This window comes from Dermochelys coriacea, chromosome 23, assembly GCF_009764565.3.
Source record: "Dermochelys coriacea isolate rDerCor1 chromosome 23, rDerCor1.pri.v4, whole genome shotgun sequence".
In the NCBI taxonomy this organism is placed as follows: Eukaryota; Metazoa; Chordata; order Testudines; family Dermochelyidae; genus Dermochelys; species Dermochelys coriacea.
Genome location: NC_050090.1, coordinates 8,712,075 through 8,784,163, shown reverse-complemented (window position 1 = coordinate 8,784,163; position 72,089 = coordinate 8,712,075). Strand labels below are relative to the sequence as shown.

At 43.2% G+C, this 72,089-nt stretch overlaps 1 protein-coding gene across 1 annotated transcript; it reads right to left on the bottom strand.

The window, feature by feature from the left end:
* Window positions 1-60,309: 60,309 nt before the first annotated feature.
* LOC122457269 (butyrophilin subfamily 1 member A1-like) lies at window positions 60,310-67,570 on the bottom strand. Its single transcript, XM_043501302.1, has 4 exons — window positions 67,492-67,570; window positions 65,093-65,113; window positions 63,929-63,955; window positions 60,310-60,993 (listed from the first exon to the last, which is right to left on the bottom strand). Exons 1-4 carry the CDS (start codon window positions 67,553-67,555, stop codon window positions 60,467-60,469), a joined length of 639 nt encoding a protein of 212 aa, XP_043357237.1. The 5' UTR covers window positions 67,556-67,570; the 3' UTR covers window positions 60,310-60,466.
* Window positions 67,571-72,089: the final 4,519 nt, after the last annotated feature.

The window sequence follows — 72,089 nt, the reverse complement described above, 5'->3', positions numbered from 1 at the left end:
TTCAGACCCTGGATCTGTGTTGGAGCAGTCTGGTGTGTCTGGCTCGGTAAGACAGGGTGCTGGAGTCCTAAGCTGGCAGAAAAAGCAGGGGAAGCAGTAGTCTTGGTACATCAGGTGGCAGCTCCCCAGCAGGTTTCTGTCATCCAACTGTCACAATCAGGAAGGCCAAACTTCAATTGGAATTGCAGCTAGCAATGGACAAGAAAGGTAACAGAAAGGGTTTCTTCAGGTATGTTAGCAACAAGAAGATGGTAAGGGAAAGTGTGGGACCCTTACTGAATGGGGGAGGCCAGCTAATGACAGATGATGTGGCTAAAGCTGAAGTACTCAATGCTATTTTTGCCTCGGTCTTCACAGACAAGGTCTGCTCTCAGACTGCTGTACTGGGCAGCATAATATGGGGTGGAGGTGAGCAGCCCTAAGTGTTGAAAGGACAGGTTAAGACAATTTAGAAAAGCTGGACATGCACAAGTCCATGGGGCTGGAAGCAATGCATCCGAGGGTCCTGAGTGAGTTGGCTGATGAGATTAGAATAGAATCACAGAATATCAGGGTTGGAAGGGACCTCATCTAGTCCAACCCACTGCTCAAACTAGGACCAATCCCCAACTAAATCATCCCAGACAGGGCTTTGTCAAGCCTGACCTTAAAAGCCTCTTAGTAAGGAGATTCCACCACCTCCCTAGGTAACCCATTCCAGTGCTTCACCGCCCTCCTAGTGAAAAAGTTTTTTGTAATATCCAACCTAAATCTCCCCCACTGCAACTCGATACCAATACTCCTTGTTTTGTCATCTGCTAGTACTGAGAACAGTCTAGATCCATCCCCTTTGGAACCCCCTTTCAGGTAGTTGAAAGCAGCTATCAAATCCCCCTCATTCTTCTCTTCTGCAGACTAAATAATCCCAGTTCCCTCAGCCTCTCCTTATAAATCATGTGCTCCAGCCTTCTAATCATAGTTGTTGCCCTCCTCTGCTCTCTTTCCAATTTTTCCACATCCTTCTTGTAGTGTGGGGCCCAAAGCTGGACAAAGTACTCCAGATGAGGCCTCATCAATGCTGAATAGAGGGGAATGATCATGTCCCTCAATCTGCTGCCAGTGCTCCTATTTATAGAGCCCAAAATGTCGTTAGCCTTCTTGGCAACAAGGGCACACTGTTGATTCATATCCAGCTTCTCATCCACCATAACCCCTAGGTCCTTCTCTGCAGAAACTGCTGCCTTGCCACTTGGTCCCTAGTCTGTAGCAGTGCATGGGATTCTTCCTTCCTAAGTGCAGGACTCTGCACTTGTCCTTGTTCAACCTCATCAAATTTCTTTTGGCCCAATCCTCTAATTTGTCTAGGGCCCTCTGTATCCTATCCCTACCCTCCAGCATATGTACCATGTCTCCCAGTTTATTATCATCTGCAAACTTCCTGAGGGTGCAATCCACGCTATCCTCCAGATCATTAATGAAGATGTTAAACGAAACCGGCCCCAGGACCGACCCTTGGGGCACTCTGCTTGATACCAGCTGCCAACTAGACATTGAGCCATTGATCACTCCTGTTGAGCCCGATGATCTAGCCATCTTTCTATCCACCTTATAGTCCATTCATGCAGCCCGTACTTCTTTAACTTGCTGGTAAGAATACTGTGGGAGACTGTATCAAAAGCTTTGCTAAAGTCAAGGAATAATACATCCACAGCTTTCCCCTCTTCCACAGAGCCAGTTATCTCATCATAGAAGGCTATTAGGTTAGTCAGGCATGACTTGCCCTTGGTGAATCCATGCTGACCATTCCTGATCACTTTCTTCTCCTCAAAGTGCTTCAAAATTGATTCCTTGAGGACCTGCTCCATGATATTTCCAGGGACTGAGGTGAGGCTGACTGGCCTATAGTTTCCCGGATCCTCCTTCTTCCCTTTTTTAAAGATGGACACTATATTAGCCTTTTTCCAGTTATCTGGGACCTTGACCGATCGCCATGAGTTTTCACAGATAATGGCCAATGGCTCTGCAATCATAACTGCCAACTCCTTTAGCACCCCCAGATGCAGTGCACCTGGCCCCATGGACTTGTGCTCGTCCAGCTTTTCTAAATAGTCCTGAACCACTATTTTCTCCACAGAGGGCTGGTCACGTCCTCCCCATACTGTACTGCCCAGTGCCATAGTCTGGGAGCTGACCTTGTTCGTGAAGACAGAAGCAAAAAAAGCATGGAGTTAGCTTTTTCCACATCATAGATTCACTAGGTTGCCTCCCCCATTCAGTAAGGGGCCACACTTTTCTTGACCTTCTCCTTGTTGCTAACATACCTACAGAAACCCTTCTTGTTACTCTAACATCCCTTGCTAGCTGCAACTCCCAGTGTGATTTGGCCTTCCTGATTTCACTCCTGCATGCCGGAGCAATATTTTTATACTCTTCCCTGGGCATTTGCCCAATCTTCCACTTCTTGTAAGCTTCTTTTTTCTGTTTAATATCAGCAAACATTTCATTGCTAAGCCAAGCTGGTCACCTGCCATATTTACTATTCCTTTTACACATCGGGATGGTTTGTTCCTGCAGCTTCAGTAAGGATTCTTTAAAATACAGCCAGCTCTCCTGGTCTCTTTTCCCCCTCATCTTATTCTCCCAGGGTATCCTGCCCATCAGTTCCCTGAGGGAGTCAAAGTCTGCTTTTCTGAAGTCCAGGGTCCGTATTCTGTTGCTCTTCTTTCTTCCTTTTGTCAGGATCCTGAACTCGACCATTTCATGGTCACTGCCTTCCATGTTCCCATCCACTTTTGCCTCCCCTACTAATTCTTCCCTGTTTGTGAGCAACAGGTTGATAAGAGCTTTGCCCTTAGTTGGTTCCTCCAGTACTTGCACCAAGAAATTGTCCCCTATACTTTCCAAAAAGTTCCTGGATTGTCTGTGCACTGCTGTATTGCTCTCCCAGCAGATGTTGGGGTGATTGAAGTCTCCCATGAGAACCAGGGCCTTGGATCTAGTAACTTCAGTTAGTTGCTGGAAGAAAGCCTTGTCCACCTCATCCCCCTGGTCTGGTGGTCTATAGGAGATTCCCACCATGACATCACCTTTGTTGCTCACACTTGTAAACTTAATCCAGAGACTCTCAGGTTTTTCTGCAGTTTCATACTGGAGCTCTAAGCAGTCATACTGCTCTCTCACATACAGTGCAACTCCCCCACCTTTCCTGCTCTCCTGAGAGACATTGGCCACTATCTTTGAAAACTCGTGACAATAGGGGATGGTCCCAGATGACTGGAAAAAGGAAAATATAGTGCCCATTTTTAAAAAAGGGAAGAAGGAGAATCCAGGGAACTACAGTCCAGTCAGCCGCACCAGGAAAGTCATAGAGCAGGCCCTCAAGGAATCCATTTTGAAGCTCTTGGAGGAGAGGAAGGTAATCAGGAACAGTTAACATGGATTCAGCAAGGACAAGTCACGCCCGACCAAACTGATTGCCTTGTATGATGAGATAACTGGCTTTGTCGATATGGGGAAAGTGGTGGACGTGATATACCTTGAATTTAGCAAAGCTTTTGATACAGTCTCCCACAGTATTCTTACCAGCAAGTTAAAGAAGTATGACTTGGATGAATGGACTATAAGGTGGATAGAAAGCTGGCTAGATCGTTGGGTTCAACAGGTAGTGATCAATGGCTCGATGTCTAGTGGCAGCTGGTACCAAGCAGAGTGCCCCAGAGTCAGTCCTGGGGCCGTTTTTTTCCAAACCTTCATTAATGATCTGGATGATGGGTTGGCTTGCACTTCAGGAAGTTCGCAGATGACACTAAACTGGGGGGAAATGTAGATTTGCCGGCAAGTAGGGGTAGGGTCCAGAGTGACCTACACAATCAAAAGAAATTTGATGAGGTTCAACAAGGAGAAGTGAAGAGTCCTGCACTTAGGATGAGAGAATCCCATGCACTGCTACAGGCTGAGAACCGACTGGCTAAGCAGCAGTTCTGCAGAAAAGGTCCTAGGGATTAGAGTGGATGAGAAGCTGGATATGAATCAAAAGTGTGCCCTTGTTGCCAAGAAGGCTAACGACATATTGGGCTGCATTAGCAGGAGTATTGTCAGCAGATTGAGGGAAGTGATTAATCCTCTCTATTCGGCAATGGTGAAGACACATCTGGAGAATTGCGTCCAGTTTTGGGAGCCCCACTACAGAAAGGATATGGAGAAATTGGATAGAGTCCAGCAGAGTGCATCGAAAATGATCAGGAGGCTGGGGCACATGACTTATGAGGAGAGGCTGAGGAAACTGGGATTATTTAGTCTCTAGAAGAGAAGACTGAGGGGGGATTTGATCGCAACCTTCAACTACCTGAAGGGGGTTTTCAAAGAGGATGGAGCTAGACTGCTCTCAGTGGTAGCAGATGACAGAACAAGGAACAATTGTCTCAAGTTGCAGTGCGGGAGGTCTAGGTTGGATATTAGGAAAAACATTTTCACTAAGAGGGTGGTGAAGCACTGGAATGGGTTACCTAGGGAGGTAGAGGAATCTTCATTCTTAGAAATTTTTAAGGCCCGGGTTGACAACATCCTGACTGGGATGATTTAGTTGGTGTCGGTTCTGCTTTGAGCAGGGGTTGGACTAGACGGCCTCCTGAGGTCTCTTCAACCCTGATATTCTATGATTTTATGATATGCAAGGCCTCCATGCAACCCTCTATCCTACCCATGGTTCAAAGATACTTGGGTGATGGGTTTAGAATCGAAAACTGAGTAGAACACAAAAGGAAGTTTCTCTCTATCTATCACCATGACCAACCAATACTGCTCTGTTGTAATGGAACCATGAAAGTATTGACAGACAGAGGAAGCCTAATGAGCTCAGGAGAGAGCATTTCCATGGGAGCCAGACCTAGGGTATAGAACTCATACTGACAGGAGACAAGAATGTGCACAGACCTCACTAAATATAAAGCTCCTTTCTTTGCCATAGATTTTCTTCCAGAAATTCTTCATGCACATTTAGACACACAACAAACCCTCACACACACACACACACACACACACACACACACACACACACACACACACACATACAGAAAAAATGAGTATCTCTAAAATCGAGTCATACTACAGGCTGGGAAAGAAGGAAGAGAATTGTTGTTTCTATGTTTAAATATTTGGGACATGATCATGTATTACAATGGTGGAAGCCATATAGGTAACTTGGTAGATAGGGAAGGAGAGGTCCAGGAGAAAGACAGTAAGTGTCAATTCATTTATAAACAGTTGTTTGCAAAGGGACATTTTGCCCCTCTGCTACACAGGGCAATAAGAAGATGGATTGCTTGTGCTCTTCCTTCTCCCCACACCCGGTCCTCAACCCAATGGGATTACACCTAGTTCCAATGCAGAGAGTTTCTGAAATTACTGCAAAGCAGAGAGCAGACTTTGCCCATAAAGGGCTAAGCTCTGTTTTGTGTGGTCAGACCTGGACTTTATAACTGTGCCAGTTCTTATCAGCTACAAATATTTTGCCTGACATGGTTTATTATTTAACCTTAAGAACAGCCTGTTTTATTGCCTGTATACCTCAAAGGTTTGTGTGGACTTTAGATGGGCAGTTACAGAAAATAGAACACGGAAGCCATATACCATATCTGCAATAAATGTTGATCTAAATCTACACATACCTGTTTTCCTGTAATAGGAATTGCCTGTGCAGTATATTTTGCTAAGTACCCATGGAATCATTATACATATATCTACCTACCTATATCAATATCTATCTATAGATATATAAAAATAAACACTAACATAACCTTCATATGTGGCACCGGTAAGACTACTACTGGACACAGTTCTGGTGTCCACACTTCGTAAAGGATGTTGAAAAATTGGTAGGGATTCAAGAGGAGAGTGACAAGAATGATTCAAGGTCTGGAAAACTTACTTTACAGTGAGAGAATAAAGCAGTGCTGTCTATGTAGGTTATCAAAGTGTCCTAGTTTCTTCCCCTCAGCATTACTCCTCTTCAAAGGCTGAGTAAGATTTATTGGATCCCTGGGCACAAAGAACATTTGGGCCCCCCACACTCCTGCCATGGGCCCCCTCCCATTGCTCCTCACCTTCCCCCCATGGCCCTACCTCCTGGCCTGGCCTCAAGCCAGGCCAGGGTAAGAGCTGCCCAGAGTGTCTGGGCTGCTGTGGGGAGCCCTGGAACCTCCACCTGTCCTAGATGGCACGACCTGGGGGGCAGGGACATGGGCCAAGGGCTGCTCTCTGGCACCCCGGTTCCTTGCCCAAGGCAGACTCCCCACCACTGTCCAGGATCCCTGGGCAGCTCTTAGTACAGTATAGGGTGACCATACACCCCGTTTTGGTGAGGACTGTCCCCTTTTTAAGCCCTGCCCCAGACGTCCTGACTTTTTTTTTTGTGGCAAAACTGGGCATTTGTCCATCATAGTTGGCAAGAGCAAATGGGACAAATGCCCAGTTTTGTGAAAAAGGGGCTGGGGGAGGGGGCAGCTCCACATGGGGAGAGTGGAGAAGGGGCTCGGGGTCCCTAGAAGCGAAGGTGTGTTTACAAATAAAAGAGAGGGGAAAACTTGGCTGTCTAAAAGGCCCATTCAAATAGTGAAGGAATGAATCTGAGTGAGGGTGAGAGGGGAGCAGATAAAAGCCTAGATAGCTTATGTATAATGTACTGGTGTCACGGTTCCTTCCCCACACTGAACTCTAGGGTACAGATGTGGGGACCTGCATGAAAGACCCCCTAAGCTTATTCTTACCAGCTTATGTTAAAAACTTCCCTAAGGTAAAAACTTTGACTTGTCCTTGAACCCTACCCTGATTGTAGGAATTCACTTAATCTCTGTATGTTTCACTACACCCATGTGTAAAATGGGGAGGAGGGAGAAGGGCTCAGGGGACCAGCTCCACAAGGCAGGTGGAGGGGGGGAGAGAGAGGCGGGGGGCAGATCTATGTGGGAGTGAGGAGAGAGGAGAGAGGAGTTTGTGGGGGGGCAGCTTCGCACAGGAGATGGAGGGGAGAGGAGAGAGTGGCTTGGGGGGCTGCTCCGTGTGGGAGATGGAGGGGGGAGAAAGGGGCAGGGGGGCAGCTCCACGCAGGGTGGGGGAATATGTTCACCCTACCACAACTCCAGGGTCTGGTTTGGCCAGGGGGACAAGCCTCAGGGGAAGAGGAGGAGCAACGTGGCAGGGCAATATCTGGGGCAGGGGGGAAAAGGAGGAACAGGGGGTGGGGCCAGAATGCTGGCCTGCGAGGTCCCCCAAATTGACTGGGGGCCCTGGGCGTGGGCCCTGTTGGCCTGTGTGGTAATCTGCTACTGCTCCTCTTGTCCTCTTCTTCTCTCCTGCCATGTCCCCCTCACCACTCTTCCCTTCAATGTCCCCTCCCTCTGCCCTTTAGCTGATCCTCTGCCTAACTAACCCTCCCCCCCAAAAAACAATGTAGCAATAACTACCATTTGCTACTATCTCTTTGTTCCCCTTTGCTTGTGTGCTTTACCCCTCCCGCCTCCTTGTCTGTCATCTCTATTTAGAAAGTAACTTCTTCAGGGCGGGGACCATCTTTCTGCTCTGTGTTTGTACATGACCTGGCACAATGGGGTCATGAGCCATGACTGGGGCGTCTAGCACTGCCATGGTACATCTAATAAGTAATGCAGGGCACCTAGCACAATGTGGTACTTGGTCATGACTGGGGCTCCTAGGCCCTACCATAACATACACACACAAAGAAAGAAAGAAAGAAAGAAAGAAAGAAAGAAAGAAAGAAAGAAAGAAAGAAAGAAAGAAAGAACTTGTTCCTGGTCTACAAATACCTAGAGAGATAGAGAGACTCAAGATATCTAACACTGGGTGGCTCTTGAATCTGTCTGTCAGAGGCACAAAAAGCAACCAGCTGCTGGAAGTTCAAACCAGAAATATTCAAGCTGGAACTAAGATACAGCTTTTGAATAATGAGGGTAATTAATCATTGGAACAGCTGCTCATACCTTCTGGGGTATGGGGAGTTGAACCAATCACTCAGATTCCCTCCCTTGGATTCTTTAAATCAAATCCGAATGTCTCTTTCTAAAAGATCTACTCCAGCTCAACCATGGTAGGGTCAGTGCTGGAATCAGCTGGCAGAGTTCTCTGGCCTGTTTACAAAAGTGCTCAGACTGGATTAACACAGCTGTCTCTTCAGGCTTGGAATCTATGAATCTAACATGTCTTAATAATTTATTAATTTGATTATTATTTAATAAATTAGGGATACCACAATCCCCACTTTTTATCTGCTACATTTATTAGATTTTCAGTGTTTTATTTATTATTATTTCTTTGTACTGTGTGCAACCTAGCAACAGCCTGACAGGGCTAGGCAGTGTACACATGTATTTAATAAACTAAAATGCCTGCCCAAACAGGTTTATACTCTACATATGAAGCAAGAGAACAAAACAAACACTTGGGTGTGGGTGGGGGCAGGGGCATGTGGAACATTAGGAAACAATTGTATGATTGTGATTTCAGCTCCCTGGATGTTGAACCACCCCTGAGGTTTTTTTGAAGGAGAAATTTGAAAGGATGAAAATACTGTTGTTTGCATGTTTCATATAATTTATATCAATACAAATCATTCACTCTTTCTTCAAGAGGTCAAATAAAAGTTGAGGTCTTGAGCCCTTATGCAGCCTTTTTTGAGTGAAGGGAAATGTACAGCATCCCTCTAGTCTTGCTTCTTCTCTATATGGGCTACTTACTAACAGAGAACATTTATTTTAGGTTTTCAAAACAACTTTGGATTGTTTGCCCTGATCAGGACAGAGGTCTTATTTTTCTTTGGTTTCTATACAGTGTCAAACACACCGATAGCACTGCTATCGTAAAAATTGTTATTTTAATTTAAACCATTCTATAAATGAGATGGCACTGTACAGATATTTCTGTGTTTTTTAATATCTGCAATTAATAGCAGAACTGGGTGAATAATTGATTTTTCAATTTGGTGTCAGAAACACACTCCCCTAAAAAAAAATACAGTTAAACAAAATGTTTCATTTTGGTTTTTGGGTGTACCTTCAGCCCCCAACTAAAACCCCTCCAACGCATCATCAAGGATCTACAACCTATCCTGAAGGACGAGCCATCGCTCTCTCAGATCTTGGGAGACAGACCAGCCCTTGCTTACAGACAGCCCCCCAATCTGAAGCAAATACTCACCAGCAACCACACACCACACAACAGAACCACTAACCCAGGAACCTATCCTTGCAACAAAGCCCGTTGCCAACTCTGTCCACATATCTATTCAGGGGATACCATCATAGGGCCTAATCACATCAGCCACACTATCAGAGGCTCGTTCACCTGCGCATCTACCAATGTGATATATGCCATCATGTGCCAGCAATGCCCCTCTGCCATGTACATTGGCCAAACTGGACAGTCTCTACGTAAAAGAATGAATGGACACAAATCAGACGTCAAGAATTATAACATTCAAAAACCAGTTGGAGAACACTTCAATCTCTCTGGTCACTCGATCACAGACCTAAGAGTGGCTATACTTCAACAAAAAAGCTTCAAAAACAGACTCCAACGAGAGACTGCTGAATTGGAATTAATTTGCAAACTGGATACAATTAACTTAGGCTTGAATAGAGACTGGGAATGGATGAGTCATTACACAAAGTAAAACTATTTCCCCATGGTATTTCTCCCTCCCACCCCACCCCCCACTGTTCCTCTGATATTCTTGTTAACTGCTGGAATTAGCCTACCTGCTTGTCACCATGAAAGGTTTTCCTCCTTCCCCCCGCTGCTGTTGGTGATGGCTTATCTTAAGTGATCACTCTCCTTACAGTGTGTATGATAAACCCATTGTTTCATGTTCTCTGTGTGTGTGTATATAAATCTCTCCTCTGTTTTTTCCACCAAATGCATCCGATGAAGTGAGCTGTAGCTCACGAAAGCTTATGCTCTAATAAATTTGTTAGTCTCTAAGGTGCCACAAGTACTCCTTTTCTTTTTGCGAATACAGACTAACACGGCTGCTACTCTGTTACCTTTTTGTGTTTTGTTTTAACTAAATTAGCTAATCTTTAGATGAAAGAGCATTTTGAAATGAAAGGTTAAAATGTTTCCAACTTTTTCAGAAATTTTTATACCATTTTTTTCAGCAAAAGCTATTCACCAAGTTGAACCTAAGTGAGCCAACTGTTTCAGTTGACCTGAAAAAATTAAATCACCTAGTTCTTGTTGACAGGCTGATGTTCCCAACAGACCTTTAATTGGACAAATAGAAAATAAAGAAGTAAATTAAGCAAATTGACAGAAAATCCAAAATGAACGTACATCTTAAGAATCCACCTATTTATAATAAGATATGAAGAAAAAGGTAGCAAGTGACCTTTGCGACCTAAGTTGGAGGATGTGTTTTAACCACGTCTAGCCCTCAGTGGGTGTGATGGAAAGAATACTTGAGATACTCCTGAAAAAATAGTTGATGTTGTTATTTATGTATCAGGACAAGGGAAAAAGCTAAACACTCTCAAGGAGACACAGGAAAATAGCAATTGCCATGTTGGATCTGACAAGGTGCAAGAGCCTTGTAATAGCCATTACTGAATAATCTGCACATACAGGATATTTTATCTGACATATTTTATGTTCCTTTATGACATTGTCTTTGCTTGAGCTTGATTTCTATTTTCTGAAGGAATCAGTTTAGATCAATTATCATTGTGAAAACCTGGCTGTTTCAACTTTCTATTTTACCCTTTGTCTACCTACTTCCTTTGTTGTATGTACGTGTTACTCTGGGCAGTATGAGAATTGTCTCTCCTCTTTTGTACTCTAAAGCTTGTCACATTTGAAATTTGTCCATTTTGAGGGTTGTTGAAGTTACCTCTTATTAAAGTTTTATTAGACTTAATTGCCTCTTTGATCATACCCATTTATTCATAAATACCATTCTTTTGCTGATTGATGTGCTGATAGAATAACGCTATAAGATAGGTTTCAGAGTAGCAGCCATGTTAGTCTGTCTTCTCAAAAAGAAGAAGAGTACTTGTGGCACCTTAGAGACTAACAAATTTATCTGAGCATAAGCTTTCGTGAGCTACAGCTCACTTCATCGGATGCTGTAAGATAGGAACTTCAACAACAAAACTTACAATTTGTAGCAATGGAACAAAGCCTTATTTAGAAAAAAAGTATGAAAATTGATTCACATTTTCACTTTGAAGATAATCACAGTCCCTGTGAGTGCCTTCTGGAATATCCCGTTGAGTAAGAGCATTGATCGGAAGTCACTCTCTTCTCTCTTTCTCTGAAACAGAAACCAGTCTCCCTTCTGGAAAATCAAAGTGCAAGTTTCACTCACTGCAGCTGGTATGCAAAAAAGTGCAAAGGTTCACAAAGCAAGATTCTCCCTGTTATGTTCACAACACACATACACAGAGTTAGAAAGACACTCTACTCTTGCTAGATGGTTACAACATAACACTACTCTATTTCTTTGAATCCAGACATTTAACACTCAACAAGCAAACACAGAAATAGATCCAGCAGACTGCTACCTAAGTCAGAGAGGCACAACTCAACCCATCTTGATCCAGACTGTCCCAATAGCAGACTGATTGCCGAAGATCCATATTGCACACTTCCACTCAGAGCCCACTCTTGCAAGCAGGACCAGGAAACCCATTAGAATTTAAAGTGACAATTTTTAATTTTAATACCATCCCACGTAAACAGCGTGGTTATTATGTGACCTTGCTCTTTAAGTGTGAAGGTACATTTGATCTAAATCAAATAAAATGGTAACAATTCGGAAAAAATGGGGTTTTCTTAAAATCAACATTTTCCATGAGGAAATTTCAGTTTGCTGAAATGTTTGTACTTTCATTGAAAGAGTCTTCATGAAGAGTTCTCTCAAAACATCTGCTCAGTGTGCAGCAGCAGTCAAAAAATGTTAACAGAATGTTAGGCACCCTCAGGAAAGAGATAGATAGTAAGGGTATGTCTACACTACGAAATTAGGTTGATATTATAGAAGTTGACTTTTAGAAATCGATTTTATACAGTGGATTGCGTATGTCCACACTAAACGCATTAAGTCGGCAAAGTGCATCCTCACTACCATGGCTAGCATCGACTTACAGAGGTCACAGTTCCCGCAGTCTCTGCCACCCACTGGAATTCTGGGTTAAGCTCCCAATGCCTGATGGGGCAAAAACATTGTCACGGGTGGTTTTAGGTGCATGTCGCCGGTTGCCCCTCCCTCTGTGAAAGCAATGGCAGACAATTGTTTTGAGCCTTTTTTCTGTGCAGACCCCATACTGCTTTCAGCAGACGGTGCAGTAGGACTGGTAACCATCGTCATCCACCGCTTCCGCTGCAACTCTGCTCTGCTGCTATTGTCTCAATAGAGAATTTCTCCATGTTGTCTGTCATGGGCTCTTGGGAACATGTGTTCTTCCTCAGGAAATGTGCACGGTGCTAACCGTTGTCATCCACCACTTCCACTGCAACTCTGCTCTCCTGATCTCATGAATCCACCTTGCAGGTCCTCTCTTTGTTCTCTATAAATATCTATTCTCATGCCATCCGTCGTCAGCCACCACTTCCACTGCAACTCTGCTCTCCTGCTTTCCTGCAGACGCCATACCACGGCAAGCAAGGAGCCTGCGGCAGTTATGAGCATTGTAAACACCTCACACATTATCCTGCAGTATGTGCAAAACCAGAACCTGCAAAAGCAGGTGAGGAGGCGACAGCAACATGGTGACGAGAGTGATGAGGACATGTACACAGACTTCTCTCAAAGTATGGGACTGGGCAATTTGGACATCCTGGTGGCAATGGGGCAGGCTCATTTCGTGGAAAGCCAATTCTGGGACCGGGAAACAAGCACAGCCTGGTGGGACCATATAGTGTTGCCGGTCTGGGGTGATTTCCAGTGGCTGCAAAACTTTTGCATGCGTAAGGGCACTTTCATGGAACTTTGTGACTTGTTTTCCCCTGTCCTGAAGCGCAAGAATACCAAGATGAGAGCAGCCCTCAAAGTTCACAAGCAAGTGGCAATAGCCCTCTGGAAGCTTGCAATGCCAGACAGCTACTGGTTAGTCCGGAATGAATTTGGAGTGGGCAAATCTACAGTGGGGGCTGCTGTGATCCAAGTAGCCAACGCAATCACAGAGCTGCTGCTATCAAGGGTAGTGACTCTGGGAAATGTGCAGGTCATAGTGGATGGCTTTGTTGCAATGGGATTCCCTAACTGTGGTGGGATGATAGATGGAACACATATCCCTGTCTTGGGACTGGACCAGGACAGGAAGTATCATAATGCCGAAATATCAATCCACAGTACACCCACACGTTGGATACCACTTGCTTTTCTGGTCACCTCATCTCAAAACAGATACATTAGAATTGGAAATGGTGCAGTGATAATTTACCCCTTCACAAGAAGCAGGGGCCACTCAGAGAAATTAATAGGCAGAAGGTTTAAAACAAATATAAGAAAGTTCTTATATTAATAAGAACCTGTGGATCTTATTTCCAGGGGATGTTGTGAAGGCAAAAAATATAACATGGATCAAAAAAAGAATTAGATAAGTTCCTGTGTAGGTCCACCAATGGCTATTAGCCAGTACAGTCCGGGATGCAACCCCTAGACTCTGACTGCAAGAAGCTGGGACCTGACAACAGGGGAGGAATCACTCAATAATTGTCCAGTTCTGTTGATACCCTCTGAAGCACCTGGGATTGGCTATCATTGGTAGACAGGATACTGGGCTAGATGGACCATTGGTCTGACCCTGTATGGCTGTTCTTATGTTCTCATGCCAATGTCCCAGAGCTCTCTGTGTGAAAATTGTTTACAATTTACAGATCATATAGTTATCATATAATAAAACTGATACAGGAAACACTTTGTTTATATCTCCCCTTCTGAACAGCCCCTTTCTGTTGCCCTATGTCCATGTCTACATTACAAACTTTGGTTAATGCAAGTTATGTCAGCACATAACCACCACCGTCAATTTATCTTCTGTGCACTGCTTATACTCACCAGGAGGGCTTGTGTCAATGCAGAGTGCAGTGCACCATGTGTAGGCCACACGTCACTGTCTGATGTAATGCCTTTTGGGAACTTTTCATATGTGTTGTGGGGGTAGAAATGACTCATGCAGGGACCTCTGGGAGCTTGGGATCAAATTCCCAGCATGCAACTTCTTCATCACCTAAATCCATCCACATCCCATAATTTTCACACATTGTTTTAAAAAATCCCACAAACTTGTGTGGCACTTTTCTGTGTCTGCCATCTCTGACAGAAGTATGGATCCAACAGAAGTCTGCACCATTCCCATGAACATTGCAAATACAGGACACACAATTATCCTGCATTTGCAGACCTACAGGAAGTACTTCAACAATTATTTCTTCATGGACAAGTCCTTCATGGACAAGTTGCTGAAGAACATGGCAAAAAACAATACAAGGGCCATTAATCATCTCCTGTTTTGGAGGACTGTGATTCTAGGCAACATGCAGGAAATGGATTGGATGGATTTGTAGCAACAGGGTTCCTGAATTGTTGTGAGGTGATATAGGGCACACATACCCCTATTTTGGCATAAATCCACCTGGCCCCAGAGTATACCAAGAGAAAGGGCTACTTTTCTATGGATATGCAGTCATTGTTAAATCACTGGGGACACTTCACTGATATCAGTGTGGGCTGGTTAGGGAAGGTGCATGAACATAAGAACATAAAAATGGCCATACCAGGTTAGACCAAAGGTCCATCCAGCCCAGCATCCCATCTGCTGACAGTGGCCAATGACAGGTGCCCTAGAGGGAGTGAACCTAACAGGTAATGATCAAGTGATCTCTCTCCTGCCATCCATCTCTACCCTCTGATAAACAGATGCTAGGGACACCATTCCTTACCCATCCTGACTAATAGCCATTAATAGACTTAACCTCCATGAATTTATCTAGTTCCTTTTTAAACCCTGTTATAGTCCTAGCCTTCACAACCTCCTCAGGCAAGGAGTCCCACAGGTTGACTGTGCACTGAGTGAAGAAGAACTTCCTTTTATTTGTTTTAAACCTTCTGCCCATTAATTTCATTTGGTGGCTTCTAGTTCTTATATTATGGGAACAAGTAAATAACTTTTCCTTATTCATTTTCTCCATGATATCCTCTATCATATCCTGCCTTAGTCTCCTTTTTTCCAGCTGAAAAGTCCTAGCCTCTTTAATCTCTCCTTATATGGGACCTGTTCCAAACCCCTAATCGTTTTAGCTACCCTTCTCTGAACCTTTTCTAATGCCAGTATATCTTTTTTGAGATGAGGAGACCACATCTGTACGCAGTATTCAAGATGTGGGAGTATCATGGATTTAGATATTCTCCATCTTATTCTCTCTCCCTTTTTTAATGATTCCTAACATCCTGTTTGTTTTTTTGACTGCCATTGCACACTGTGTGGACGTCTTCAGAGAACTATCCACAATGACTCCAAGATCTCTTTCCTGATTAGTTGTAGCTAAATTAGCTCCCATCATATTGTATGTATAGTTGGGGTTATTTTTTCCAATGTGAATTACTTTACATTTATCCATATTAAATTTCATTTGCCATTTTGTTGCCCAATCACTTAGTTTTATGAGATCTTTTTGAAGTTCTTCACAGTCTGCTTTCTTAACTAGCTTGAGCAGTTTAGTATCATCTGCAAACTTTGCCACCTCACTGTTTACCCCTTTCTCCAGATCATTTATGAATAAGTTGAATAGGATTGGTCCTAGGACTGACCCTTGGGGAACACTACTAGTTACCCCTCTCCATTCTGAAAATTTACCATTTATTCCTACCCTTTGTTCCCTGTCTTTTAACAAGTTCTCAATCCATGACAGGATCTTCCCTCTTATCCCATGACAATTTAATTTACATAAGAGCCTTTGGTGAGGCACCTTGTCAAAGGCTTTCTGGAAATCTAAATATACTATGTCCACTAGATCCCCCTTGTCCACATGTTTGCTGACCCCTTCAAAGAACTCTAATAGATTAGTAAGACATGATTTCCCTTTACAGAAACCATGTTGACTTTTGCCCAACAATTTATGTTCTTCTATGTGTCTGACAATTTTATTCTTTACTATTGTTTCAACTAATTTGTTCGGTACTGACGTTAGACTTACCGATCTGTAATTGTAATTGATACTCACATCTTTGAAAACCCAGGAATTTTCAGAAAGCTACAAGCAGACACAATCTTTTCCAACTTGTGGATTACCACTGGCAATGTTGACATGCCAGTTGTGATCCCTGGGGATCCAGCCTACTCCTGGCTCCCCTGGGTCATAAACCTGTACTCTGGCTACCTTGACATCCCCAAAGAAAGATTCAGCTACCAGTTCAGCAGGTGCAGAATGACAGGCAAATGAGTTTTTGATAGGTTGAAGAGATGCTGTCATGGTTTACTCACAAGATTGTCTCTCAGTGAGAAAAATATCCCAATGGTTATAGCTGCCTGCTGTGTCCTGCATAATAGCTGTGAAGCAAAGGGGGAAAGTTGCCATCAGGGAGGAGGGTGGAGGCGATCTACTGAGTTTGAGCAGCCAGACACAAACGCTATTAGAAAAGCTCAGCATGGAGCAATACAGCTCAGAGACACTTTGAAAAAGCACTTTGATAGTGAGCCACAGTGATTCATGGTATTGTACTGTGCTGTGCTGTACCTAGCTCTGCTGTTTTGGGATGTGTTAGGAATTGTGTAGTGCTTAGTGTATGAATAGAACACTGTCACTGCACCTATTATTTTTGCGGCACTTGCTGTACCTTTATGATTATTACACTGTGTCACTGATCCTATGAATTGTGTCACATTGTACATTAAGAAGCAAATGGGTGCTTTCAGAACTGCTAGGCAAGCTTCAGCCTATGTTGTGAACCAATAAAGATGAATTATGTTCCAAATAACAGCATTTATTCAGTAACAAAATAAGTGAAAAGAAAAAAAATCTTCAATATAAAAGCAAATACATTAAAAACTTAATAAAATAATAGAATGGAACTTTTCAAGGGCAAAGAACATTCATGTCCATTTTACCTACACATACAAAAACTGTGGCATTCACAGGTACGTGAAGCTATGCTTGTCCTTAATGTCTAGGGTGACCATATTTCCCAAAGGGAAAATGGGACACTGTGTGCGGCTAGCCCCAGCCCTCCCACTCCCTCCCACAGCAGGCTGAACTGAGCCCCCCTCCGTGCCCTGCCCTGGGGCTGGCATTGCCGCTCACCCCCTGCACATTCCTCCGCATCCCACTTTTTTGATAAAATTGGGCATTTGTCCCATTTTCTCTTGCTAATTGATCAAACTGGCAAGAGAAAATGGGATGAATGCCCACTTTTCCCCAAAAAGTCAAGATGGCCAGGACAGGGCTTAAAAAAGGGACTGTCCCAGCCAAAACGGGATATATGGTCACCCTATTAATGTCCCATGGGGTGGAGTGATAGGGGTAGCTCTGCAGCTCCTGATACCCCATGGAACATTGAGGGGGTATGGGGAGGTGCTACAGTGGAGTTCTCCATGGACTGCAAAGGGAGGCGAGCCCAGGATCATTAAATCTGTAGGTCCACAAGAGTCTGCAGCCTCTGTGTTTCACTGCTGGAGAAGCCCCGGTGCATCTTCCTCTCCCTTTTCTGCTTTGACACCTGGTTCTTTCTCCTTTCTGCTCTTTCTGTCAGCAGTGTTTACCCTCCAGACCACGTGCTTATTGTCTGATGCAGCACTGGCTTGCAGGATTTCATTGAACATTGTGACGTTGCACTCTATATGATTTTATAAACATATGCTAATGAATGTGAATATAATGTAACTGGAATATGCTTCATGCAAAAGTTCTCTTGTAAGGTATCATTACAAAGCTTATAATCTATTGAGTGTGGTCATCCTATTTGTATGAATGTATCATTCTTGTACCTGAAACTAGAAATATGAAATATAACTCTGAGGTCCTATTGTAGTTATGCAAAGTGTGGGCCATTAATGGTGGTTTGGAATCTTAATGGCTCCCATTAACCAGGACAATTGACTGTAGATGGCTCTGTTTTATATGGGAGTCTTCCTCTATATGCATATGCTGGCAAGTGGGTAATGAAGTCTTACAGTGACATGTGATCATGTCACCTGAACTGGAATCCATCTTTAACCAGGTGTTTTTCCATTGAGAAGGAGGGTGGGAACACAGAGGGATAAAGGATTTCCACCTTATGCAAAAGATATATAAGTGGGTGGAACAGAACAAAAGAAGTGGCCATCATGAGAAATCCCCTAGCTACCACCTGAGCTGGAACAAGGGCTGGACCAGGGAAAGGATTGTGCCCAGACTAGGAAGTCATCCAGTCTGTGAAAGAAACTTATTGAAACATCTCTGAGGTTAAGATTTTATCTGTATTCAGTTTTATTTCTGTACTAGACTTAGACTTGCGTGTTTTATTTTATTTTGCTTGGTAATTCACTTTGTTCTGTCTGTTACTACCTGGAACCACTTAAATCCTACTTTCTGTATTTAATAAAATCATTTTTTACTTATTAATTAACTCAGAGTATGTACTAATACCGAAGGGAGGTGGCGGGCAAACAGCTGTGCATATCTCTCTATCAGTGTTATAGAGGGCGAACAATTTGTGAATTTATTTGGGGTTTGGACCCCATTGTGAGTTGGGCATCTGAGTGTTAAAGATAGGAACACTTCTTAAGTTGCTTTCAGTTAAGTCTTCAGCTTTGGGGCATGTGGTTCAGACCCTGGGTCTGTATTGGAGCAGACTGGCGTGTCTGGCTCAGCAAGACAGGGTGTTGGAGTCCCAAGCTGGCAGGGAAAGCAGGGGCAGAAATAGTCTTGGTACATCAGTTGGCAACCCCAAGGGGGTTTATGTGATCCAACCCATCACAGTACATGTCCTCCTCATAGACTCATAGACTTTAAGGCCAGAAGTGGCGATCATGATCACCTAGTCTGACCTCCTGCACACTGTAGGCCACAAAACCTCACCTGCCCACTTCTGTAATAGAGCCCTAATCTCTGGCTGAATAACTGAAGTCCTCAAATCATGGTTTAAGGACTTCAAGTTACAGAAAATTCTCAAATTACGCTACCATAAACCTGAAAGTGAGCCATGCCCCATGCTGCAGAGGAAGGTGAAAAACACCCAGGGTCTCTGCCAATCTGACCAGGGAGAAATTCTGTCCCAATCCCAAATATGGTGATCAGTTAGACTCTGAGATGTGGGCACCACCACCAGCCAGACACCTGGGAAACAATTCTCTGTAGTAAGTCAGAGCCCTCCCCATCTAGTGTCCCATCACCAGCTATTGGAGATATTCGCAGGTTGGCTACATACCATTATACGCAGTCTCATGGTACCATCCCCCTCTTAAAATTACCAAGTTCAGTCTTGAAGCCAGTTAGGTTTTTTGACCTCACTTCTCCCCTTGGGAGGCTGCTCCAGAACTTCACTCCTCGGGAGGCTGCTCCAGAACTTCACTCCTCTAATGGTGAGAAACCTTTGCCTAATTTCAAACCTAAACTTGTTGATGGTCAGTTTCTGTCCATTTGTTCTTGTGTCCACATTGGCGCTTAATTTAACTAACGCCACCCTGGTGTTTGTCCCTCTGATATATTTATAGAGAGCAATAATATGTCCCCTTGGTCCTCTTCTTTTGCCTCATCTGGCTCAGGTGTTCCACAGCTATGGAGAGGGAATCTCCCAAGGCCTCAATGGCAGCAGCTGCAGATAAATCACACACAACTATCATTGTCAGTATATTCACAATGGAAAGCAAAACTTAAGATTTAGAAATTGCTTTCCTTGCTCCTCTTAAGTTTTACACAATTCATGCTTAGTGACAATTCAGCTTCAGAGTGCTTGTGCATGGCACCACTCACTACTCAGGTGACAATGAGTACGACCCGCTAGGGGTGAAGGAAATGAGGGAATTGCTTGGTTGCATGAAACTATGTGGCACTGACACTGAATACTGGCACCATTTTCCACAGGCAGTGGTGATTTTAGCTGGTTTCTCACTCCTGAGGATAACAAAGGCAGAGAAAGCACAGCTGCTTCTGGCATCCCAATGCCCCCGGGCCCGTATGCTGCTGTGATGTGTGCTGCTGTGGTGCCTGCTGACGCTATCTCTGAGTCATGTGGCAATGTGTCCCACTGTGGAGAAGACATAAGTCTGTCGCCCCTAGAAATTTTCGGGAAGGGATTGCAGTGAACATCCATGAACGTTTCATTCTGATCTCTCGGGAGGTTTCAAAGGACATCCCTGTGTACATAAAAAACTGATCCACATGCCCCCACCCCCGGCCTAAATCTAGAGGGGAATGAAAAGCTGATAACAACACTATGTCTCTTTGTTGTACCAGGACCTCTTCTAGTACCAGTACATTAATGAAATGTCGATAGCTGTGTCCTGCTAAGTTGGGGTGCCATCCCTGTAATGGGAAATAAACTTACACACTTACCCAAGCTCCTTCTCCTGCGTCAGGATTACTCATGTGTGTGTAAACATTTTAATTTGTCTATCACTGATATAACTACCCCGTTATGCCAACATAGTAACTCCAGCTCCTCAAGCAGTGTTGAGCATGGTAGATATACTGAGGTTGGTGCAGCATAAGTGAAGATAATACATTACCTGTGTCATCCCTAACAGTCCTCCACCAGGTGTCCCACAATGCCCAACACCGTACACTCTGGTCACAATTGTTAACTCCATTGCACAGGGGTCATGCAGACTGAAGGACCCACTCCCCTTTAAAGCCCTGAAAACTTTTGAAATGTCTTTTCCTGGTTGCTCAGCCCGGTAAGCACATCTAGTAGCTCTCCATTGTTGGGAGCAACTGCCCAACTGCCCATGCCAGCTACAAGCTCCAGAGATGCTCTGCCATGGAATAGATATTGGATCTCCTAATCCTGTGGGAAGAAGAGGCTGTATAAGCACAACTATGGACCATGTCAACAAGTATAAGCAGATTGCACAAGGGATGGAGGAGAAGGGCTACAACACGGATTAGCAGCAGTGCTGAGTGAAAGCAAAGGAACTGTCATAGTCATAGGGCTTGTCTACACTACAGCCGGAATCAACGCTGCAGCAATCCATCGACCACCAATTGCTCAGACGTCAACTCCATTAGCTTCCCCATTTTATATAAGGGCTGAATGTAGCTGATTAACTCTGTGAACCCTGTCCTAAACAGCAATGACTAAAAGTTAGCTCCCTTTTACTGCTTTCTAATTAGCATTTGCTTGGGAATTACAATTTTCCCAGATATTTATTTTCAATATTTTTTTCTTTTTTATTCTCACCTTTGTGGAAATAGATCTTCAACCATTCTGTAAATAAAAGCACAAAGGAAACGTTATTGAATGTTCTGCAGCATTAAATGGTTCATTTTGGATTCTGCAAGTCTGTAAGTGAGGCAGAATCTTTGTTATACTCAGACAGAGCTTCCAAGCATGTTATTCACAAAGGTATTTAGCCGCTTAACTCATGGGACCCAATGGGTATGTCTGCATTGCAATTAGACACATATGCCTTGTCTGTGTTCACTGACTCAGGCTTGGGCTAAGAGGCTGTTTAATTGTGGTGTTGACATTTGGGCTCAGGCTGAAGCTCAAGCTCTGAGACCCTCCCACCTCACAGGATCCTAGAGCCCAGGCTCCAGCCTGAGCCCGAACATTTAAACCATAATTAAACAGTTCCTTAGCCCGAGTCAGCTGGCACACATTAGCCATGGGTTTTTAATTGCAGTGTAGACATACCCTATGTGGCCAGAATGTCATGTAACAGTGAGGGAGCTCCATACTATCTCCAGGCTGCCCCTGCCAGACTTCAGCAAGTCTCCATGCCTCCCAACAGTCTCTGGATCCAGAGATAAATCCTAGAGGCTCTGCCCTTCAAAGAGACCTCAAATCTCTATGAACAATCTGCTCCACAAGCAGACCTTAGCCAGACAACCTCCAGTCCCCTGTCCTCTGGAAAAATCCCAGCCATGAGCTCCTTAGCAGCTAGCACTCAGACAGACCTCTGTGCCTCTCCCAGATAACACCGCCTTACCGATCTTAGCACTCTCAGACATCCAGCACCCACCCAACCTCAACAGCACCCAGCATGCCAACCCCAGAAACTCCCCACCAATCCCAGGCACCCTGACTGCATCCAGTTACACCCTAGGAAGTAGCCAGATACCCTTTAACATCTACCAATGTAAGCAACATACGATTGATGGACTCCATGAAGTGGTCTAGTTCTTTTCTGAACCACATTGTAGCTTTGGCCTTCACAACATCCCCTGAGAATGAGTTTCACAGGTTGATGGTGCATTGTATGAAGAAGTACTTCTTTTTGTTTGTTTTAAACCTGATGTCTATTAATTTCATGGGGTGACCCCTGGTTCTTGTGTTATGTGAAGGAGCAAATAACATGTCCTTATTAATTTTCTCCACACCAATCAATTGTATAGACCTCTATCATATTCATCCTTAGTTATCTCTTTTCCAAGCTGAAAAGTCCAATCTTTTTAATCTCGCCTCATATGGAAGCTGTTCAATATCCCTAATCATTTTTATTGCCCTTCTCTGTACTTTTTCCAATTCTAATATATCTTTTCAAGGTGTGGGTGTACCATGGATTTATATAGTGGCATTATGATATTTTTTGTCTTAGTATTTATCTCTTTCCTTATGGTTCCTAACATTCTGTTAGCATTTTTTGACTGCCACTAGATATTGAGTGGGTGTTTTCAGAGAACTATCCACAATGACTCCAAGATCTTTCTTGAGTGGTAACATCCAATTTAGACCCCATCATTTTGTATGTACAGCAGAGATTATGTTTTCCAATATGCATTACTTTGCATTTATTAACATTGAATTACATCTGCCATTTTATTGCCCAGTCACCCAGTTTTGTGAGATCCCTCTGTGACTCTTCACACTCTGCTTTAGACTTAACTGTTAAAATAAACCGCATATATAGCATCTCTCTTCAGTCCACAATTTTTAGTGTCTTGCAGAGTTATGAATTCAGGCTCATCTTTTGAAAGTGTTGTGCATGTTTCCTTTGAGGATGAGGACTGATAGGTCAACTGTAGAGCTATCACTTTGTGAAAAGTGTTCACCCACAGGTGATAGGGAGTTTTTCTCTTTTATAATTTTCCTGTTTGAGTTCATCTGAGACTGTAGTGCTTGTCTGGTTTCACCCACCTAGTTGTTATTGGGGCATTTAGTGCACTGGATGAGGTATACCACATGTTATGATAGGCATGTGTAGGACACATGGATCTTGAAAGGTATGCTGTGGAGGGTGTGTCAATCATTTTAGGAGTGCAAATATGTCTGAAAGTTTTGCATCTGTTGTTCTGGCTTGGTCTGGTGCCACTTTGAGTTGGTGTGTCCTGGTCTTTGGGGAGCTTGCTTCTGATTATGAGCCTGGAGAGTTTCAGGGATTGTGTGAAGGCCAGAAGTGGGGATTCACGAAAGATTTCTTTCAAAAACTACTCAGTTTGAATAAGGGTATCAGAATCTACCCAGGATAAGTTATTATTCACTGTGAATGAGTGTGGCAAATTGGATTCCTAGATGTTAGGAATTATAATGGCTCTTTCATAAAGCTTAGGATCAGGGTAAGAAACACTCCTCCTCCAATGGCAGCAGGACTTTCTTTTGCAGTGGATGAAGGAAGTTATATCAATATATTAAAATATGGTACTAATCCCAGAGCATTATTATGCTTCCTGTTAAACATTATGCCTGATTCTGCCACCCCAATTTACAATGGGCTAAATTCATCTCTGTGCCTATGTGCTCACATAAAACATTAATTGAACAATTTTGAAAAGCAAAGAAATGATTGGAGAGGATGACCTGTTCATAGACCATTTGTGAACTAAATAAAGGGGTCTGTAGGAAGCCAGGGTGGCCTCCCTCTGAACTAGAGGGTAAAGAGCCAGCCTGAGTGGGCGGAGCCAATCCAAGTTTACTCCACCCCCTGGAAGGAGAGGGGTCAAACAGGAAGTACAAAGGGCGGGGCCCTTAACCAAGTCAGGGCAGCACCCAGGAGGGAGACAGACCCAGACTGCTGGCTGGTCCCTGTAGACCCTGCTGCTGAACCAGAGGAAACCTGACCCAGAGGAAGGATTCAAGCTACCGGGACTCCCGGCTGCAGAGTAGCCCGAGGAGCTGGGCAGCAACCCGAGCCCGACTCTGAGGGTGAGCTGGAGCTACTGGCGGCTGAATACCCTGATGAGTTGGAGGAACCAGAGGGACCCACTTGAGAGACCGGGTAGGAGGTGGCCCAGGGGTGGAACTGGACAGTGTGGTGAGTTAGTGTTTGGTCAGCATGTTGCGGGTCGATCCCCGCTGACCCAGTGGCGGGACCCTCTCCTCCTGCCACTGTCAGGGCCATGGGCTGGAACCCAGTGGAGTTGGGTGGGCCTGCGTTCCCCTACCCTGGCCAAGCTGCCTTGGGGTAGCAGAACCCCGATCAAGAGCTAAGGACCCTTGCCGGCGCTCCCCTGCCTGAGGGGCGCGTCACAGACCCTTGCCGGCGCTCCCCTGCCTGAGGGGCGCGTCACAGACCCTTGCCGGCGCTCCCCTGCCTGAGGGGCACGTCACAGACTCTTGCTGGGACTCCTGTGTCGTGCCAACTGTGACAGCACACCTCCCTCTGCTAATTTCCTGTTGACGGAGAGGTGTGACCACGGCCTTTTGGCGAGGCAGTAGCTCCCCACCAACCCCCAGTGGCTTGGTAGACCAACTGAGATCTTGCTACAGGGTAAAATTAATGAATATGTTCACTATGAATGGTTTTCACAGTTCTCCTCCTAACCCCCAGTTTCAGCTTTGCTACTAGAGCTCCTGTGCTGCATTCATAAAAATGTATAAAAATATTCAGAATAGAAATCTAGCCTCATGTAATACCAATCTTACTCAGAGTTTATCAGAAATATTCCCTGCTAATTCATCCTCTTCCTGTGAAATAATTTAGATAACAGGCATTTCACTTGACATTTTGTCTACAATTCAATAGACAATAAACGTATTATGGAGGGCATAGGGCAATCCAGTAAGATATCACTTTAAGCAGAACCAGCTCTAGGCACCAGTAAACCAAGCATGTGCTTGGGGCAGCACATGTCCAGTGGCGGCATTCCGGACATCCTTTTTTTTTTTTTTTTTTTTTGGCTCCGGCAGTTGCATTCTTGCAGCTTGGGGCGGCAAAAAACCTAGAGCTGGCCTGACTTTAAGAGTGTTATTCTGCTTGACTGAGAGCAGTATTTTCCCCAGGAAAAAATATGTTAAATTGGAGTTAAGAATAAGGTATAGCTAAGCAGAACTCAAGTATTACTATATAAACTGAGGTCAAACAGGAAGTAGGAAGATGTCAGGGTTCTTTCCCCACTCTGAACTCTGGGGTACAGATGTGGGGACCCGCATGAAAGACCCCCTAAGCTTATTCTTACCAGCTTAGGTTAAAACTTCCCCAAGGCACAGATTCCTTTCTTGCCTTGGGATTGCTGCCACCACCAAGTGATTTAACAAACAATCAGGGAAAGGACCACTTGGAGTCCTATTCCCCCAAGCCTATACCCCCTTTCCTGGGGAAGGCTTGAGCATATATCCTCACCAATTGGTTACAAAAAAGACTACAGACCCAAACCCCTGTGTCTTAGAACAATGGAAAAATCAGTCAGGTACTTAAAAAGAAGGATTTTATTTAAAGAGAAAAAGGTAAAAGAATCACCTCTGTAAACTTAGGCTGGTAGTTAACTTTACAGAGTAGAAGAAAATTCAAAGAGCACAGAGGAACCCCCTCTAGCCTTAATTTCAAAGTTCCAATAAAACAGGGATAAACCTCCTCTAGCAAAGGGAAAATTCACAAGTTGAGAAAACAAAGATAAACTAATACGCCTTGCCTGGATGTTACTTGCAAGTTTGAAATATGAGAGACTTGTTGAGGAAGATTTGGAGAACATGGATTGATTGTCCGGTCCCTCTTAGTCCCAAGAGCGAAGAGCCACAGAAACAAAGAACCCCAAACAAAACCTCTCCCCCCCGCACCAGATTTGAAAGTATCTTTTGTCCCCAGTGGTTCCTTTGGTCAGGTGCCAACCAGGTTACTTGAGCTTCTTAACCCCTTACAGGTAAGGAGGAATTTAGGCTACCCCTATGGTTATGACAGAAGGAAAAAAGGAAAATGGAATATGCTTGCTTGGAAACTAACCTCAATAAACATTGCACTGACTGTACTTCATATTCTGGTCTTCTGCTTTCCGTCTGCATGACAAGAACCAGGGAAGTGGTAGTGTGAAGGGAAAGCCCTCTAACACCCATGTTCATCTCATACCTTACACTTCTCTTTAAACAACTCTCCTCTGGCTTCTCACAATATAAATCTGTTTTATTCTCTTCCATATTAAAAACAAAACAAAATAAAGAAACATCTTTATCCTCACTTGCCTTTCCAACTACTGCCTCCCATTTCCCTTCTCCCTTTCATCTTCAAGATCATTGAACATGTTGCTTACAGTCTCTGTCTGGACTTCTCCAGTTCCATCCTAAGCTGTCTCCTATCTCATTTCTACCTCCTGCATCAAAATGTGTCTCACTAAAGTGCTTAAGGACCTCCTGGTGAAAGCTCAGAACTAGTGATCCAGCCTCATCCTCCTTGACCTGTCAGCTTCCTTTAACACAGTCAACCATGGTCTTCTTCTCAAAATCCTGTCCTTTCTTGGCTTTCGTGACTCCATTGTTTTCTAGTTTTCCTCCGACCTCTCTAATGATTTCTTCTTTGGAATTATCCACCTCCAACTTTCAGCGGGGGGGCAAGGGGAAGTTTCCTGGGCTCTTTTCTAGGTTCACTTCTCTTATTCCTCTGTTCTTAGTTTCTGAGTAATCTAATACACAAACACAAATTATACTATGACCCTTATTCTGATAACTCATAGATCTACCTCTACTCAAGAACTGTCTCCTGCCAAAATTGAAATAGTACCTCTCTCTGATTTTTCATTTTGTATGTCCAGCTGTCAGATTGAACTCAACATGGCCAAAGCAGAGCTCTTCATCTCCCCTCCTCCGCCCCAATCCTTTTTCACTCCATCCTTTCTCCATCACTGTGGACAAAAGAACCATCCCTCATATAATTCTGGCCCATAATCTGGGCATCATCTTCCACCTGTCCCTCTCCATGGATTCCTATATCCAGGCTGCATACAATTTTTTCTGATTCTTTCTTCAGAACTGTAGCAGGGTGGTCACCCACTCCCAGCCCAAAAGGGTTAAAAGCCAGCCCTTGGAGAGGGCCAGGGGTGGGAGCCTTAGGCTGGCTGACTGGGGGGCAGCCTCAGTTGTGGCCATGCCCCAAACAGACTCAGCTGGCCCTATAAAGGGGCTGCTGGGCTGAAGCTCAAGAGACTCTCTTTAGCTTCTGAGAGGTAGGGACCTGGCTGCAGGGACCTAAGCAGATTACCTAGATTGGAGCAGGGCTGGGGAAGGGCCTGAGGAGATGGGGAGCTCCAGCCAGGAAAGCCCCAGGCTGTGGCCTAGTATTAGGTCCAACAGGTACTGGGGTTGCAGGGGACAGCCCAAGGTTAGACAGAGGCAGCAGGTCCAAACCCAGCCTTGCCTGTGATGAGTGGCTTTATACTGCAGTCTGCCCCAGGACATGGGGGCTAGCTGGTGACTGGCAGTAGTCTACGACTGAGGCGGGGTAGGGATAGGGGGTGGGGGTTCCCCAGGGAGGGGAGGCCCTGCAAGTGATGGGTTACTGCCAGGGGGCAGCACCCGGCGTACAAGGGGCACCGGGTCGGGGAGGGACACGGGGAGCCCGGCATGAGCAGGACATCTGCCTGCAGAGGGCGCTCCGATGGCTGGTAAGCTAATTCCCAAGGACGACCAGCAGGAGGCACCGCAGGGGTGAATGTGAATCCCACACGCGTACAAGAACATTTCTATAAAATAGCCTTTCCTCTCTGTCCACACAGCTAATATTCTTGTCCAGGCCATCATTTTGTATCTTGATTATTGCAACATCCTTCTCTCCAACCCCAACAAATCCCATCTTGCTGTGCTTATATCCATTCAGAGTGCTGCTGTAAAGATCATTTTCCTAGCTTGTTGCTTTGGCTGTATTGTCCCTCCCTTTGCATCCCTCCACTGGATCACCATAGCATCATATAGGAACTTGCAGCCTTGTTGTTTCAATACACCCAGTTTATCAAGCAATCTAGATCACTCTATATAAGTTCCTTTTCCTTATTTTTATTTACTAACATACCAAACTTTGTTAAACTTTGGCAAGCTTTATCAATGATTTTGAATTTTCTCTTAGATAATTGGAAAAATGTATTGACAAGTGTTAGGCTGGGAATTAATCCATTAGAGATTGTTCAGCAAACCAGTTTATGATAATTTCTCATTTACAAATATGTTTTGGGATCTGTCAATTAGCCAGGTTTTAATCAATTCTAATATGTGCCACATTCATTTTGGGAAGTGCTACTTTAAAAATAAAGAAATCATATTAGCATAAGTCATCAGCCTTGCAGGTGTCTAAGTATAGTATATCAACACTGTTACCTTTATCTCCCTAATTTGTAATATCAAACAACTATCTTTTTAATTTGATAAAACCTAGTTCTCAAGAAATCATGGTTTTTGGTACTGATTTTCATTCCTTAATTCTTAACTGAATCCCATAACGTTTTTTTCCTTAATTTCCCCTGGAATTGATGTCAGGCAAAGAGGTCTTATAATTCTCCATTTAAGATATTGGCATGATATTGACTTTTCTTCTAGTCTTCTGGAACTTCCCCAGAATCTGAAGATTTATTTAAAAAATAACTTAAATGGCCACAGAGCTCCTTGGCCTTCTCTTTTAAAATTCTTTGGTAATGTAATCCAGACCTGATGATTTAAAATACTGTAAGCTGTTTAACATCCACCTTAGTTACTGTTGGAATAGAAGGGAATTTACTGTCAATGTATGATATGACTATAACTTGAAACTTCTTTGCAAACAGAGTATATTAAAAACTTACTCTGAGTCTGTATCATGATGACAATTTTACCAGTTGCTAGGATTGCTATTGTTCCTAATATATTTTTAAAATTCCCACTTATTGTCCTCAATACTACTGCACAGAGATATTCATTTATACTTCTAGTTTGCTTTATCAATTGTCTGTTTCTTAATTTCTACTTCACTATTGAATATAATCTGATAATACATAAACATTTTCAGTATAGAAATCTGACCTTACATAATACCAATCTTACTCAAAATTTATCAGAAATATTCCTTGCTAATTCATCCTCTTCCTATGAAATGATCTAGACATCAGGTATTTCACTTCACATTTTGCTTATTGTTCAATGGGCAATAAACATATTATGGAGAGGACAGGGTAAACCAGTAAGATATCACTTCAAGAGCATTAGTCTGCTTGAGTGCAAACAGTATTTCCCCTGCCCTGCCCCCCCAAAAAGCTATGTTGAATTAGAGTTAAGAATGAAAGTAGATATAATCAGTGGTTTAACACATTACAGGAATACCATAACTCCCAAAACAAGCACTGCAAATCCAAGAAATAAAGAGTTTAGGTTTAATTTAAGAGAAATACAAACATCATAAGGGATGAAAATGCACAGTTAAGACAATCAAAAACCTTAAACTCCATCCTATAGTGATGTTGCTATGGAATACCCATACATGGATACCCATAGCATGGGGAGGAGGTGACCAGCCCTCTGTGGAGAAAGAAGTGGTTCGGGACTATTTAGAAAAGCTGGACGAGCAGTCCATGGGGCCAGATGCGCTGCATCAGAGAGTGCTAAAGGAGTTGGCGGATGTGATTGCAGAGCCATTGGCCATTATCTGTGAAAACTCATGGTGATCGGTCAAGGTCCCAGATAACTGGAAAAAGGCTAATATAGTGTCCATCTTTAAAAAAGGGAAGAAGGAGGATCTGGGAAACTATAGGCCAGTCAGCCTCACCTCAGTCCCTGGAAAAATCATGGAGCAGGTCCTCAAGGAATCAATTCTGAAGTACTTAGAGGAGAGGAAAGTGATCAGGAATGGTCAGCATGGATTCACCAAGGGAAAGTCATGCCTGACTAATCTAATTGCCTTCTGTGACAAGATAACTGGCTGTGTGGATGAGGGGAAAGCAGTGGATGTGTTGTTCCTTGACTTTAGCAAAGCTTTTGACACAGTCTCCCACGGTATTCTTGCCAGCAAGATAAAGAAGTATGGGCTGGATGAAGGGACAATAAGGTGGATAGAAAGCTGGCTAGATTGTCGGGCTCATCGGGTAGTGATCAATGGATCCATGTCTAGTTGGCGGCCGGTATCAAGTGGAGTGCCCAAGGGTCGGTCCTGGGCCCGGTTTTGTTCAATATCTTCATTAATGATCTGGAGGATGGTGTGGATTTCACCCTCAGCAAGTTTGTAGATGACACTAAACTGGGAGGAGAGGTAGATCCACTGGAGTGTAGGGATATGATACAGAGGGCCCCTAGACAAATTAGAGGATTGGGCCAAAAGAAATCTGATGAGGTTCAAGAAGAAGTGCAGAGTCCTGCACTTAGGACGGAAGAATCCCATGCACCGCTACAGACTAGGGACTGAATGGCTAGGCAGCAGTTCTGCAGAAAAGGACCTAGGGGTTACAGTGGATGAGAAGCTGGATATGAGTCAACAGTGTGCTGTTGTTCCCAAGAAGGCCAATGGCATTTTGGGCTGTATAAGTAGGGGCACTGCCAGGAGATCGAGGGATGTGATCATTCCCCTCTATTCGACATTGGTGAGGCCTCATCTGGAATACTGTGTTCAGTTTTGGGCTCCACACTACAAAAAGGATGTGGAAATATTGGAAAATGTCCAGCGGAGGGCAACAAAAAAGATTAGAGGACTGGAACACTAGACTTATGAGAAGAGGCTGAGGGAAGTGGGATTGTTTAGTCTGCGGAAGAGAAGATTAAGGGGGGATTTGATAGCTGCTTTCAACTATCTACCTGATAGGGGGTTCCAAAGAGGATGGATCTAGATTGTTCTCAGTGGTAGCAGATGACAGAAGGAGGAGTAATGGTCTCAAGTTGCAGTGGGGGAGGTTTAGGTTGGATATTAGGAAAAAAAATTTCACTAGGAGGGTGGTGAAACGCTGGAATGTATTACTTAGGGAGGTGGTGGAATCTCCTTCCTTAGAAGTTTTTAAGGTCAGGCTTGACAAATCCCTGGATGGGCTAATGTAGTTGGGGATTGGTTCTGCTTTGAGCAGGGGGCTGGACTAGATGACCTCTTGAAGTCCCTTCCAACCCTGATATTCTATGTCTCTAGTTTCACAGTAGTATTTGCAGCCCCAGATTAAATCAAACTGATCAGTAACAAAGTGGCTGAATCCCTGCTTTAGGTACGGAGTAGCAGCCATGTTAGTCTGTATTCGTAAAAAGAAAAGGAGTACTTGTGGCACCTTAGAGACTAACAAATTTATTAGAGCATAAGCTTTCGTGAGCTACAGCTCACTTCATCGGATGCATTTGGTGGAAAGAGTGGAAATCTGTCAACTGTTTTTTCCACCAAATGCATCCGATGAAGTGAGCTGTAGCTCACAAAAGCTTATGCTCTAATAAATTTGTTAGTCTCTAAGGTGCCACAAGTACTCCTTTTCTTTTTGCTTTAGGTACAAAATTCAACTCAGTCCTTCCTATGGAACCATGAGAAATGCTTCCAAAATAATTGAAAATAATACAATTAAAATAATAAATATTCAGAAATAAGTGCAATTTCACAATTTCTCCTCTGAAGTTCCTCTTAAAAACTAAACCAAACCAAACACCATTTCAATATATTCACTTTTCCAAAGTAATTATAAATGGAGGCTCAGAATTGTGCTTTTAGCATGGAGCACACACGAATTGGGGATAGAGAACCACACCTCTCCATGGGAAGAACCAAGGGGCTCTGCGTCTGTCAGGGTGGTGCTGGGCAGGAGTGGGGAGGAAGTAATTTAATTAGCACCTCAGGCCAAAATTTCTAACTGTCATCTCCTCAAACCCTACTGTCTATTTCTCTCAACAATATGTAATCTGTATTGCTGACCCTGTTCATCTGCTCTACTCAGATGCCGTCCAGTATCTTCATGTCCTGAGGTTGACAGGTGTTCAATGATGAATGGATTATTAGTGTATTTTTGAGGTACTGAACTTCCTCAAAATTGCCTCCAGCATTCACACTACTGAAAGAATTCCTCTTGTGGCTCGATACTCCTAGCCAAAGGTTGGATGAAAGTGCTAATGTGCAGAGTATACAAATCTCCTGAAGAGAATATTCATACTCAGATGTTACATCTACACTGGAGCCCTAGATGTAAATTCCAACAGTGGGTAAACTTACCATTACTCAATGGTGTCAGTGGTACTGGAAAAAAAGGCAAACAAATATTTTAGGATAGTGGATCCACATTATTTTTTAATTTACCAATAGATGAAAGGCCCTGATCCTACATCAGGATCTATTAGCGAGTGTCATGGTCCCTAGGCAGGCTACCCCTTCTTGAACCCCTTTTCCAGGCCCTTTCATAATCTCTAAGAATCCATTCCTGATTGAAGGTGTTTTTGAGAACTATGTGACAGGTAACAAGTGGGAATTGCAACTGAAATGATTTAAAACAGAGCTGGTGTGAACATGGGGCAAACCTGCAATAGTTCACAATGAAAAACTACTTTCCTGTAATTGATTTTTCTTTCTAAGCAGTGTGAAGGAAAAAAAGGCAGAAAGCAAACATAAATCTGTATGTCCATGCCTCCAGTTTGCTCTGTGGTGGGATTCTGCAACCCAACCATGCTCCAATTGGGCCTCTGGATCACAACCGCCCCCTTTCAAACATGTTCCTTTGAACCCAACTGGGCCTAGATCCTAGCAGAGGTCTTCTATGGGAGCCAGTGGTAATATGAGGCAGCTTTTCCAAAACAAAGTATCATCTGTTTCCCCAAACAATGTACAGAAATGTATGTGAAGAAATAAAGACCTATATGGATGTTGTCTTACCCAAAATTCACATTCCCCTTGGGCCCCTAGATAAACATGACTTAGTCTTGACATTTACCATTGAGCCTTATTTTTTCTTGAACCTGAAATATGTTCTGAGCAGACCAGACAAGAGGGAACCAGATGACACCACCATCTCGATGGCTGGATCTTAAGCAATTAATAGATTCCTAGATGCCAAGGCCAGAAGGGACCATTGTGATAATTTAGTTTACCCTCCTGTATAACAGGCCACAGAACTCCCCCAAAATAACTTCTTTTGAACTTAAGCAGATCTTTTAGAACAAAACTTCCACTCTTGATTTAAAAGTAGCCAAAGATGGATAATCCACCATGACCCTTGGTAAATTATTCCAACGGTTAAGTGATATATCTCTATTCATAGAATCCTAGAAGATTAGGGTTGGGAGAAACTTCAGAAGGTCACCTAGTCCAACCCCCTGCTCAAAGCAGGACCAACCGCAACTAAATCATCCCAGCCAGGGCTTTGTCAAGCCAGGCCTTAAAAACCTCTAAGGATGGTGATTCCACCACCTCCCTAGGTAACCCATTCCAGTGTTTCACCACCCTCAAAGTGAAATAGTTTTTTTTCTAATATCCAACCTAGACCTCCTCCACTGCAACTTGAGACCATTGCTCCTTGTTTTGTCATCTGCCACCACTGAACAGCTGAGCTCCATCCTCTTTGGAATCCCCTTCAGGTAGTTGAAGGCTGCTATCAAATCCCCCCTCACTCTTCTCTTCTACAGACTAAATAAACCCAGTTCCCTCAGCCTCTCCTCAAAACTCATGTGCCCCTGCCCCCTAATAATTTTCATTGCCCTCTGCTAGACTCTCTCCAATTTGTCGACATCCCTTCTGTAGTGGGGACTCAAAACTGGACGCAATACTCCTCAGTGCCAAATAGATGGGAATAATCACTTTCCTCAATCTGCTGGCAATGCTCCTACTCATGCAGTCCAATATGCCATTAGCCTTTTAGGCAGTAAGGGCACACTGTTGATTCATATCCAGCTTCTCATCCATGGTAATCCCCAGGTCCTTTTCTGCAGAGCTGCCGTTTAGCCAGTCAGTCCCTAGCCTCTAGCAGTACATGGGATTCTTCCATCCGAAGTGCAGGACTCTGCACTTATCCTTGTTGAATCTCATCAGATATTTTTGGCCCAATCCTCTAATTTGTCTAGGTCACTCTGGACCCTATCCCTACCCTCCAGCGTATCTGCCTCTCCCCCTAGCTTAGTGTCATCTGTGAACTTGCTGAGGGTGAAATCCTACCCATCATCAAGATAATTAACGAAGATGTTGAACAAAACCAGCCCCAGGGGAAGGGTGAGGAGTGAGGTTGTGCTACGGTCAGGAACCGGAATTTCGTTAGCCTTTTAGTGTTTTATACCTTCCCCCTAACCCTCCTGCCTCTCCCCACTGGTTGCTTGAGCTTGCCTTGAGATAGGAGTTGAGGCAGTCTTAAAGTGTATGCTCTAGTAACACATTAACTCCTCTTATCTGTTCCCATTATACTAACAAACTCATCTGGCTAGGCAGTAGCAACACACACAGTTTCTTTGTCCTTTGTTTGCACATATGTAAAAAATTAAACTGGTAAGCAAGTCCCAAAATTCTATCTCAGACAAAAATACAGGCCAAAATCCTACATTGTCACTAGCACTCCTAACAAATGGAAAAGTGGATGCAATGCAATATGGCTTTATTAAAGGCAGATCATGCCAGACTAACCTGATTTCCTTCTTTCAGAAAATAACTGATATTTTTTTTAAATAAAAGAAGTGATGTAGCTCTATACTTGGGCTTCAGTAAAGTGTTTGTTTGACATGATATCACATGAGAAATTATTAGTCAAATTAGAAGACGGGAGTTAGTACAAGAATTGTAAGTGGATATGTGTGACATTACCATCTGGTGTTATCTGGATGGTGATCTGCTAGGTCACTCCAATCCTTGACTCTGGGAGCCAGCCTTACCCTGCTCTGCTGTGAGAACCCCCACTCCTGGGCAGTTCACACGCAGCCTCTGGCATGTAAACTGCTCCCAGCTACTTGCAACCAAATGATATTAGCCAATATCTCTGGTCCCAGACACAACCCTAGGAACCTCTGTCTTGCAGTGTCCAGTTATGCCTGCTGGATGCTGCAGGCTTATATGAGTTTGTCAATTTAACCAAGAAATTGATATGTACCAGGCTTGTTATCCTAAGGGGAGTCTCTTGAAACACTTCAAACCAAAGCACTGCTTCAGGTAGAATAAACAAACAGATTTATTAACTACTGTCATAAATATAAAGGGAAGGGTAAACACCTTTTAAAATCCCCCCTGGCCAGAGGAAAAACCCTTTCATCAGTAAAGGTTTAAGAAGCTAGGATAACCGTGCTGGCACCTGACCAAAATGACCAATGAGGAGACAAGATACTTTCAAAAGCTGCTGAGAGGGAAAAACAAAGCCTCTCTCTCTGTCTGTGTGATGCTTTTGTCGGGGACTGAACAGGAATGGCGTCTTAGAATTTAGTAAGTAATCTAGCTAGGTACGCATTAGATTATGATTTCTTTAAATGGCTGAGAAAATAAGCTGTGCTGAATGGAATGTAGATTCCTGTTTTTGTGTCTTTTTGTAACTTAAGGTTTTGCCTCTAGGGATTTTCTATATTTTGAATCTAATTACCCTGTAAGGTATTCACCATCCTGATTTTACAGAGGTGATTCTTTTTTACTTTTTCTTCTATTAAAATTCTTCTTTTAAGAAATGGAATGCTTTTTCATTGTTCTTAAGATCCAAGGGTTTGGGTCTGTGGTCACCTATGCAAATTGGTGAGGATTTTTATCAAACCCTCCCCAGGAAGGGGGAGTGTACAATTTGGGATGATTTGGGGGGGGGGATGACATTTCCAAACGGGCTCTTTCCAAATTATATCCCTGTTAGATGTTTGGTGATGGCAGCGATAAGTCCAAGGGCAAAAGGTAAAATAGTTTGTACCTTGGGGAATTTTTAACCTAAGCTGCTAAAAGTAAGCTTAGGAGTTTTCATGCAAGTCCCCACATCTGTATCCTAGAGTTCAGAATGGGGAAGGAAGCTTGACAACTACAAAGATAAATTTTAAGTGATTATAAGTGAAGGCATAACAAGTCAGATTTGGTCAAATGAAATAAAATCAAAACGCATTCTTAGCTGATCTTAACACTTTCAATGCCCTTACAAACTTAGATGCTTCTCACCACAGGCTGGCTGGTTGCTCTTCAGTCAGGCTCTCCCCTTTGATCAGCACTTCAATCGCTTGATGTGGTGTCTGTAGATGTAGGTGGAAGAGAGAGAGCATGACACATGTCCTTTCTTCCCTCTTGGCTTCCCTTCCCCCCTTCAGAGTCAGGTGAGCATTACCTCATTGCAGTCCAAAACTGACCAAAGGAAGGGGGTGACTCACTCAGAGTCTAACAGATCCTTTTGTCATTGCCTAAGCCAGCATCCTTTGTTCCTGTGAGTCTGGGCTGGGTTTGTCCCATACATGCCCTGATGAGGTGTGAACGGTTTCTCTGCTCTTGGAGAGCTTGCTTTAAGCCATGAGGATACATTTTTCAGCCTCATAACTATATACATGAAATTATAACCTATAACATTACTGTAACAATTACTGTAACATCTCTATACCACCCATGCTCAGTGCATCATGAGCCTTCCGAAGACACCCAACATGACAAACATTGCATTGGATACTGCACAATCATTTTATAAAGATGAACATGCTTTAGTTGGGGATTGGTGCTGCTTTGAGCAGGGGGTTGGACTAAATGACCTCTTGAGGTCCCTTCCAACCCTGATATTCTATGAACATGGGGATTTAGGGTGTTCCCCCAAGATATAAATCATCACAATATGAAACTGGCTAAAGGGGAGAAGGCAATGGGTTGTGCTGAAAGCTGAAGTATCAGACTGCAGGGAGATTACTAATGGGATTGGTCTTGGGGCCAATCTTATTTGATATTTTTTTAATGATCTTGGCCGAAAAAGTAGGAGTGTGCTAATGAAATTTGCTACTGATACAAAGTTGGGAGACATCATCAATAAACAGGAGGATTTTAATATTATACAGGAAGAACTAGATGAATTTAAAGACTGGGGTGACATAAATGGGATGAAATTCAATAATACTAAGTGAAAGGCCATGTACTTAGGGTCTAATAAGAATTTCTGCTATAAACTGTGGGCTCATGAGCTGGAAATGACAGAGGAGGAGGAGAGACATTTGTATATGTGGATCAATTATAGGATGACTATGAGCCACTAACATGATGTGGTGGCAAAAAAGGCAAATGCAATCTAGGATGTATTACACGAGGCATTTCTAGTAGAGAGAGAATTATTCATGCCGTTGGTCAAGGCATTAGTAAGACCTCTTCTGGAATACTGTGTAGAGTTTTGGTCACCCATGTTCAAGAAAGATTAATTTAAATTTGAACAAATACAGAGAAGGGCTACTAGGATGATTCGGGAATGAAGGACTCATTCTTCTCTTCTGCAGACAAGCTGTGAAAAAAGCTAATACGGTCTTGGGATACATCAGGAGAGGTATTTCCAGTAAGGATAAGGAGGTTTTAGTACCGTTATACAAGGCACTGGTGAGACCTCACCTGGAATACTGTGTGCAGTTCTGGAATCCCATATTTAAGAAGGATGAATTCAAACCGGAACAAGTACAGAGAAGGGCAACTAGGATGATCCAAGGAATGGAAAACTTGTCTTATGAAAGAAGACTCAAGGAGCCTGGCTTGTTTAGCCTAACTAAAAGAAGGTTGAGGGACGATATGATTGCTCTCTATAAATATATCAGAGGGCTAAATACCAGAGAGGGAGAGGAATTATTTAAGCTCAGTACCAATGTGGATACAAAAACAAATGGATATAAACTGGCAACCAGGAAGTTTAGACTTGAAATTAGACAAAGGTTTCTAACCATCAAAGGAGTGAAGTTTTGGAATAGCCTTCCAAGGGAAGCAGTAGGGGCAAAAGATCTATCTGGTTTAAGATTAAACTCGATAAGTTTATGGAGGAGATGGTATGATGGGATAACATGATTTTGGTAATGAATTGATCTTTAAATATTCATGGTAAATAGGCCTAATGGTCTGTGATGGGATGTTAGATGGGGTGGGATCTGAGTTACCCAGGAAAGAATTTTCTGTAGTATTTGGCTGGTGAATCTTGCCCATATGCTCAGGGTTTAGCTGATCACCATATTTGGGATCGGGAAGAATTTTCCTCCAGGGCAGATTGGAAGAGGCCCTGGAGGTTTTTCGCCTTCTTCTGTAGCATGGGGCACGGGTCACTTGCTGGAAGATTCTCTGCTCCTTGAAGTTTTAAACCACGATTTGAGGACTACAATAGCTCAGACATAGGTGAGAGGTTTTTCGCAGGAGTGGGTGGGTGAGATTCTGTAGCCTGCGTTGTGCAGGAGGTCAGACTAGATGATCAGAGTGGTCCCTTCTGACCTTAGTATCTATGAATCTTAATTAATTAGCCTCTTACAGTTGGTATGGCCACTTCCACCTTTTCATGTTCTCTGTATGTATGTATGTGTATATATATATATATATATATATATATATATATAATCTTCTTACTATAAGTTCCATTCTATGCATCTGATGAAGTGGGCTGTAGCCCACAAAAGCTTATGTTCAAATAAATTTGTTAGTCTCTAAGATGCCACAAATACTCCTATAGTGGAAAAAAAACAACTCAAACTGAGCTGTGATGCTGTGGCAAAAAGGGCTAATACAATCCTTGATGTATAATCAGAGGAGTAGTGAATCAGGGTAGGGAGGTAATTTTAACTCTGTATACAGCATTGGTGAGATTGATACCAGCATATTGCATACAGTTCTTGGGTATACATTTTAAAAAGGCTGTTGAAAAATTGGAGAGGGTACAGAAAAGAGCCACAAAAATGATTTGAGGGCTGAAAAAAATGTGTAGCAAAAAGCAGATCAAGAGGTGACTTAATCGCAGTGTAGAAGTTTCTTCATGGGGAGAAAATACTGGGTACACAGGGACTCTTTAAATTAGTGGAGAAAGGCAAAACAAGAACCAATGGTTGGAAGTTAAGCCAGACAAAGGCAAAGGCACCAATATTTAAGAGTGAGGCTGATTTGCCTTTGGAACAAACTCCCCGGGGAAGTGGAGGAGTCTCCATCTCTTCATGTCTTCAGATCCAGACATTCATGCTGCCTTTCTGAAAGATGCTTTAGCCAAACATAAGTTATGTGGCTGAATACAGGGGTAAGTGTGTGAAAACCTGTGTCCTGTGATATACAAGAGCTCAGACTAGATGATCTAATGGTCCCTTCTTACCTGAATATTTGCAAATCTGTGAGTGTGAAGTCATAGTTCCTGCTGCTAACAGCTTACAATCTAAATAGACAAGCTACAGCCGAGGGCTTTGGATAGGAGAGAATAATATCAAAGAGCTAAAACAGTGAAGTTTAACAGTATTTTTTAAAAAAATTCCATGACCTTTGATTAGATTTTTAAAAATCTGTTCTCTGTTAACTGTTGTGTTACTATATCTGTGGTGAGAGTAAGAGTTACAGGCCTCCAGGAAGACGAGTTTTAGAAATGGACTTCAAGGAAGAAAGGTTGGTTCCTTCTCAAACAGTGACCATGAGCACGCAGGTGTGAATCAGAAAATGAATAAAGACAGGACAGTCCATCAAATTATCTTCTGCTGCTAGAACAGAAACTTGAATGTGAGTGTGTTGAGGGGAGGATCTGGGGGGATTATGGACAGACAGGAAACAGGTTTCTTCACTGGTTTCAGAGTAGCAGCCGTGTTAGTCTGTATTCGCAAAAAGAAAAGGAGTACTTGTGGCACCTTAGAGACTAACAAATTTATTAGAGCATAAGCTTTTGTGAGCTACAGCTCAATTCATCGGATGCATTTGGTGGAAAAAACAGAGGAGAGATTATATACACACACAGAGAACATGAAACAATGGGTTTATCATACACACTGTAAGGAGAGTGATCACTTAAGATAAGCCATCACCAGCAGCAGGGGGGAGGGGAAGGAGGAAAACCTTTCATGGTGACAAGCAAGGTAGGCTAATTCCAGCAGTTAACAAGAATATCAGAGGAACAGTGGGGGGTGGGGTGGGGGGGGAGAAATACCATGGGGAAATAGTTTTACTTTGTGTAATGACTCATCCATTCCCAGTCTCTATTCAAGCCTAAGTTAATTGTATCCAGTTGGCAAATTAATTCCAATTCAGCAGTCTCTCGTTGGAGTTGTTTTTGAAGCTTTTTTGTTGAAGGATAGCCACTCTTAGGTCTGTAATCGAGTGACCAGAGAGATTGAAGTGTTCTTCATCTGGTTTTTGAATGTTATAATTCTTGACGTCTGATTTGTGTCCATTCATTCTTTTACGTAGAGACTGTCCAGTTTGACCAATGTGCATGGCAGAGGGGCATTGCTGGCACATGATGGCATATATCACATTGGTAGATGCGCAGGTGAACGAGCCTCTGATAGTGTGGCTGATGTGATTAGGCCCTATGATGGTATCCCCTGAATAGATATGTGGACAGAGTTGGCAACGGGCTTTGTTGCAAGGATAGGTTCCTGGGTTAGTGGTTCTGTTGTGTGGTGTGTGGTTGCTGGTGAGTATTTGCTTCAGATTGGGGGGCTGTCTGTAAGCAAGGACTGGCCTGTCTCCCATGATCCGTGAGAGTGATGGGTCGTCCTTCAGGATAGGTTGTAGATCCTTGATGATGCGTTGGAGAGGTTTTAGTTGGGGGCTGAAGGTGATGGCTAGTGGCGTTCTGTTATTTTCTTTGTTGGGCCTGTCCTGAAGTAGGTGACTTCTGGGTACTCTTCTGGCTCTGTCAATCTGTTTCTTCACTTCAGCAGGTGGGTATTGTGGTTGTAGGAATGCATGATAGAGATCTTATAGGTGTTTGTCTCTGTCTGAGGGGTTGGAGCAAATGCGGTTATATTGTAGAGCTTGGCTGTAGACAATGGATCGAGTGGTATGATCTGGATGAAAGCTAGAGGCATGTAGGTAGGAATAGCGGTCAGTAGGTTTCCGATATAGGGTGGTGTTTATGTGACCATCGCTTATTAGCACCGTAGTGTCCAGGAAGTGGATCTCTTGTGTGGACTGGTCCAGGCTGAGGTTGATGGTGGGATGGAAATTGTTGAAATCATGGTGGATTTCCACAAGAAGCTCTACACCTACAAGATCTCTATCATGCATTCCTACAACTACAATACCCACCTGCTGAAGTGAAGAAACAGATTGACAGAGCCAGAAGAGTACCCAGAAGTCAACTACTACAGGACAGGCCCACCAAAGAAAATAACAGAACGCCACTAGCCATCAACTTCAGCCCCCAACTAAAAGCTCTCCAATGCATCATCAAGGATCTACAACCTATCCTGAAGGACGACCCATCACTCTCACAGCTCTTGGGAAACAGGACAGTCCTTGCTTACAGACAGCCTCCAAACCTGAAGCAAATACTCACCAGCAACCACACAACAGAACCACTAACCCAGGAACCTATCCTTGCAACAAAGCCCGTTGTCAACTCTGTCCACATATCTATTCAGGGGACACCGTCATAGGGTCTAATCACATCAGCCACACTATCAGAGGCTCATTGATCTGCGCATCTACCAATGTGATATATGCCATCATGTGCCAGCAATAACCCTCTGCCATGTACATTGGTCAAACTGGACAGACTCTACATAAAAGAATAAATGGACACAAATCAGATGTCAAGAATTATAACATTCAAAAGCCAGTTGGAGAACACTTCAATCTCTCCGGTCACTCGATTACAGACCTGAGAGTGGCTATCCTTCAACAAAAAAACTTCAAAAACAGACTCCAGCGAGAGACTGCTGAATTGGAATTAATTTGCAAACTGGATACAATTAACTTAGGCTTGAATAGAGACTGGGAGTGGATGGGTCATTACACAAAGTAAAACTATTTTCCCATGTTATTTCTCCCCCCACTGTTCCTCAGATGTTCTTGTTAACTGCTGGAAATGGCCCACCTTGATTATCACCACAAAAGGTTTTCCTCCTCCCCCTCCCCCTCCCGCTGGTAATAGCTCATCTTAAGTGATCACTCTCCTTACAGTATGTATGATAAAACTCATTGTTTCATGTTCTCTGTGTGTGTATATAAATCTCCTCACTGTATTTTCCACTGGATGCATCCTATAAAGTGAGCTGTAGCTCACAAAAGCTTATGCTCAAATAAATTTGTTAGTCTCTAAGGTGCCATAAGTACTCCTTTTCTTTTTGCGAATACAGACTAACATGGCTGCTACTCTGAGACCCCAAAGAGTTCATGAGAGTCACCCCAAAATCATGAGATGTTTTTAAAGAGATTAAATTGTGATTTGGAGGGTGTGTTCAAGTTTTTTTAAATTCCCTCTTCTCACCCCCCAATGCTTGCGTGAGTAGTGCAATGTTGCCAACTTTCACAAATTTATAGAGTAAGACCCTTCTGGCCCCTTGTACAGGAGCACTCAGTAAAGGATCCGACTGAGATAAAATGCATACATTTGCACAAAGTATTGACTGCTGGTGCACAGTTTTCTGCTTGTCCTCAAATCCCCCACCCCAAAAATCAATTAATTAATTCTGTTCCCTCCAGCCACATGCCAATTAATTTTCTTCGCCCTGCTTCCACATCTGCCTCAGACTCACATCAGTTCTGCACCCACGCACGCTCCTTGCCCCCCAGGCACACCTCTGCTCCTGCTGCACCTGTGAGGTCTCTACAGCTCCCTTTCCAAACTTGGGGGAGGGGCAACTCCAGGGTCCCTGCACGTCCTCCCAGTCCTAGTGTTGTGGAATAAAGAAGAATGACGGGGAAGAGGGCGAAGGGAGCAGAGCTTCCCTGAGCCTCTGGGCATCTTCTGCTCCTTCCTCCCGCAAACCATCCTGTGGGAACAGTGTTGGATGCACCATTTCCACCATCCCCTATTCAAAAGGTCCTCTAGCTCCTGTGGGAGGGAGAGCTCTGCCAGGATGTGGGGAAGTGAGAGGGGGTTTCCCCATGGCAGGTATCATAGGGTTGGGTTTCTATAAGAGACAACCTTCTCACATAAAACCTGAGATTGAAGCTTCAGGAGATGCTGGGCTAAGAAAGTCCTGGGGGAGGTCTCTCTGGAGATTCCCCGGGGTCTGGAATGACACTGGCTGAGTTCCCCTGCTCAGAGAGAACTGGGGAGCTGAGAGACAACTGAGGCCTTATGCCTTGGTACCAGGGTGGTGAGGGAATCCTGAGGGACGGCTATATTTCTAGAAGGCTGTAGCCTACACAGAATAGTGTGGATGGGTGTGGAAGGTATTGATACTTGCACTTCCTTAGAGGCCCAGTCTGGGACTTTGAGTGAGGCAGGGAGAAATTCCCACATCGATTATCCTGTGTCAACAGAGCAAACGGTTAAGTGCACTGCTGGCTTGACAGGCCTGAGTGTGACTGAAAATCAGGGCCAGGGTCAAAGGGAGTGGCAATTTTTTTGTCAGAGGGATGAGGATGGGAGAGGAGAGGGAGGAGGAGATGGGAGAGGAGAGAGGCTGAGGTCTAGGTGGGATGGCCCCATGGAAACTGGTTTTCATTAGGCCTTTCTGACTACATAAGGGACTTTAAAGTGGTTAAGAATGCCCTCATGAGATATCCCACTGTGTAGGGGGCCTCCCTGGACTTGGTAGCCACGAGGATGCTTCAGGCCATGGTAGCAGCCTCATAATACAAAGGGCACTTTGCCCCCTGCCCTTCTACTCCTGCCTCCAAGCACATGCAAAGTAACTGGGATATTGACCATCTTCCTCATACAGAACAAATTTGCTGCTTACAGGAGATTTGTAAGTGAAGATTTTTTGGTGCCCTGGCTAAAATATTTTGTTTGGAATTTTCCTCTCACTTTTCAGACTATCCTGAAGGAATCCTTGACCCTAACTCCTTGTACATTGAGATGGGACGAGGGCTGATCGAAAATTTTCAATCAAAATAGTGTATGATAGAAAATTGGGTTTTCAAAAAAACGGTTTCTTTTTCTTCTGCAAAGAGTATCTGCTTTCTCTGGAAAATGTTGATCTTTTGTCAAAATACAAAAAAAAAATATTTGTATTCCAAATGGTGCTGTGATGCCTCATGGGAATTGTAGTATGTGTGCCTCCCCCATCCTTTATCCTCCATGGGCCAGGCTTCTTTTGAGACCAAATCTGAGATGTAGCATGGTCTCCACTCTTGGTGAGGGAAGTGGGGTAGATCATAAGAGTACCTGGTGCCTCACTGGAGATGTAGTGTGGACAGAGAGTCCAGCCAATAGAGGATAATGGGAGTATAATGTACCCGGAGGGTAACTCGCATGAGACATCATGACACTATTTGGAATCAAAATACTTTAGCTTTTGTCTATTAAATCAACTCTATTTATTTTGCCCCAAGAAACTTGAGTCTCACACACCAGACACATGCAATTATCACTCATAATACAATAAATTTCAGTACATATTAAATCTGTAAACATGATCTTCCTGACCTATGAAAATGGCAGTTTCTGGCTTCCTGACTCAAGGCCCACTCCTGTACCCGCTGAAGTCAATGGCAAAACTTCCTTTGATTTCACTGAGAGCAGGAATGGGCTGTTTGTCAGATTCCAAACCCTCTTCTTTGTGTCTTAATCCAATAAATGAATGCCTTCTTCATGAAAAAGACACTAATACACACATTTAGTTTACAAAATTAAGAAACTAAATTCAAATAAATTTTAGTCATGCTTTTCAATTCAATAGTCTTATCTGACAGAGCAATATATTTTGAAAAACAGAAAATCTCATATGGCCATTAAAGAATTTTAAGATAGGGCCAAACTATCCAACAGCCATCTCTGATCCAATGCTTATTGAAGTCAATAGAAGTCTTTCAAGTTACTTTATTGGGCACTGGACTCAGTGTTAAATTTACCATAATGCCTGTTTCTTTATATATTGGGTTATTCAGCATGTCACACTAATGGTGGACCAATTATCACAAACTCTTGTGCTAAAGCTCAAATCATTCCATGCCTTAAATTTTCTTATTATTATGGAAAGAAGCATCATCTCTGCATACAGGAAGTTGGAGCCAATTTTCCATTTAAAAGCCAAATTTCATCCCTCTACTAATTTTAATAAAAATAAACCTACTTTACCATGCATTGCAGGATCTTTCTCATCAGAGGAAATAATTTGCGATGGAGTATTGCAACATTGGGGTTGAGTGATCAGCACTTTCTGAAAATCAGTTTCCTTGAAGGTGTCTCATGTTGGGCCTCCCAAAAAACGAGCCACCCAAAACAACTAATAACAACTAAGTGTCTAAATCACTCTCAAAAATGGGAAAAATTCTAAGTCACTTAGGTGCTTTTGAAAATTTTACCCTCTTTTTTTATTTAGTCCTTGAAATCAAATGGGTGTGCCACAAACAATTTTTTAAAACAGTTTGACTATAAACCTTTTCCCTTATTAGCTCAATTACATTTTTTTTTCTCTCTTATGATGTTACCATTTCACCAGCTCTCCATTCATCATAGAAACCTATAGCCTATAAAGGCAAACCCTCGTTTTCAACTTTAATACTTAAGTAAAATAAACAGGAGTAATTGTGGCACCTTAGAGACTAACACATTTATTTGAGCATAAGCTTTTTTGGTCTACAGCCCACTTCATCAGATGCATAGAATGGAACATATAGTAAGAAGACTGGTGTGTGTGTATATATATATATATATATATATATATATATATATATATATATATATATATATATACAGAGAACATGAAAAGGTGGGAGTTGCCCTACCAACTGTAAGAGGCTAATTAATTAAGATGAGCTTTAATTAAATTCAATTCTATTTTCCCATGTTAAGTATCCTCACACCTTCTTGTCAACTGTCTGTAATGGGCCATCTTGATTATCTCTACAAAAGTTTTTTTTCTCCTGCTGATAATAGCTCATCTTAATTAATTAGCCTCTTACAGTTGGTAGGGCAACTCCCATCTTTTCAATTAGTTAGTCTCTAAAGTGCCACAAGTACTCCTGTTCTTTTTGTGGATACAGACTAACACAGCTGCTACTCTGAAGCCATTCAGTAAAATAGTTTTTGTTTTGTAGAGTAAATTGGGATGTTTTAGCTCTGGTTTGGCACAGAGAGTAGAATAAGCATATTATACATAGGGCAGTGGCACAGAGTAGGTAGCTGTAGCAGATTGTCTACATATTGTACATATGTAGCTACACATATTTTTTAGGACTCTGAAAGACAAGGCTGTGCAGCTGCAAATTTGCAGTTTTGCTATCAGAATGGGAGGATGGGAAAAGAAGTGAATGTACTGAAAATAGAAGAAAGAAAAGGAGTACTTGTGGCACCTTAGAGACTAACAAATTTATTAGAGCATAAGCTTTCGTGAGAATGCATCCGATGAAGTGAGCTGTAGCTCACGAAAGCTTATGCTCTAATAAATTTGTTAGTCTCTAAGGTGCCACAAGTACTCCTTTTCTTTTTGCGAATACAGACTAACACGGCTGCTACTCTGAAACCTGAAAATAGAAGGAATGTTTGGACAGCCTACCTTGTTTTTAAGTGCCTCTGACACCTCTGACATCTAAGTTTTATTGTTGTTATGACTAGAAGTGCTTTGATGATAAGAGATAATGAACAGTTTGCTGAAATAGGAGAATTGGTGATCCATTAGGGGTTACTATGGTGATCCACTAGGGGTTACTGTAGGTTCTGTGCTTTGTTTAAAATTAGCTATAAAAGATTAGGCAAAAGAATTTCCTTTGGAGTAGTCTGAGGAAACTTTTCTTTGGGCAGACAACTAAGATCAGACAACTAAGTTCTCCAGCAGCTAGACGGAAGGAGGGGCTCCCTGGAAGCCTGGCTATTGGTTCCTTGAAACCATCTTAACTTTGGTAAATATAAAGGTTTAGGATACTCTGAATCTACTGCTTCAGCTTGTGTGTGTGTGTGTGTGTGTGTGTGTGTGTGTGTGTGTGTGTGTGTGTGTGTGTATACACATGCGTTTGAGACCTAACAAAATAGTACTTTCAGGCAAAACCACTCTGGTTTGTGCCAATTATTCCTCAGATGGAGGAACTGTGTCCCCATTGATTTATTCCTGACACTGTCTGGAGAGAAACAGTTAATTTACCACTGCTTTGGGTTCTCAAAATCCTGTCTGAGGTTTTATAATTAAAATATGATTATGTAGATCATTATTGCTACCTCTATTATACAATTGCAGCAAATCTTGTACAAATTATGTCATGTAAGATATCAATGGAAAAGTTATGATTTGCTGAATATGATTATCATATTTGTATGCATGTATCTTTTTTGTATCTGAATATTGACTATATACCTGTATTTCAAATGTGTTTGCTCCTGGGTAACACCCACAAAGTTTTTTACATCCAGTCTAGCCAGAACATTGTGGATGGACTATTCAGGTTGATAGTCCATCGACGAACACAATGGGCCATGGAAGAATCTTATCTCTGCCTGATGGACTTTCCTGTGGACATTCCAGCCAGGATACGGGTAATGGCCTTTGCTATGCTATGACTCATCGAAGCGTTCAAGGGCATGTGGCTAGATCATGTTGCGCTGAACTCCATCTTCAGCCTGTACTTTTCCACAAACTGTCCTGAGGGCTTTGCTTGGGACAATAAATCCATGGTACGCCCAGATCTTGAATACTGTTTGCAGATGTGGTTGCTTTGTCTCAAAAAAGTTATATTGGAATTGGAAAAGGTTCAGAAAAGGGAAACAAAAACGATTAGAGGTATGGAACGGCTGTGTCAGGGTACAGATGAAGGGACCCTCATGAAACACCCCCTAAGCTTATTTTTATCAGCTTAGGTTAAAAACTTTCCCAAGGCACAAATTTAGCCTTGTCCTTGAACAGTATGTTGCCACCACCAAGTGATTTAGGCAAAGAACAGGGAAAGGACCACTTGGAGTTCCTATTTCCCCAAAATATCACCCCAATCCCTTACACCCCCTTTCCCGGGGGGAGGCTTGAGAATAAACAAGATGAGCAGAAACCAGCCTTGGATTTTTAAGAACCCAGAAACACAATCAGATTCTTAAAAAAACCAGAACTTTATTAGAAGAACAAAAAAAAAGATAATAGAACAACTCTGTAAGTTCAGAATGGAAGATAATCTTTACTGGCAGTCAGATTCAAAACATAGAGAATCCCTCTAGGCAAAATTTTAAGTTACAAAAAGACACAAAAACAGGAATACACATTTCCTCCAGCACAGCAAATTTCACAAGCCAAAACAAACCTAATGCATTTTCTAGCTAGATTACTTCCTAACTTTACAGAAGTTGGAGGGCTTGCATCCTTGATCTGTTCCCAGCAAAGGTATCACACAGACAGACAAAAGCCTCCCCCCCCCGCCAAGATTTGAAAGTATCTTGTCCCCTCATTGGTCATTTTGGGTCAGGTGACATCCAGGTTACCTGAGCTTCTTAACCCTTTACAAATAAAAGGACTTTGCCTCTGGCCAGGAGGGATTTTATAGCACTGTATACAGAAAGGTGGTTACCCTTCCTGTGATATTTATGACAGGCTGCTATATGACAAGAGCTTAATAAGTCTGGGACTTCTCAGCTTGAAAAAGAGATGACTAAAGGGGGATATGATAGAGGTTTATAAAATCATGACTGGTATGAAGAAAATAGATAAGGAAGTGTTATTTACTCCTTCTCATAACACAAGAACTAGGGGTCACCAAATGAAATTATTAGGCAGCAGGTTTAAAACAAACAAAAGGAAGTTTTTTTTTCCACACAAAGCACAGTCAACCTGTGGAACTCTTTGCCAGAGAATGTTGTGAAGGCAAAAACTATTATGGGGTTCAAAAAAGAACTAGATAAATTCATGGAGGATAGGTCCATCCATGGCTATTAGCCAGGATGGGCAAGAATGGTGTCTCTAGCCTCTGCTTTCCAGAAGCTAGGAATGGGCAACAGGGGATGGATCTCTTGATGATCACCTGTTCTGTTCATTCCCTCTGGGGCACCTGGCATTGGCTGTTGTCAGAAGACAGGATACTGAGCTAGATGGACCTTGGTCTGACCCAGTATGGCTGTTCTTATGTAAGTTCCCTCCACATGGCAGAAACTATAAAAGGCCCTGGAAGCATCTCCATTTTAACTCTTTCCAATTCTGATCTCTGGACTTTGGATTTATAACCAAGGGATTGAGGACCTTACAATCATCTGGAAGCAACCGGAGACATAAGTAGCCAGCAGTTTACACTATCACTGCTTCAAACCTGATCCAAGAACTTTGTATTTATTCTATATATCTGATTCCTTTAGCCACTTTTAATGCTCACCTCTTTCTTTCTTTATATAAATAAATCTTTAGATATTAAATACAAAAGGATTGGCAACAGCATGAATATTGCATAAGATCTGAGTTATATATTGACCTGGGTGTGTAGCTAGTCCTTTGGGATAAGAATAACCCTTTGGTTAATTAAATTAGTTTTAAATAACCACTCATCATTAAGTCTTGTGTCTGGGTATTGAATCCAAGACTGGCATACTAAGGAGGCTGCATTTGTGACTTGTTAGCCAATGTGGTGAGACAGAAGTTTACTTTTGTGGCTGGTTTGGTATATCTTATGGAAGAATAACCACCAATTTTGGGGTGTGTTTGCCCTATTTCTCAGCAGTTTTCCCTGAATTTGGTATTATCAGTTGTGACCCACCAAGGCATGGTGGGAACCTATGTAACAAAGTACATTTAAAAGTTTCATAAATGTTAGACCCAATTCTTGATTTCAGGGAGAGGTTGAGGAGCTGGGGACACTGACAGGGTGGATTCCTAGGTATTGCTTTTCACAGCCGGTATTGAAGAATGGGTACAGGGGGGAGGAATAGCTCAGTGGTTTGAGCATTGGCCTGCTAAACCCAGGGCTGAGAGCTCAATCCTTGAGGGGGCCATTTAGGGATCTGGGGCAAAAATTGGGGATTGGTCTTGCTTTGAGCAGGAGGTTAGACTAGATGACCTCCTGAGGTCCCTTCCAACCCTGATATTCTATGATTCCTATTAAACTCTTGACTGATGGACTGAGAGCCCAGGAAGCCATTTCCAGAAGTTGACAAGAATGTCTGAGGAACGGGTGGGGAATAACATGGGGAAATGGTTTTACTTTGTGTAATGACCCATCCACTCCCAGTCTCTATTCAAGCCTAAGTTAATTGTATCCAGTTTGCAAATTAATTCCAATTCAGCAGTCTCTCATTGGAGTCTTCTGGTTCTGTCAATCTGTTTCTTCACTTCAGCAGGTGGGTATTGTAGTTGTAATAAGAAACAGATTGACAGAGCCAGAAGAGCACCCAGAAGTCACCTTCTACAGGACAGGCCCAACAAAGAAAATAACAGAACATCACTAGCCATCACCTTCAGCCCCCAACTAAAACTTCTCCAACGCATCATCAAGGATCTACAACCTATCCTGAAGGACGAGCCATCACTCTCACAGATCTTGGGAGACAGGCCAGTCCTTACAGACAGCCCCCCAACCTGAATCAAATACTCACCAGCAACCACACACCACACAACAGAACCACTAACCCAGGGACCTTGCAACAAACCTCGTTGCCAACTGTGTCCACATGAGGAACCCCCACTGTTCCTCAGACATTCTTGTCAAGTGCTGGACATGGCCCACCTTGATTATCACCACTAAAGGTTTTCTTCCTCCCTCCCGCCCCGCTCCTGCTGGTAATAGCTCATCTTAAGTGATCACTCTCCTTACAGTGTGTATGATAAAACCCATTGTTTCATGTTCTCTGTGTGTGTATATAAATCTCCCCACTGTATTTTCCACTGAATGCATCCGATGAAGTGAGCTGTAGCTCACGAAAGCTTATGCTCAAATAAATTTGTTAATCTCTAAGGTGCCACAAGTCCTCCTTTTCTTTTTATCATAAAAACCAGATATCTGGGTGGTGATAAGGGCTGGATTGCCGAAGAGGATTCTGTTTTTAGCTTTTTGTTGACCAGTGTGGTTATACAGAAGTTTGTTTTGTTACTGACTGGGTGAATTCTAATGTTAAAATAACCACCAGTTTGCAGTGTGTCTGTCCTGTTTTTTATCAGTCTTTCCTGAATGTGGTATGATCACTATTTAGATTTAGATCACTATTTAGATCACTATTTAGGGACTATTTAGAAAAGCTGGACGTGCACAAGTCCATGGGGCCGGACGAATTGCATCCGAGAGTGCTGAAGGAATTGGCGGCTGTGATTGCAGAGCCCTTGGCCATTATCTTTGAAAACTCGTGGCGAACGGGAGAAGTCCCGGATGACTGGAAAAAGGCTAATGTAGTGCCCATCTTTAAAAAAGGGAAGAAGGAGGATCCTGGGAACTACAGGCCGGTCAGCCTCACCTCAGTCCCTGGAAAAATCATGGAGCAGGTCCTCAAAGAATCAATCCTGAAGCACTTAGAGGAGAGGAAAGTGATCAGGAACAGTCAGCATGGATTCACCAAGGGAAGGTCATGCCTGACTAATCTAATCGCCTTTTATGATGAGATTACTGGTTCTGTGGATGAAGGGAAAGCAGTGGATGTATTGTTTCTTGACTTTAGCAAAGCTTTTGACACGGTCTCCCACAGCATTCTTGTCAGCAAGTTAAGGAAGTATGGGCTGGATGAATGCACTATAAGGTGGGTAGAAAGCTGGCTAGATTGTCGGGCTCAACGGGTAGTGATCAATGGCTCCATGTCTAGTTGGCAGCCGGTGTCAAGTGGAGTGCCCCAGGGGTCGGTCCTGGGGCCCGTTTTGTTCAATATCTTCATAAATGATCTGGAGGATGGTGTGGATTGCACTCTCAGCAAATTTGCGGATGATACTAAACTGGGAGGAGTGGTAGATACGCTGGAGGGGAGGGATAGGATACAGAAGGACCTAGACAAATTGGAGGATTGGGCCAAAAGAAATCTAATGAGGTTCAATAAGGATAAGTGCAGGGTCCTGCACTTAGGATGGAAGAATCCAATGCACCGCTACAGACTAGGGACCGAATGGCTCGGCAGCAGTTCTGCGGAAAAGGACCTAGGGGTGACAGTGGACGAGAAGCTGGATATGAGTCAGCAGTGTGCCCTTGTTGCCAAGAAGGCCAATGGCATTTTGGGATGTATAAGTAGGGGCATAGCGAGCAGATCGAGGGACGTGATCGTTCCCCTCTATTCGACACTGGTGAGGCCTCATCTGGAGTACTGTGTCCAGTTTTGGGCCCCACACTACAGGAAGGATGTGGATAAATTGGAAAGAGTACAACGAAGGGCAACGAAAATGATTAGGGGTCTAGAGCACATGACTTATGAGGAGAGGCTGAGGGAGCTGGGATTGTTTAGTCTGCAGAAGAGAAGAATGAGGGGGGATTTGATAGCTGCTTTCAACTACCTGAAAGGGGGTTTCAAAGAGGATGGCTCTAGACTGTTCTCAATGGTAGCAGATGACAGAACGAGGAGTAATGGTCTCAAGTTGCAATGGGGGAGGTTTAGATTGGATATTAGGAAAAACTTTTTCACTAAGAGGGTGGTGAAACACTGGAATGCGTTACCTAGGGAGGTGGTAGAATCTCCTTCCTTAGAGGTTTTTAAGGTCAGGCTTGACAAAGCCCTGGCTGGGATGATTTAACTGGGACTTGGTCCTGCTTTGAGCAGGGGGTTGGACTAGATGACCTTCTGGGGTCCCTTCCAACCCTGATATTCTATGATTCTATGATTCTATGATCAACTGTGACTCACACCAGGCACCAGTCCACAAGGGTTTCTTTTCTATGGTAGTCATGATTCTATATTTATCCTTGAATGAGAGTTTGGGTTATTTACAATCAGAATCCAGAGTGATGTTAACTGGAGGGAGGAATAAAAATATTAATTTAATCAGTAACAAGAGACTCGTTAACTCTCTCTGAAATAAACAAACAGATAAATATCAAAGCAGGAAAAGACAAAGAAGAATATAGTAAAGAGAGAAACAAAATATTAAATATCTTAGCAACATGCATCACAGCTGCCCAGAACAAGAGTAGGACAATTAATATATGCAAGAGCAAGGACACATACAGCCCTGGCCAGTTAGAGTTTTTAGATAGGGGATTTTGAAAAAAAATGAGTAAAATAAATAAATAATGTTAATGTGAGCTGAGCCCTCATACTAAGAGAAAAACAGGTGTGTGTTAAAGGGCTGGAGACCATTTCAAAAGATTCCACAGGAAAATGGATTTAGCCATGAAATTTCTCTTGAAGTTTGTGGAAGCGAAAACATGAAGGACCCTATCCTGCTGACATTACTCACCGGATCTTTGGATACCAATAGAGTTACTCAAATGTGTAACACAGGTAGCACTGGGTCCTAAAAACCTTTGTCATGGTGGCAATTCATAGTCACTCTTCATAACAGTAGATAGTCAATGGGACTGGGACAGAGGGTGGGAATGGGGCCAATTTACATCAACTGGGGCTCTGACCAATTCACTCCAATGGGGAGTTGATAAGAGGGAGGGATGTGTGGAAAGGAGATACTGTTTGAGACATTGAGATCACAGAAGGAATCACACTATCTAAACTAAAGTTTTGGGGAACTGGGAATAGAGTGTGATGGGGAATTTTGTCCACAATGACATGAGCTAACAGCTGCAGATATATGACCACAAGAGCGCCATGGCAACAAATTGATGTGACGTTGCACTCCATATGATTTTATGAAAATATGTTAATGAGTGTGAATATAATATAACTGGAATATGCTTCATGCAAAAGGTCTCTTGTAAGGTATTATTACAAAGCTTATAATCTACTGAGTATGGTCATCCTATTTCTATAAATGTATCATTCTTGTATCTAAAACTAGAAATATGAAATATAACACTGAGGTCCTATTGTAATTATGCAAAGTGTGGGCCATTAATGGTGGTTTGGAGTCTTGATGGCTCCCATTAATCAGGACAATTGACTGTAGATGGCTCTGTTTACTTGCAAGCCTTCCTGTGAGTCAGGCTAGGAAGAGTGAAGGCTTGGGATCTCACAGGACATGTGACCATGTCACCTGGTACTGGAATCCATCTTAAACCTGGGGCTTTTCCATTTACAAGGAGGAGTGCGGACCCAGAGAGACAAAATATTCCCACCTTGTGCCAAAGCTATTTAAGGGGGTGGAACAGAACAAAGGGGCTGCAGTCATGAGAAATCCCCTAGTTACCACCTGAGCTGGAACAAGGACTGTACCAGTGGAAAGGATTGGGCCCAGACTTGAAAGGAGTCTAGTCTGTGAAAAGAAAAGGACAGACTAACACGACTGCTACTCTGTAGTCTGTGAAAGAAGCTTATTGGAACATCTTTGAGGGTGAGATTTTATCTGTAATCAGTTTCTTAATGTATTAGGCTTAGACTTGCGTGTTTTATTTTATTTTGCTTGGTAACTTACTTTGTTTTGTCTCTTATTACTTGGAACCACTTAAATCCTACTTTTTATATTTAATAAAATCACTTTTTACTTTTAATTATTAATTATCCCAGAGTATGTAAATAATTCCTGGGGGAGCAAACAGCTGTGCATACCTATCAGTGTTATAGAGGGAGGACTATTTATGAGTTTACCCTGTATAAGCTTTATACAGAGTAAAACGGATTTATTTGGGGTTTGGACCCCATTGGGAACTGGGTATCTGGGTGCTAGAGACAGGAGCACTTCTTAAGCTGTTTTCAGTTAAGTCTGAAGCTTGTGTGGGATATGGTTCAGACCTGGGTCTATGTTTGTAGCAGACTAGTGTGTCTGACTCAATAAGACAGGGTACTGAAGTCAAGCTGGCAGGGAAAACAGGCTCAGAGGTAGTCTTGGCCAATCAGGTGGCACTCCCAAGGGGGGGTCTCTGTGATTCAACCCGTCACAGACATGAGCTAACATCTGCAGATATATGACCACAAGAGTGCCATGGCAATGAACTGACGTGTATGATAATAAGGATCATTTATATACTAACCTATAGGAGAAGGGCACCCCAACATTAGTGGCGTGAGGAAATACAAATAAAAAAGAGGGAAGAGACCTCTACTGATTATGTATTACACATAGTGACATCAGTGTAATATATTAGAAATGCTGTAGCTCAGCATGTGTGGGGGAGAAGAGAGAGATGTAGCCCCTAGTAGATGCCAGGATGATGGCCACAGGTGATGATGAGGAAGTGGTAGTGATGAGAGAGATAACAACTAATATTCCGGGTTGTTCTGCAAAGGATGGTGTGAGTATATGGGTGCTCAGATGTACATTATGTATTATCTTGATCCACCCTACTGAGTTAGAATGTTTTTGACTTTGCTAAATGTATTAACAAATTATTGTAAATATAGAAGGTCCTACAGCGTGTGTGTTGCAACTGTGCACATTGGGGTTCACAGCTATATAGCAATTTTAATAATACTGGGCGTGATCTAGGGAAAAGAAGCTGTCAACCCTCAAAGTGATAACTCAGAATTCTTAAGTATGCAATATAATTAGTACATAATATATAGATTAGGCTACAGTCCACATTGTTGTGTGTAGCTACACACGACAGTGAAAGGCTCCGACAGAGGGGACTCATGGAGCCTTTTCCTGCTGCTTCCCCTGACAGAAACTTTCCACATAGCCAGAGCCGTTCCCTGTGACAAGGGGACACTATACTCTAAAAATAGCAGGGTAGTTGTGTGATGCAGTGCTTTGGCATGTAGAGAGCCATGTAATGTATATAGCCTAAGGGTCTGTCTTTATTCTACTCATCTAAGCAGAGCCTAATGTCTACACTACTATTTACATCCATGCTGGGGGGGGGTGGCTGTGTAGTGTACGTACTCTACACACATCAGAAAATGTAGACAGTCTTATATAGGCACAATATTTCCTCTTGTGACTGAAAATCAGTGTTGCTGCCACTGCAAACCCCTGACAGGGTTCTAGTCTGTGCAGTTAGGCAGCACACATAATGTGTTATCCCTAGGGCTACAGGGGAACATGCCAAAGCTGAAGGCCCATTTCTGTAGATGGAGTAACAGTCAGGTTAGACCTCACATGCAGGGGCCATGATCAGAGAAGGGGAGACACTACGGCTGTCTTATGCTCTGGCAATCCCCAATTATTGATATGGCCTCTTTGAGCTAATAGCAGCCATCGCAACTTACAGCAGCCCCCACACTGCTCTAAATTGCATTGAGATGACCCCAGGATGGGGGGGGGGTCACATAGGTGGCTTAACACCCCCTTGTCAAGTCCCCTTCCTGAGTCACACACATCACTCCTTGCCCCCAGCTCAGGATTTGGGGTTATCACTCTAAAAATTATGGGTCTGAGTCTGCTCTGACTTCCATGGGTCTAAATCAGGAAAAACAAAATTAAAATGAAGGGTTTCTGGCTGCTTTGCTTTACCACAGCAGCCGGGACATACTGACCCACAGCTTTTATAGGGAAATGAATTCAAACTGATTGTTATAATTCATTCTGCAGAAGAAGCAGGTAAAGTGTAATAGACTAATCAGCATTTTGTTAGCAGATCGCTGGTGTCTAATTAGGAATCTAATTCACCTAATTTCTAAACATAGAAAAAAGTGACTTTAAAATGACTAAACAATTAATAAGTTCAAAATAAGTGGGGAAAGATGTTCATAACATTTTATCTTATTTTTCTCTTGAGAACTATTTTTCACAGTAGAAGGATCAGTTGCACGATTTAAAAAAATTAAATTTCAAAAATGAAATGAATGGGCCAAACTCCATTAAGAATATCCCAGGACCTGAGAGAGAATTCATTCACTCCTGGTCAGGAATTTTATGACAAAATATTTTTTTCCTAAGAAAATTCTGATTAACCCCAAATCAAAACTTTTTATGGGAAAGGGCTGAATCTGGAAAAAAAATCACTGGAAAAAATTTTCAGGGTGTGTGCACCCAAGAATGACCATCTTGTTATGGCACTTGCCTGGAACATAGGACACCCAGGCCCAAAACTCTCAAACCCCACCAAGAGGGTATTGGCTATTCTGGAATGTGTCTGTCTCATTTTTCATGAAACATTTTGATAAGTCTCAGATTCATCCCATTGTGACACAAATGCCAAAACCCCACAATTTTTGAGGGGATGTAAATCCATTTTCCAGTCAGCTCGGCTCTTGGTGCACTGCTTGAGTATTTGTGGGCATGCAACGTTCATTTTCAGATCATACTGATCAGCCAATGGATGCATACACCATGTTTGTGGGAATGATTATAATGCTCTGAAAGTGAGTAATAAAAACATCCATTTCAGCACAAATTGAGACAGAGGAGTTAATGCAACACTGACCTTGATTTGTTTGTAGAAATAATCAGATATCTTTATTCCGCTGTACAAACAAAGGTGTCAGGGTTCCTTCCCCACTCTGAACTCTAGGGTACAGATGTGGGGACTCACATGAAAGACCCCCTAAGCTTATTTCTATCAGGTTTTAGGTTAAAAGTTTCCCCAAGGCACAAAGTCTTTGCCCTTGGATTAGGTAAAGTGCTGCCACAACCAAGTGTTTTAGACAAAGAACAGGGAAAGGACCACTTGGAGTCCTATTCCCCCAAGCCCTACACCCGCTTTCCTGGGGAAGGCTTGATAATAATATCCCCACCAATTGGTACACGTGAACACAAACCCAAACCCTTGGATCTTAAGAACAATGAAAAATCAATCAGGTTCTTAAAAGAAGAATTTTAATTAAAGAAAAGATAAAAAAAATCACCTCTAAAATCAGGATGGTAAATACCTTACAGGATAATCAGATTCAAAACATAGAGAATCCCTCTAGGTAAAACCTTAAGTTACAAAAAGACAGAAAAACAGGAATGCACATTCTCTCCAGCACAGCGAATTTACAAGCCAAAACAAAGAAAAAACTAACATTTTCTAGGTAGATTACTTACTTTACAGGAGTTGAAGGGCTTGCATCCTTGATCTGGTCCCGGCAAAGGTATCACACAGACAGACAAAAACCTTCCCCCTCTACTCCAGATTTGAAAATATCTTGTCCCCTCATTGGTCATTTTGGCTCAGGTGTTAGTGAGGTTACCTTAGCTTCTTAACTCTTTACAGGTGAAAGGATTTTGCCTCTGGCCAGGAGGGATTTTATAGACCTATATACAGAAAGGTGTTTACCCTTCCCTTTATATTTAAGACAAAAGGTTAGACATGACAAAGCAGAGACAGAGCATTCCACCCAGCAGAGACAGGCGCTGCAATTCTGCAACATCTTTTGTGAAGTGATGAAGAGTTTATGGATGAGGAAGATCATAATTAGGTCCAAGGCTGCAGCCACTAACTCTGCCCATCAAAGGGAAAAAAATACACCCTGTGAAACTGGGACCCAGTCCTATGTGGATGGGATTAAGGCTAGAATAAAGAGGAGAACCCTGGAGCAAATGGGAGCAAATGCATAGAAAATGCCAGGAGTCTGTGATCAAAAAATGGGGAAAAGTGAAGACGTCCCTAGTCCTGCTTTAAATTGGGCCAGAATTCCTAGTACACTCTGGCTGCTTCACACTGCACCAGTGCCCCAAAGCAGCCATAATTAACTCGCCAGTTAAACTGACTTCATAGCTGTTCATCATCACAGAATGGTGCAAAGCAACCGAACAGTACTGGTGAATCTGGCCTGTGGTACTGTAGAAAAACATGACATGATGGTGGCTTTTCCCTAGTTTTGAAGGGAGTCTTATTGGAGCCCTTTACATTGTTGAGTTGTGTTTGGGCTCTTTTAAGAAGTTAGTTTCTTTGCACCTTGCTTGCGAAAAGAAACAAGCCCACTGCCTTAGACTAGCTTTTTTCATGTGTGTAACCCTATTAAACCTAATAGGTTTGTACAAAAGGCACTAAGGGCAGGTCTACACTGGGAATTTACATTGGCAAAACTGTGTCTCTCAAAGGGTGTGAAAATCCACACCCCCTGGGAGACCTGGTTATCCTGACCTAACTGCCCTCAGTGTAGCTAGTGCCATGTCAATGGAAGAATTCTTCCCTCATCCTAGCTACCGCCTCTTGGGGAGGTGCATTATCTACTATGCCAATGGGAGAACCTCTCCTGTCAGCAAGGTAGAGTCTACAAGTTGCAATGGGGGAGGTTTAGATTGGATATTAGGAAAAACTTTTTCACTTTTTCACTAAGAGGGTGGTGAAACACTGGAATGCGTTACCTAGGGAGGTGGTAGAATCTCCTTCCTTAGAGGTTTTTAAGGTCAGGCTTGACAAAGCCCTAGCTGGGATGATTTGACTGGGACTTGGTCCTGCTTTGAGCAGGGGGTTGGACTAGATGACCTTCTGGGGTCCCTTCCAACCCTGATATTCTATGATTCTATGATTCTATGATTCTACACTGTAGCACTACAGACCTGCAGATGCACTGTTTCAAAATGTAGACATGCCCTAAAGATGTGAATTAAAAGTGGATTAGCTAAACTGCATTAAAGGCCTGTATGGACACTTCTCATTAAGGGTAGGTCGATATTTAAAACACTGACAGGTGGTAGCTATGTCAGCGGGAGAAGCTCTGCCATTGACATAGCACTGTCTACAAAGGGATGTTAAAATTGTTATAACTACATGGCTCCAGGGTATGGAATTTTCACACCCCTGTGCGGCATATTTAGACATAAGTCTGTTGTGTAGACCAGACCACAGAGTTAAATCAGTTTAGCTTAATTCACTTTGAGTGAATTCTCAGAAGAATTCTATCTTGCTGGGAAGTGTCAGGAAGATTGGATAACTTTATGGGGGAGGTGGGTGTGTAAAAATTCTGTTTATACTGGAAATCTATCTTCAATCTAAATTTTGTTCCAGCCACTGCGAACTTCATAATACAGTAAAATACCATCCCAAAATACGGTTATTAGTGAGCTAGCCATGTTATCTATCTTTTATTATAGAGGAAAATGCTGAAATTAGCAATGAGATTCTTATTTTGCCTCTGAGGTGAAGCTGCCAATAAGGAAAGTGTGAGAGAGGATGGATGGTGTTTTCTTCTTTTTAACATCTGCATCAAATTCCCCAGAAACACTGTGCTAGTCAAATATTGTATTGGATAAAAGTCGCAAGCAAAAAACCAATAGGAAATGAAAACGTTTTATTGCAAAACATGTAATCAAGACAGCATGACAATGCACATTTTTTTTAAAAAAAAACAGCTTTTTTACATCAAAATACATTCATGAAAACCTTGATTTCAGTTACACCAGTATAAAATTAGCATCAGTGCCATGTTATATTTATTTCTCTTTAATTGAACAAATTCTCATTGTTGTTTCTTTGTGTGAATTTTTAAAGAACGGATAAACCTCTCCTGAGAATGAACAATCATTATATGTGAACAACACAGACATGTCAGTTACACTGAAAAAAGTCACCTGCCTGTCTTGGTAACTAAGATAAACTCCAATTTTCTTGGGCTTTTTCTGCACCATGACCCGGGTCCATGGGTCTGTTTTTGCCCAATAATCTCTCCCACTCAGACCCAGAGCCCAGAATCCCTCTTTAGGGGACAGGGAGAGTTTTCCTTTTCTCTGTATTGATGTTCTGGCCACCCCCAGGTCCCAGTCAGTGTTGCTCACAACCTCCACCTCCCAGTAGTGCTCTCCAGAGGAGAATCCTTCAGAGCCCAACACACAGACAATTGAATCGAACCTCTCTGGATTTGGTGGAACTTTCTGAGGTTGGGCTTCATGTGTAAAACTCTTCTTATTGTCAGCAATGGAAAGGTTGGGGTGGGCCGTGATGCTGTGAAGAGTGATATCATCTACAGGAAGAGAGAGTTTTCTTTTTGAGAACCACTCCTATAATGCCAGTATGCACTGGAATAGGAGGGAAATATACACTATGAGCCTTCTCCTGCACATTATAATTACTCATTAAAATAAAGTTTATCTACTAATTATGTCTGGAATCAGTACCCCAAGGTTCTGTTCCCAGCTCTGCTGCTGTGTGACACTGGTCAGGTCACATAAGCTCTCTGATAGTTGGTTTACTCCTCAGTAAGCTCAATATGGTGCCAACCTCATCAGGTGCTAGAGGGTATTTTACAATTATTTGTAAAGAGTTCTGAGATGGTCAGCAGAAAATTGCTGTAACATGCAAATTATTATCTGCACTATCTTCACTGTCAGATCACTATGTCCTTACTCTCCTCACAGCATCATTTTCATCACCTCTCACAATAATTATTATAATCAGCAACATCCCCATAAGTCTCCGTTATCACCAGAGCCAATGATCCCACCACTGTCTTTGTAATGGTGCTCTCATAAACCTGATTGACTCATTCCTGACCATGCCTGTCACCACTGTTCATTTCCAGACCGCGCCAAGGAAACATCTATACACTTTCGTGCTCCACACCCTTCACTTCCTCACCCTCACGTCCAGCCCCGACACAAAGTGGTGGGACGTCCTGCCACCTCTGGAGGGCGAGGAGCCCCAGTGGGCCAGCCTATATTTCACTTTAGTCCCAAGACCCGCTGGGAATATCAGTTGGCGGCTCCTTCACAGGGCCATGAGCACAGGCGTGTACTTGGTGTGGATTATCCCTGTCCCAGATATCTGCCCCTTCTGCGGCGTGAGGGAGACCCTGGCACACATTTACCTGGAGTAAGCCAGGCTGCAGCCCCTATGCTGGCTCCTCACAGATATCCTGTTATGTTTCTGGCCGCACTTTTCCCCTCACCTCCTAACCTATGCACTCCCTATCTGTTGCCCCACAAAGTCACGGGACTTCATGGTCAACCTCCTCCTGGCCCTGGCTAAAATGGCCATCTATAAAACAAGGGAGAGGAGGTTGGCCGACAGAGTCTCCTGTGACTGTGGGGCCTGTTTCTGATCCTCCGTCCATTCGCGCATCCGGGCAGAGTTCCTCTGAGTGGCGTCCACTGACTCCCTTGACACCTTTGAGGAGCAGTTGGCACTGTCCATCTCTGGTCGGTGTCCCCATCAGCTAATTTGTTTGACCCTTTGAATGCACTCCTGTCCCTGTTATTTCATTAGCTGTCCCCTGAAATCACTTGGTTTCCAGATCCTGTGGATCCTCCCCTTAGGCTGACGGGGGGCCTTTAGTAGTGGGCAGGCTTCTGCCCGCCCACTTCCTGAATCCCAATAGGACCACTGCAGTCCCCATAGTGGTCCCACCACCACTGCATTATGATTCTCATTTCAGTCCTCATTCCTGCCACCACATCATCTGTGCCTTCATTGTGGCCCAAATCCCAAAGTTCCTCCTTAGGCACTTCTGAAAACCCCGCTCCAAGTAAACACTGAGGCCCAGCTCCTCGAAGGTATATAGATGCCTAATTCCCATTGGGATCATTACTTTGGAGGAGCTGGGCTGAAATAACTTGTGAATGCAGGTCTGTCAGAGGGTAGCTGGCCTTCCCCTGACAGGCTCCATAAGGGGGCATGAGGAAGCTCAAGTTCACCTGGGAGTAGTTACCTCACTGAGTAACTGGGGGAAAGGAATTACGCAAGGAAGCACCAAATATTGATAAAAGGTTAAGGGTCTCAGTGAAAGGGGGAACTCCTGGGGAGAAAGGCAGCAGATAGAGATGCAGAGGGATTGCAGAGAGAGGATCCCTCCAGAACACTGGGGAGAAGCTGCTTGAGAAGCCAACACACCAAAGAGAGAGAAGCAGAGCAAGAAGCATGGGAAGCCTCCAAAACAGGAGAGGTAGGAGGTAGCTCAGGGAGCTGTAAGGGACTAAGAAGGACTGGTTATGGCTGTTCCAAACAAAGACCATGAGATGGAACCCAGTGGAGTGGATGGGCCCAGGTTCCCCTACCTACTCCAGACAAGGAATTTGGAGAAGGCGGCTCCAAAACATGGAAATCTAGGGCTCTCTAGCCCCACTAGAATCAAGGAACTTCCAACTTCCCATTGTCCTGAAGGGGACTGAGACTATTAAGGACTCAGCCAAAGGGCTAGACAATGAACTTGATGAATACAGAATTGAGGGTGGAGGCATAAATGGGGTGGAGTTAGGTGGTGTAGCTCTCCATCCTGCCACAGTGGTTAGCAGTGCTAACAAATATAGCCCCATATACAAGGCCCCATTGAGTTGCAATGAGGTTTGTGCTCTGAAATCGGTTAGATGTTTTTGAAAATTACACCATCAGTCGTCACTCAGGGAAATCTCTCATTGGGGCTGATTCTGAACTGACTGTTGTAATTCAGGAGTAACTCCATGCAAGTCAGTGAAGTTACAATGGTGTGAAATTGGTGTAAATAAAGTCAGAATCAGGCCTTGAAATTAGTTTAGGAGCTGGGAACGACCTTAGGAGCTGTGTCTCTGATAAGAACAGGTTGTGTTTCTAGTTTGATTATAAAAAGAAAAGGAGTACTTGTGGCACCTTAGAGACTAACAAATTTATTAGAGCATAAGCTTTCGTGAGCTACAGCTCACTTCATCGGATGCATTTGGTGGAAAAATGCATCCGATGAAGTGAGCTGTAGCTCACGAAAGCTTATGCTCTAATAAATTTGTTAGTCTCTAAGGTGCCACAAGTACTCCTTTTCTTTTTGCGAATACAGACTAACACGGCTGCTACTCTGAAACCATAGTTTGATTATAGTATCAAACCTGCTGATTTCTTTAATAATGGAATAGAGTCTAATATATTGAGGTTCTCATACTGCATCTATCACCATAGTATTAGCACCTCTATCTAAGTGCTGTGTATTGTGTTACCTGAATTGTTCCGAGCCCTTCTCCATTCTGAAATGAAAGTAAGAAAACAACAGACATTGAATTAAGAGAGGCATTGACTGTAGATTTCCTCCCCCCAGCAGCAGCGAAGTTCCAGATTGAGGGCAAGTGAGGATGCCAGACACAGTATGGGGTGATTCCTTTTGCAGGAGTTAATATTGACAAAAATGACCCTTGAATGCTCATTCTCTCTCTCTCTCTCTCTCTCTCTCTCTCTCTTTCACATACACACACATGCATGTTGCTTGTTCTGAGCTAAGATTAGAAACCAGGGTAGGAGTCCGGCTCTGGCTGAGATCTGTTCTGTCTGTCTTGAACCTCCAGTCAATGTGTCATCTCCCCATGTTCCACACTCTCCTGGGCTTTGATCACCTTCTAACTCCATCTTACACATTCCCCTCTCACTTGAACAGAAAATGAACCTTCCAGTCCACACCCACACTGTTTCCAACCACCAGAGGCTGTATTTACAGCAATCTGGCTCCTCCTAGGCAGGGCATAGAAGGACAATTCCCTCCAATGTGTGTCTACATTGCAGCTGGGAGGTATAATACCCAGCATGGGTAGACATATGTGCCAGCTCTGTTTGAGTTAGTGCGCTAAAAATAGCAGAGTGACCATGCTGGCTAGGGTTAGCTGCATGAGTACAATTCCACCTGACCCCTAGGTACATATTCAGGCAGCTAGTCTGATCTGCTACTTGTCTCACTGCACTTACAGTGCTATTTTTAGCATGCTAACTTGAGCAGAGCTGGCAGGTGTCTATCTACTTGCACTGGGAACTACACACCGCAGCTGCTGTGCAGACATACTCCAGCTGTGGCTACTGAGGTGTTTTGAATCCCATGGCTGTCAAGGAGACAGTGGATCTGTCCCACCCCTCAGGCTGATACAGACAACGGGGAACAGGCCACATGTTCTGTGCTGCCTGGTATGTGTGAGCAGTGTGGGGAGCTGCAATGTGTGTGCCTGGAGCACCTGTATTCCCTGCTATTGATGGGGAAGGAAATGGACTGTCAAGATCTCTTTCTCCATCAGAAGCATCCAGGGAGATGGAGGAGAGACAGGAAAAATGGCCCCTCTCTCCAAATATCCAAGCAGTGGGAGTGGGGACACCAGCAAGGGTGTACATAGGTCTTCACTCACCTAATTCCTTCTTCATTTCACCTGGAAAAAAACAAAAACAATTATTACAGCCTTTTAAATTCTTGTTCAGTGTTTTCCTTGGTACCATGCATCAAAGATTACCAGTAAATGAATTAAATTGTGCAAAATCCATGATGACTTAAATTAAAAAAAAAACTAGAGAAACTAGATAGCCAGATAGCTGGAAGAATTTACTGTGATGGTGGTTTATGGTTTGGATGATTAATTTTACAGATATTTATGTGGAGTGGGGAAAAGTGTGGAGTTCAAGCGGTTTTGAGATCCGGGTAAGGGACTGCAGCTCTGCAGAGCTATCTGAGCCCTTCTTCCACATAGAGGAAGAGGAATCTTGGATGCTCTGCAGATGATATGGGTGCCCTATTTTGGAGCGGAGGTGGGGGACACTGTCCTCTCCCTATCTCTGTGCTGAAGATAGTGTCTGTTTAATCACTGGTACCAAGAATGTTGATGGCATCCACATTGGACTCAATTGAAGATGTTGAAGGACCTCGAATAGCAGATGGTATCAATCATTCCACTGACTCCTGAAGTAGTGGTGTGGTTGGCATGGACAAACAAGGCAAGTCCATTGCTGCCCTGCAGGGTTGAAGGCACCAAAAGAGGCAGTGTCACACCTGTGTCTGTAGGTACTCGATTCGACAGCCGTTCCCCAGATGGATCCAGAGTCAACAGTATGATACCATAAAACTTACACCCCAGTACCAGGGTGACAGGCCAACTGCCCAATACAACCCTGGGTACCACCTTGGGTACCATGTAGTCATCTTGAGGCTGTCTTTGAGGATGGAGATGATGAATCCCCCCTTTCCCCAATCTGTCTTGAGAGTCCTCTTTCCAGGTGGTTCCTGAGACATAGAACAACCTCCCTTTTTGAGGGAGAATCAGAGTCCCAGGGTCTGTCATCTGCCACTTCAGAGGTGGAAGGCAGCTGAGGGTGATTAGACCCAGAGGCTATGGAGGCTCCTGATGCCAGCGCAGGCCTCATGGCTCACTCCACCAACTGCTGCTCCAGACAAGGTCTCCTTGTGATCTATGTTCTCTTTTTAAAAGAGCAACTCTCTGTAATGTGACTCACTCCTGGGCAGAGCAAACAGTGAGTGTGTGTGTCACGGTTGGGGATAGAGACCCCACATGACAGGCAATGCTGAAGCCCGGAGAAAAGTGCATAACCCTTGTTGTTGGGCACCACAAACCATTAAAAACAGCTAACTATAAAAACTACATTAAATCTAAATTAGATGTAGGTTCTACCTCGGACAACTATTAAAAACTATTTACAAAGTGAAAACTCAGCGACAGAGTGATGCAGAGAAACAACGTGAAGAGAGAATGTTCACAGGGAGCTCCGACTAAGGCCAGTGGTGTTAGGAAAGAACTGATGGGGTCGGGGAAGTGCCATCCTTATATGGCCTCCAGAGAGGCCAAAAGAAGGTGGTAAGCACATGCACTGCCCTGACAGGTACTGCTAGGGGAAAAATCTCCGGTGCCAGTGTGCTTGGCACAAACATACTTGAGAGGAATACATGTCTGCAACCACCCCAAAAAGAACTAATAGTTAAAAAATCTCTGACCAGGATTGTGTTTTATGGGGACTCTCTCTTGGGGTGAAGGGGAGAATGGCCCATAATCCTCACACATATCCAGCCCAGCCCAGCCCCCGGCTCTTTCTTTCTTTACATACAGTTCCATGGATCTGAAGAAGGAGCTTTGAGTACCAAGAAAAGGGGCAACAGAACAGAAAACATGTTTATATCTCCTTCCATATGTGGGAAGGGGACACACACCCCCCGTGCGCGCGCACACACACACACACACAAATACTTTGGTTCTGGAATAGCAGACCCTATAAAACACTCTTAGGAGGGAGAGGGTCTGAAAATGTTTCACAAAAGAAATTGCACCGGTTTCCATGCTATAGCGTTTCAGAGACCACCTGCCAGTGGAAAGTACTCTACAGCTCTGAATTTCAACTGCAAAACTTACCCACCTTCCTCTAATTGCAAAAGCAGAAAGATCCTGATTAGAGCCAGTCAGAGAGACCTGGAGCCACGGATCCTGGGCTTCCCATGGCGCAGTTCCACAAGCACTGAAGCTCATGGCAAGCACCTTTTGACTTCAATGGGAGCAAGGTTGAGTCCAGAGCGTCAGTTTACTGAAAATACCACTCTGGAGATCATCATCTTTAGACTGAAATATATGACTCATTGCTCTGACCTGTGTATTTCCTCAGTTAAAAAAAGAAAATCAAACCATCCATCCAAAACTAATAACCAAATAGGCCTCTCAACAGTTAATAAAAACCTGCCTCCACCCCTTCCATCAATGGGAAAAAGGCTGACCCTTCCCCTTCCAGGCTGCAGAGGTCAAAGGCAGCTTACCTCTTTCCTCCTTGAATTGGGCTGCAAAAAAAAAAAAAAAAAAAAAAGGGACACATTTCAACATATGCAGTTTATTTTTATCAAATTAGGGGCCCAATCCTAAACCCAGTAGTCAATGGAAGTCTTGCTACCGAATTCACTGAAGGAAGAGTCAAGTCCTGGATTAAGTGATGCTCATTTTTTTTTCCTGACACCCCCTCTCTGCCCCCATGAGATTGTCTAGATAAATGGAACCTTAATAATTACTTCATGAATTTGTTCTGTGAAAGAGGCACAAGGTCAGCAGATGTTACATTAAGCGGTATCATTTTCCTCATGTATCTGAGTGTAAATGACACACAGCTGGTGCAGGCTTACTGATTTGCTTCTGCAGGGCTTCTGGACAGGAAACGTTACAATGATATAAAATGTTTATTTTTCAAACCAGGTAAAAGTTGTACTTCATTTTCTCTGCTAAAGCTTTCATGATATTATCAGATACATCACACTAAATATGCAGAGGTTGAGAGCAATTGGAAAATGCAGAATCAAAGAAGTGGGTTTTGCATGTAGCTGGGGAACCTGAGAGGTTTGGACCATTCTGGTTTTGTGCAGGATTGAGTTCTGTAGTCTAAGTCCACCTTCTGTGCAGGTTCATGTTGTCTCACAAGCCTCCCTCTATTGGCTGCCAAGGTTCAGGGTCCAGGAGAATAGGTGTCAGTGAGGGTCAGAGTCTCAAAAAATAGATGGAAAGCCATTTTAAAACGAAAAATCAAAAATGTTCCATTTTAACAAGATGGAAACAGAAAGCTTTGACTTCACTGAAACACTTTCTTTCTTTCTTTCCTTCTTTCTTTCTTTCTTTTTCTCCACCATCCCTCTGCAGTAGACAGAGAGAGGGCCTGGAGCACTGTGACTGGTTTAAGACCTGAGGCCTGAATCAGAGGCTGTGAACCAAAGTCAGGCCATGTATTGAAGAAGATGCTTACAAGTTCACTGTGAAATATATGAACTTGGCAACGCTATTGCTAGTGTACTAGGTACAAGATATTTATATAAATAGAGTACACCTACTACAGATACATCCCAATCTAATACAAGATAAGGTGGCTTCACAGAATAGGGATGCTTTGTTCAACATATCAAGATCAAGGGGAGGTAAAAAACAGATGTCATGAAATGCATAAGATGGTACATAAGTTGTTTATCCTAGTTGTTCGGCACTTAACAAAAACCTTTTAAATATTTCTTTTCAAAATACACATATTCCCATGGAAAGTTTCTGCAAATCCCTTCATCTAGTGGTGAATACACTGGGCCAGAAACCAGAATCCCTGGGTTCTATTTCCTGCTCAAGCAAACATTCCTTTGTGACTATCATCACTCCCCTCACAGGGGGATTGCCAAAGAGCCTCCTCTGGGTGCTCTGCACAGGACATGGGTTACTGGTTTGGGGGAAGCTCTCTGGGGAAGACTATTCTCCTCTCACCCCTGAGGCAGCAGGTGGAGTGCCAGCATGGCCTCAGCTACTATAGCACAAGCACTGCTGTATCAACTCTCTCCTGCTGCACTCCCCATCCAGAGATTTGTCCTACTGAGGATATGTTCAGTTCCAAGAGCAAGTAGATATTTTTGCTCTCAATACATTTGTTTTACTGTTTATCTTTACCAGTGTTTTTTTTATAAAAAGCCTGCCCCTTCCACATCCCTCAATGGGGAAGTGACAGACCTTATAATCACTTAAAATCTATTTTTGTAGTCAATACATTTGTTTTACTATTTATCTTTACCAGTGAGTTTGCCTGAAGTGTTTGTTAAGGGTGCTTGCTCCGGTTTGAAAAGGGCTGGCGTATATCCACTTTCCATTGATGACGTGATGAACAAATTAATAAATGTGCACTGCTCATCTTGAGCAGTGCAATAGGTATATTCCTGAGGTACAGTGCGGGGAGCTGAGGGGATTTGGCTGGGGCATTTCTCTGAGATTCATGAGTGGCTATGGGAGTATTCATGCAATCTAGCTGGTTGTGGGGTGCCGCATGCTGTTCTGCTGAGTGATAACAGGGCCTGGAGGGGTTTGCTGCTTGTCACTAAGAAAGCATTGTGAGACACAGCCCAGTCTGGAGAATTAAGGGTGGGCACAGCACTCCCACATTCCCAGGCTGAATCCTGGGGATCCTGCCACACTCATCCTTACCTTTCTCCCATTGCTTTGCAAAAGCAGCCCCATCACAATGCACCCCTTGATCTATCTTTGTTTTTTGATGCATACTGAGTTAACGAACATTTCTTTCCTCGGACCAGTCCCACTCTGACACCCCCACCACACCCCTATCAAAACAGAGAAACAAACCTCAAGTGGAAAATGCCCAAATTCCCCTGAGTCCCAACTGAAAAATTCACCCAGCTCCCGCTCACCATAGAAACAGAGATATCCTGACTCCTCAGCAGTTATAAAAAGCCTGCCCCTTCCACATCCCTCAATGGGGAAGTGACAGACCTTTCCCCCCTCCAAACTTCACGTCAGTGCAAACTTACCCTTTTCCTCCTTAAGTTTTTCTGCAAATAAAAACAAACAGGACATTTTTCAATATGGGTACTTTATTGTTATCAAATTACCAGACCAATCCTGCTGACAGGGTAGTCAACGGAAGTCTTGCCACTGGATTAATTGAAGAAAGCATCAAGTCTTGGATTAAAAACGCCTAGATTTTTTCCAACACAGCTACGCTGCCCCCACATGGCTGTGCCACTGAATGGAACCTTAACAATGTCTCCTTGGCTGTGTTCTCTGAAAAAGGCACAGTATCTGCATTCTGATGTGTGAGGGAAGAATTCCCACCCCATCCTCCACATCAGTGGAAGTTCAAATGAAAGGCCCTTGAAGTTCCCAGCAGTTTCAAATCCAAGGGGATGATCTGGCCTTTCACTCTCAAGAGTTCCTGCTCGGGTCAGGGTATTAAACCCCACAAAGTTCGAGAACTAGCTGCTAAACATAGACAAGATTCTTTTCTTGCTTTAATAAATTTCAGATGAAGCTTCATGGCAACAACTAATTAGCAAAAAAGGAGATTTGCTTTGTGAAAGAGGCACAGGGACTGCACATGTTACATGAACAGGTAACATTTCCATCTGAGTATAACTGATGCGCAGTGAGGGCAGACTTACTGATTTGCTTAAGTAGGGCTTCTGAACAAGAAATGTTGCAATTATATCAGAATGGTCATTTTTCAAACCAGGCAAAAATATACTATACTTTCTCTGCTAAAACTTTCATGACATCATCAATATATCAGAGTAAATATGCAGGTGTTGAGAGCTATTGGAAAAGGGAGACTCAATGAGGTGAGTTTTGCATGGATCCTTACAGGTGGGGCCATTCTGATTTTGTGCAGGTTTGAGTTCTGTAGTCTAAATCCAGCTACTATAGAGGTTCATGTTCTGCCTCACATGTGGAATGTAGTAGGTATCAGTGGGGGTCATAGTCATAGCCGGAGAAGCATCTCTCTGATAAGAAGGCGAGATCTTATGGGAAGTTTTGAATGTTAATCCAGAGACCGTGAATTGTACTCCACATTCAGTGGGAAGCAAGTCTTTATGGTGTTCCTACTTAGCCTTAATGTAGGTATAAGCCTTCAAGTCCAAGGCTGCAGATTGAATAAATTCTGTACTTGGCACATTGATTTCAATGGGATTACATTGACAGACCACAATACCTCACAGAACTGACAGTTTCGAGCCTGCTGACGTGTAATGGATAATTTAGGGAGCGATACTGAGGTTTACAAATACAGGGCATACATTATAGTTCTGGGAAATAAAAACAGGGTGATAATAATCCACACAAACTCACCAATTTCTCTCTGCAGTTGTTCTGCAAAAGAATAAACTTTATCAGTCACCACTGGCAGTTTCGTTGTTTCGAATGTGGAAAAAGAGAACATAACAGTTGGATACCTGATTTACTAACATCACAAAGAGCATGAATCAGCCATATTCAGTATAGCTCATATTCAGTGAACTAAATATTTTAATCTAATATTTATCTAATTGTGTATTTTACCACAACCGGTTGTCTCTGCTGCTCTCAGCCCTACATCACAGATTACCTCACATTTACTACATGCCATCTGATCCACACATGTGTGCAATGTAACACAAAAATCTGACAGCACAGGCCAGATTTCTGAAGACCTGAGGATTAACTGAGATGAAGAAGCAAAACACAATTAAAATTTCACATTCCCCTGCAGTGGCAAACTTCCGCAACTAGCCCAAGAACTAACCAGTCTCACTTTCAGATGCGGTCTGTCAGTGGCTACACCTCCATATTTGAAGTTACAGTTGTAGTTGAAGTAACATGGCAGCAGGAAGGGTGGTATGGTTTAAGGACCCTCAATATGTACCTACAGAGTCCTGAGTTTGTGCACGGGGAGGCTAGCCTTAGCAGCTGCACCCACTGCCTGTGCTATACCAGCTACACAACAGTTTTGAGCATCTTGGCTGGACAAGATCTAGCGTGAGTATGTCTATCTGACTTGGGAATCACCCATCTACCTCCAAGAGCAGACGCAGCTACTGTGACAGAGATTTCATCCTGGCTGATGGAAGCAGACAAG

Excerpts from the sequence above, each read along its gene's own strand:
- LOC122457269 (XM_043501302.1), bottom strand. The coding sequence starts at position 67,555 with ATGTTGAAATGTGTCCCTTTTTTTTTTTTTTTTTTTTTTGCAGCCCAA. Across the intron at positions 63,956-65,092 it reads TGAAATGAAGAAGGAATTAG|AATGGAGAAGGGCTCGGAAC; the intron begins GTGAGTGAAGAC and ends CTTTCATTTCAG. Across the intron at positions 60,994-63,928 it reads AAGGGCTCGGAACAATTCAG|ATGATATCACTCTTCACAGC; the intron begins GTAACACAATAC and ends CTCTTCCTGTAG.